Genomic DNA, 72,089 nt, shown 5'->3' with positions numbered 1-72,089 from the left:
TAATATAAATATAGATGTTTCTCCTTTCTCTCAGCACGGCCCTGCTGGGTTCACTGGTTACTAACATTATCCCTTAAACCATAGGTCTCGGGTTCGATTCCCGCTTAGGCCGTTTTCGTTTATATTTATTTTTGCTACTTCCGCTACTCGGAAAATTCCGGAAAAATATCTAAAAATTCCAGAAAAATCATACTATATTTCTAAAACAGTTTTGAGAATTTTCGGGCGTTACAATCCCCCATACTTTATAAAAAGTTTGTCCTCGAACTTAGAACAATTCTGGATACTTCTGTCTCATGCTGGCCTCTGTCTCCCAAGTCGCCTCTGCTGCTGTGTGATTTTGCCAGCTGACTTTGACTAATGGTACCTCCTTGTTCCGTAATTTCTTTACTGCTCGGTCTATTATCTGAATAGGCCGACTGTCATAGCTAAGATCATCACGGACCTGTACCAACTGGGGCTCAATCACCTGGGTGGCGTCTGGAATATGCTTCTTCAGCATGGAGACATGAAATACGTTGTGGACAGCTGACATCTCCTGAGGTAGCTCTAGCTCATATGCTACCTTGCCCACTCTCTTCGTGATAAGGTAGGGTCCCACATATCTGGGAGCTAGCTTTCCTTTCTTCCCAAAACGCATGACTCCCTTCATGGGAGCTACTCTGAGGAAAACTGTATCCCCAATTGAAAACTCTAGGGGTCGCGGCGTGTATCGGCATAGCTCTTCCGACGGCCTCTGTCTTGTCTCTATCCTCCGCGAATCTGTATGGTCTGTGGTATCTGCTACTAGATCTGTCTGAAGCTCTAGTTCCTTCTGTTCACCACTCTCATACCAGTAGGTTGGTGATCTGCACCTCCGCCCATAGAGTGCCTCATAAGGAGTCATGCCGATAGTGGCCTGATAACTGTTGTTGTATGCAAATTCTGCTAGACTCAGATATTTGCACCAACTTCCCTTGAAATCTAGGGCACAAGCTCGGAGCATATCTTCGAGTACCTGGTTTACTCGCTCCGTCTGACCATCTGTCTGAGGATGGAAGGTTGTGCTGAATTTTAACTGGGTGCCCATAGCTGACTGCACACACTTCCAGAAGTGTGATGTAAATCTGCTGTCTCTGTCTGATATAATGGTCCGTGGGACTCCATGCAGCCTGACAATCTCCTTGAGATACAACTGAGCTAGCTGCTCCATGGAGTAGGATATTCTAATAGCTAAGAAGTGGGCTGATTTAGTCAACCTGTCGACTATTACCCAGATGACATCAAAACCATTCGTGGTTCTGCGTAGTTCCACTATGAAGTCCATAGAGATATCCTCCCACTTCCATTCTGGGATCTGAATAGGCTGCAAAACTCCTCCTGGTCGCTGATGTTCTGCCTTGACTCTCTGACAGGTGAGGCAGATGCTAACATATCTGGCGATGTCTCGCTTCATCCCGGGCCACCAAAAACGGTTCTTCAGGTCTTGATACATTTTGGTGGAACCTGGATGCATCGCATAAGGAGTCCTGTGAGCCTCATCTAAAATCTATCTCCGTAGCTCCTCCTGATCTGGAACACAGAGTCTGTCACCAAAATACAACACCCCGCTATCGGACACTCTGAATTCTCCACTTCCTGATTCTGCTAGCCCTTGCTTGATTTTCTGAATTTCAGGGTCCTGCTCCTGAGCTGACTGAATATCACCAAGCAAGGTGGACTCTAAGGTCATAGTAGAGAGCTGTCCAACGATGAGTTCAAGACCGAAATCATACTTGGACAGCTCTCTGTAGGGGCGGTGACATGGCTGTAAGAGATAATAAGGTAGCACTGGATTTTCTGCTAAGGGCATCTGCTACCTTATTGGCTTTCCGTGGATGGTAGAGGATGTCTACATCGTAGTCCTTGACCAGCTCAAGCCATCTGCGCTGTCGTATATTCAGATCCTTCTGAGTGAAGAAGTACTTCAGACTCTGATGATCTGTATACACTCTGCACTGAGCTCCATATAAGTAATGTCTCCAAATTTTGAGAGCGAACACTACTGCTGCAAGTTCAAGGTCATGAGTAGGGTAATTCTTCTCATAATCCTTGAGTTGTCTGGAGGCATAGGCGATCACCTTGCCATTTTGCATCAGTACTGCTCCTAATCCCAACTTAGAGGCATCACTATAGATGTCAAAGCTGCTGGTGTCATCTGGTAGAGCCAAAATGGGAGCACTGGTCAATCTCATTTTTAGCTCACTGAAGCTGTTCTCACAGTCCTCTGTCCACTGAAATTTTCTGTTATTTCTGGTAAGAGCAGTCAGTGGGGAGGCTATCCTGGAGAAGTCCTCTACAAACTTCCTGTAATATCCTGCTAATCCCAGAAAGCTCCTGATCTCGCTGGCGTTCTTGGGTCTCTTCCAGTTACTTACTGCTTCTATCTTGCTGGGATCTACCATAATACCATCCTTTGAGATGATGTGACCCAGGAAGGACACCTGATCTAGCCAAAATTCACATTTCGTGAATTTGGCGTATAGCTGGTTCTGCTGAAGGGTCTGCAATACTAGTTTCAGGTGCTCTGAGTGTTCTTCCTGAGTTCCTGAGTAGATAAGAATGTCATCGATAAACACAATAACAAACTGATCTAAATACTCCATGAATACTCTGTTCATGAGATCCATGAATGTAGCTGGAGCATTTGTCACGTCAAAAGGCATGACTATGAACTCGTAATGTCCGTATCTGGTCCTGAATGCTGTCTTCGGTATATCACCCTCCTTGACTCTGACTTGGTGATATCCTGATCTGAGGTCAATCTTAGAGAACACTGCTGCTCCCTTTAACTGGTCGAACAGGTCATCTATTCTGGGAAGAGGATATCTGTTCTTGATCGTGACCTGATTCTGTAGTCTATGCATAGCCGCATGCTTCCATCCTTCTTCTTCACGAACAGTACAGGCGCTCCCCAGGGTGAGTGACTAGGGCGTATGAAGCCCTTGTCAAGCAGCTCATGTAGTTGCTCATGAAGTTCCTTCAGTTCTGCTGGAGCCATGCGGTAAGGTGCTTTGGAAATAGGATTTATGCCGGGGAAGAGCTCTATCTCAAATTCAATCTCCCTGACTGGTGCTAGGCCTGGTAACTCCTCAGGGAAGACTGCCAGGTAGTCACATACAACTCGGACCTCTGCTAGCTGTTGGTCCTGGTCCTAGCTGGTATTGACTACCTGTGCTAGGTACCCCGTACATCCCGAATCCATCAACTTCTGTGCCTTCATAGCTGAGAGAAATTTTCTGACTTTTCTCTTTGGTTCTCCGATGTACTCGAACTGTGCTTCTGCTTCGGGTTGGAATACGACTTTCTGTTTACGGCACTCTATGGAAGCACCGTATCTGATCAGGAAGTCCATTCCAAGGATGACGTCGTAGTCAGTCATTTCCAGCAGGATCAGATCACAAAAGAGTTCCCGGTCTGCTATAATGACTGGCACTGCTATGAGCCAGTGCGTTGATGCCATGACCTCTCCTGAAGGTAGTACCGTCAGAAACTGACCATTGAGTACCTCTGGGGGTATTTCTAATTTCTCGGAGAACATCCTGGCTATATATGAATGGGTTGCCCCAATATCAAATAGAACAGTAGCACTATACTGAAAAATACTAATCTGACCTGTGACGACTGTCGAGGCATTTGCTACGTCCTCTCTGGTGAGTGAGTAGATCCTCGCATTCGCCATAGCTGGAGGGGCTTCTAATCGGCCCTGGCTGATGAGTGGACCTTCTAGAGCGGCCTGCATCTGATGTAACTGAGCTGGCTGGCCTGCATACTGGATCTGCTGTGGCTGAGGAAGACTGGTCTTGTTCGGGCACTGCTTGGCCATGTGCCCTTCTTGTCCACATTCAAAGCATCCTCGTGTGCCCTTGCGACAAACCCCTGGGTGGAATTTCCCACAAGTGGCACACTTTGGATAACTGGGTCGCTTGATAGATGGTCCTCCTTTTGAGTCACTCCCTGATTTGCGCTTGCTGTTGGAGTTCCCTTTCCAGTTAGAGTTGTGGCCTTGCTGTTTTTGAGTGTGAGAGTTTCCTTGGCCCTTGGACTCTGAGAAGACTTGCCTCTGCTGCTTCATGCTGTTCTGGTAGTGCTCTGTGGTCAAGGCACTGCTCACCAACTCCTCTGTGGTTTGTGGCCTATGTATGCCACCAGCCACGTTCACTGCTATCTCTGGCCTCAGCATCTTGAGCATCAACCTAATCCGTTCCTTTTCTGTGCTGACTAGCTCTGGGCATAGACGAGCCAACCTGTTGAATTTCTTCACGGCTTCCTCAACTGATAGGTTGCCCTGACGAAACTCAGTGAACTCGTCATAGTGGCGGTTTGTAACCCGCATATGAAAGAACTCCTCAAAGAATTCCTTCTCAAAGTCCGCCCATGTCATCTGGTTCACTGGGCACTTCGTTCTGATTCTTTCCCAAATATGCGTGCGTCTCCTGTCAGGCAGAAGGAGGCACACTTCACCTTCTCGTGTTCTGGCCAGTCCAGAAGCTCCATCGTGCTCTCCAGTGTTTTGAACCAGGCTTGTGCATCCCATGGTTCACTAGCGCCTGAGAAGTTCTCTGGCTTGACTCGCTGCCACTGGATCAGATAGGCTTCCTTTCTTGGCTCAGCTGCTGGGGCTACTGGTGCTGGTGCTGGTGCTGTAGGCTGAGCTGGTGGAACCTCTAAGACTACCGAAGTCGTCAAATTCGGTTCCGGGGTGACTGTGGGGGTATTCTGCTGATTAGCCTTTAAGGTGGCTATTTCCTGTTGCTGTTCAGCTAGCTGCTGCTGTAACTGAGCCACTAATGCTGCCTGCCTCTTGTTGGGGCTCAGTAGCTAGTGCCCTTCTAGCTGGGCGTCCTCGTGCCATTTCTAAAGACATAGAGAACATATGTATAACTAATACTATCACAGTTATATAATTACTGATATCATGTTCAAAGACTATCTCATACTAACAGGAAGTAGGCATATAAACATGAACTGTAACTAGAAAGCAAGAACAATAAAGAGAGGGGAGGTATTCTTACTTGGAAGCTGCAGGTACAATGCTGATGTGTGTGTAGGAAGTATGGAACACTGCTCTGATACCACTCTGTAACGACCCACCTTCCACTACTAGGCTGTAAGGCGAATCGCTACGGTTACTGTGCTAAGCTGCGCGGAAAACTGATCTAATTTGAGTTTTTATGCTACTGATATCTGACCTAATACATGTTATTGGTTCTACCTGTGCTAAGGGAGATGATCTAAGGGATACCTGATGTATCCTACATCCCCTACGGTCAAGGAGCTGGACTGATAAGTTTCTTGGACGAAACCTGAGCTTCCCAATCGATCCGAGCTGGACTGGATCGATTGCTCTTGGTTGGATCGATCGGAGCTGGGGAACGTTCTGTTCCCGACTGGATCGGTCGGCAGACCGATCCAGGTGTGGCTGGATCGGTCGGTCGGACCGATCCAGGTATGTCTGGATCGGTCGGCTGACCGATCCAGGCACCTGAAATCTCCTGGGACGCTCGGCTGACCGATCCAGGAGGATACAGTAGCATACTGTATCTGGCTGGATCGGTCGGCTGACCGATCCAGTGACACAGCCAGGCCCTGATCGGTCGGAAGACCGATCAGAGTCTGATTTCACCCGGGGACTCGGATTTCAGCACTTTGGCGTGCCAAAACCCCACTTAACACCTAACTAATGCATCATAACTATTCTAACAACATGTAATAACATTCCAACGACATAAACTAGTAATCTGACTTAACATAGGGCATAATTTAGGAATTCATGGCAACACATAACTAAAAGTGCCTAGAACATGGAAACCAAAACCAATAAATAAAATGCTAAAGTAAATGCTAAAGAGTATAATGCTCAATTTGCTACGTCCCATAAGGACCTTTGATTCCAGTTCCATACACACACATCCTCATCTGCATTGACCTCCAGCCTCCACTGCTAGTCCACTTTTCCTTTACCTTTATCTGCAGTATAAGAAAAGTAGTATCTGTAAGCTAACAAGCTTAGTAAGAAACCATCTACCTCACAAAAACATGCATTCGATGCAATATGGTTTTAAAGCATGCTATTTGAAAATATGCGCTGAACTTGCTAAGTCATGGTATACTGAAATCATAAAGCATAACACATAAGCATGGCATGAGCACTGAATCATCTCGTAGCAAGCAATAAAACACTGAACTGAACATAAGCTAAACTAACTGAAACTAAATCTGTAACTGGAAACAAACTCAACTAGCATAATTGATTTTGAGTTTTGAAATCTAATACGTAGTAGGTGAAAATACTAAACATGCTGTTTTGTTGTGCGCGCATCCCTACTAGACCCGGGGTTGCAAGTCCCGAATTTAGCAGGGTTGTCTAGGCTATCTGAACCTAGGGACGACTGTGGGAGTCCAACCCAATGGATATCTAATCCAGTACAGTGCCACTGAAAATAAAATACTGATATCTATAGCTAACTGATATAACATGCTGTTTCTAGGTTATCTGAACCTAGAGCTAGGTTATCTGAACCTAGAGGCGACTGTGGGAGCCCACCCATTGGACCGTAGTCCCATAAAACTGAACTAAACTAATGTGCTGGTTTAAATGCCTCTAATGCATTTAACTGAGCTATTAAACATAACTGAGGTGGTATTTAGCTACACTAACATTTTACCGAACACTTGGTGTGCTCCAACTCTCTCCTCTAATAGGGAGATCACCTCTAGGCACCCGACAACGTCTAGAATCTCCAACTAAAGGAGAACAACGTGTCCGGCCTGTCTAGAGGTGTTCAACTAGATCCCTAATCCTCGAGGAGGGTTTAAACATACCCTATGTGCCGGAAAAACCTGCATATAGCTAAAACTAATGCGTAGGAAACCAACCGGAGCTATTATACCGCAGGTGAGGGGTTTCTTACCTCGTACGCTAAATTCCTTACAATTCTATTCGCTAGAATTCCGGTGGAGATGACCTTCTCGACGACCCGCTCACGTCTTCGCGTTCCTCTCGCGGAGAAGAACCTCTTTCGTGTTGGAGTCGTTGCCGGAAGATGAGCCGAGAGTCCTTGGGTTTGGGCGCCGAGAGAGGAGGAGGAGGAGGAGGTGGCGTCGGCGTTGAGGGTTTGGAGAGGGAGGAGTTTGCCGAACCAAGCAAAATAAACCAAACCCACTTAACCCTTCTATTTATATTAAGTGATAATTCCGGTCAACTCTAATATAAATATAGATGTTTCTCCTTTCTCTCAGCACGGCCCTGCTGGGTTCACTGGTTACTAACATTATCCCTTAAACCATAGGTCTCGGGTTCGATTCCCGCTTAGGCCGTTTTCGTTTATATTTATTTTTGCTACTTCCGCTACTCAGAAAATTCCGGAAAAATATCTAAAAATTATGAAAAATCATACTATATTTCTAAAACAGTTTTGAGAATTTTCGGGCGTTACAGGTGACACGCTTTGTAGGGGCGGTCTCCCTGCTGCCTCAGGGGTAACCTGTAACACCCCACCCTCCTCCCTACTAGTCTGTGAGGGCGGAGCGCTACTGGACTACTAACTTATCTTAATTAGAGTTGTTCACATGTAAAGATTAATACATAAACTCTCTAAACATGCAACTGATAGCATCGGAAAACATAAACAACTTATCTCTACATTCTACTCCAGCATATGAACACAACTAAAACTATACATCAATCTAATCATGCTGAAATATATGTATTAATTTGAACATGCATGCAACCATTATACAACTCAGATAATAGGTCTAATGTGCATAACACTTAAATGAAAGAATTCTAAATACATGACAATCTTAATAAATTCTTATGCTAAATCCCAAGGCTTCTATAGTCCAGACATCACACATCCATCCGCACCTGCTTGTCGCCTTCCTTCGCTATAGCTTTTCCTTTCCTTTATCTGCAGTAAGAGGAAATGCATCTATAAGCAAAATTGCTTAGTAAACGCTATCTAACTCACAAAACTCGAATATGCATGTGACTGGAAGAAATCTAAAAACTGAATGCTCAAAAGAAGATACTACTTATGCTCATCTAATAGCAAAAGAAACATAGCATACTAAAATACTAAACATGTAAGTAAATCTAAACAACATGTCAGCATATAGGAAAACTAAACTTGCTGAATTTTAAACCTATGTGAAGATTATTTCACTTATTTAAAATTTATACTTTAATACTTCAAAATAATAATCAATTCTTTCTTGGGCCCAGGCGTAGTACCAAAGTGCGCTCCCTAATAGAGACTGAGGTAGCGAGCCACCAGTCCTATGAGGATAAAGACCTCAGTCTTACCAGGGCCAAGACCTCGGAATTGGTCACTTGGATTTGTTTAACGACAACCTCGGAAGTCGGGTACTAGCCTTTTAAAGTAAAATACTTAATTACTTCTTCTTTAAATGCCTTGGCATTTTAACAAACACCTTGAGTGCCAAAATCCCTAAAGTCTTGACTTTGGGATCTACTTAAGGCCTTGGCCTTTTTCTTTCTTTTCTTTATCTTTCTTATACTTGTTAATACCTCTAATAAAAGAATGCTTCTTTAAAAACTGAAATGTTTAAACAAATTTTAACATTGAAATGCATAAATTAAAATCTGCATACTATGCTAATCAAAATTTAAATTCTGCATACTATACTAACAAAATTCTGCACTTGTAAGCTTAATAAAATCTGCATTATAAACTTAATAAAATCTGCACTTGCTTAATAAAATCTGCACTTGTAAGCTTAATAAAATCTGCAAATCTAATTAAGCTACTAGAGATCTAATTGGATCTTCCAATGCTAAACCATCAAAACTGCAATGCTAAACAATTCAAAATCTGCAATGCTAAACAAATCAAAATCTGTAATGCTACACACAGCTATTCCACACTAAAAAACTGTTAAAGCTTGATACCTATGTAAAGCTTATACTTTTATAGAACAATAGAAATCTTTAAGCATGTTACAACATGATCTAAACTGGAATACTAAGCCAAAATCACAAACTGAAAACTAAATCTACATACTATACTAATCAAGATTCTGCATCCTATGCTACACAATTTCTGCATACTATGCAAACATAAATTCTGCACTATAATACTTAACCAAACTGCACTATAATCTTTTTTTTTTAAACTGCACTATAAGTTCCACAAATAATCTGCACTACAAGTTCCACCAAAAATCTGCACTATAAATTCCACCAAAAATCTGTACTACAAGTTCCACAAAAAAATGCACTATAAATTCCACCAAAATCTGCACTACAAGCTCCAACTCAAGCTAAAAACCTACTGGGATCTTCCAACTTATGTAAAACTTAAAGAAAAGTTGATGCTGCTATCACAAATTGAAACATGAAGTTACTAGAACAAAACTTGAGAGATCTACTCATTCTAAATTAATCCCTACAAAGCAAAGCATAAAGGAAAGTTGCTGTTGTTATCACGAATTCTGAAATCTAGGGATCCTATTAAAACCTTGATCCCTCTTTATTATAGCTACTCATAAACCTTTAAAGAATTTAGTAGAACACCTATATTTTCTTACAGAGCAACAGAATTCTTTAAGCATGCTACAACTGAAATAGAAAGGAGAAAGCAAATCTAGGAACTAATCTTAAACATCTTGCAACCCCATTAATCTGTACAGCATGTTCCGAAAGCAAGGAAAGAACTAAAATCCCTAGCTATTCCAGTTCTGTACAACCTATTCCGAAAGCAAGGAAAAAAAACTAAAAATCGAAGCTCGAAACTACCCTTACTGCAAGTGAGTAGCAACTTACCGAAGTGTTCTTGAACTTACAACCGAAAAGGAGACTTCTAATGCTTCTAGGTTTCGGAGACTTGCAAATCTCGGCCTCTTCCTCGTGCCTACCGCTCCTTCTTAACGAGAGGAGCTCGGATCCGAGAAGAGCTTGCGGAGTCCCCTTTGGTCGGCCGCCGGAGAAGCCCTAGCTTCGTTCTTCGATTCCGCCCAAGAAATCACCGTCGCACGCGAGAGAAGGAGAGAAAAGAGTTTTAGGTCATGGGAAATACAACATCAACTTATCCCTTTATAACTCCAATATTTTGTTAACTATCTACCACATAAATATTTTTCGCTATCTTTTCTAGACAGCATGACCCGCTTGGGCACTTGGCTATCGCGCTTTGCTTAAGATTCGGGTCGGGCCGGAGGTCGCGGGTTCGAACCTCAGCCGAAACCCTTTTATTCCTAATTATTTTCTGTTTCCTATTACTACTTAAACTAATTTCGCTATCTATTTTATCAGCACCGCCCTGTTGGGTTCCTGGTCAGCCGAGACAACTTAAGGCTTTGCTTAACCTCCTGGTCAGCCGAGATAACTTAAGGCTTTGCTTAACTGGAGGTCTCTGGTTCGAACCTCGGCTCAACCTCTTTATTTTTGCAACTTGTTTCGTTTGGTAAAAATACCAAACGAACTCCAAAAATTACATAAAAATACTCTAAAAATTTCTAAAAATCTTTAGAATATTTCTAAAGTATTTCTAAATATTTTTAATTACTATTAGGACTCGGTATGAGGAAATTTGGGTTGTTACATAACCGTCCGAGCGGCAGACGTCTCGCCCGTCGTCTGCGCCTCGTCACTCTCACCTTCATGCTAGCCAATCGGGGTTAGGCCAAGTTTCTCCGCCTCCTGTGCTGCAGCCGCCTCTATCTCGGCGGCCTTGCGTTTTAGCATGCCGAACACCATCGATTTCATCATAGTCTCGGCTGCAAAAAAGCGAGAAAAAATCAGTTAGACTCAAAGAAAAGGGGAGAAAGTCATTTCTTACCAGGGTTATTCGGGAGCCGCGTTCTGATCGGACTTAAACTGAATAGGTACATCATCCCTTCGGGTAGCAGCTTATTGATGTCCAGCTTCAGCCCGGCCAACAAGTTAGCCGCGTGTAGAAAAGCAGGCTCTGTTCTATACCTCTTCAGGTCGGGGGGAGGTGGCAAAGCAGTTTGCCACTGGGTTCGGAAAGGTGTCGGCTCGGGGAGACTCATGAAGAAAAAATGCTCTTTCCAATGATTATTGGAGGTAGGCATTTTATCAAAGAAAACTAGACCGATTCGAGCTTGAAACAAGAAAGTGCCCAGCTCAGACTACTTGGGGTAGTAAAAATAATGGAAGATTTGGGGCTTAAGGGGAATATTGTGCACCCAGAAGAGCACAACTACGCCGCACAGCAGCCTAAAGGAATTTGGCACGAGCTGGCCGAGCAGAATACGAAAATAATTACAAACTTATAAGATGAATGGGTGGATCGAAAACCTAAGGTCACCTACGAATTGGTCACGGAAGAAGGTAACAGTCCTGACCGACGGGTCGTGTAGCCGGTCGGATGACTCGGCCAAAACGAGTTTATGGTCAGAAGGGATGTCATAGGTATTGATTAGTTTGAAGGCATCTCCCGAATCAAACCTACTCTCCATGGTTTGATACTAAAGACCGGGAGAGGGGGCAGAAGAACTAGCCATTACAGCCGGAATGCGAAGCAAAGGAAAAGCAGAAGGCAACGGAGGCGGTGAGTAAAACCGTGCCTACGAAGCACAGACACCACCGGAATGCGAAGGAAAGCGCGAAGAAAACAAGAAAGGAGTGGGCAAAGAGTTCTTACAGAGAAAAGGATTGTCGGAGAAGAGAGCTAATGGCTGGAATACGGAGAATTGGTTCACCGAAGAATAAAGCAAGAACCTTCAAAGAACACGGGCGCGATAAAGCGGAAGCGGCGGAAGGAGAGGAGGCGGCCTTATAAAGGTTAGGCTCGAGCTCCAGGGACCGCTTGATCAAGGGCACGAGATCCGAGGAGCGTATCTGCCCGTTGAATTCAAAGCGCCAGGGTTCACATCGAGCTTGACAGCTCGAGCAGGCGATGATGGCCGCCTGGCCACGTGGCATCACCCCATTGGGCGCATTTAATGACCCCCATTACGTAGGCAAGGGCGCGTGCTCGGCCTTAATGGCCCGGATTTGCATAAATCTCGAGGAAATCTGGGGGATGTCAGTGTTGACTGACGCTGGGTCGGCAAGGCAGACGGCCGTAAGACCAATATTCACCAAGCGCTGGTGGGTGATAGGTCGAGCGGCATCATCCACCACACAGTTCACGATCGGATAAATATTTCTGCCAGGGCAGAGCGGTCGTGATGTCACCAGTCCAGTAGTCCAGTCAGTCAGACTTGCAGCCTCCTTCGACTAGACTTGAGGGGGAGACAAGTGATCCGGTATGAAGAGGGGGGGTCCTGAACGGATAGGGATCGATGGCCGGTGGATGTCAAAGTCAAGGCGGTCAACGTATAGTGTTGGCCGGGCGGGAGGCCACTTGGCCGAGCAGGAGGCTACTTGGTCGAGCGTCCGCATCAGTACTCGGGTCGTCCCGGAGACAACTCGACCGCAAGTCGGGTTTCCGACGCTCAGGGGTTCGCTTAAGAGAGCCGATGCGCCGAGCAATCGGGCCGCTCGACTAAGTGACGGATTAACAACTTGTCAGCTCAGACGAACAGTGCACCAGCAGCGGACCAGCAAAGATGACATGAGATGACATGCCCGTCCAAGCTTGAGGCCGAGCCAACAGTCTGCTCGGTCCAATGTCGTTCCCTCCTGGATGCTAGTATGGCCGAGCGGTTTTCTCGCTCGGAACAGTAACAGATAGAAGGTGTAGAAGAGTACAAAGGGGACAGCTAGAGATATCCTTCTCGAGATATGTGCCACCGACAGACAACATGGTCGGTGGCTGGACCGTGCAGAGAATCGTACGGTGGAAGTTTCCACTGTCATGTCAGATATATGCTCAGACAGTTGCAGTATGGCGTCAAGCGTGCTTTTCTGACACGTCCATTTTGAGGTATGTTTGGGGAAGCGCACACGCATCGATGAGCGTGCACGGACCTCCCCGGGGGCCTATATAAGGACCTCCAGACTTCGACGGAGGTATGCAATCAACTATACTGTAGCTACAGTTCTCCTTATTTGCTTCAGATTTCTTCCCACCTGACTTGAGCGTCGGAGGGTCGTCGCCGGGAACCCCTTCCCGACCCGGCTTTGTTGCAGGTTCGCCGGAGGTCCACCTCATCCAAAGATCTAGGGAGCCGAGTAGTGACCATACTTACTTTCTTACATACATCTCATACATACATACATACATACATATATATATATATATATATATATATATATATATATATATATATATATATATATATATATATATATATATATATATATATATATATATATATATAAAGAAAAAGAAATAATTTTTAAAATTGCTTAAAAACGATTAAGTAAATTCAGAACAACCTTACTCTGATACCAATTGAATGATCGAATAGAGATGATAGAGGGTGGGGTGAATATCATTCATTCAAAACACCTTTTCTTTTCATGTCAATTAGTAAAACAAATATCAAAGTAATAGCGGAATAAGATAGCAAGAACAATGTACAAAAGACATAGTTGGTTACTTGGTTCGGAGTCTGTGTCAACTCTTACTCCAAGATCAGTGATCCTTGATCCTTGATTGCACTGTTGGGTAATTCACTAATAGTTTTCTTTCTGAAAACTTTAGAGAAGAAGCAACTCATACAAATGATGTATAGGATAGTAACAAACTACTATCTTTACAGAAATAATGCAAGCACAAAATATACCGACAAAGATGAAGAGTTGAAGTGAAAATTGTTGGAGAAGAGTCTGAGAAGCTTGCACATGTAAATAAAGCATAGTAGTGGTAGCAACACGAGCAGAGAGAATGAGAATGTTGCTTAGAAAAGTTATTCTTCGACACTGATCTCGAGGTTCTTTTATATGCCACGTTCGGTTGATTGAAAAGATGTTTGGTCAACTGATCCTTTCTATCGACCAATCTCCCTATCATTTGACTGATCATGTGGATTTCTTTCTTTGTCGAGATCCGATCTTTGTTCTATTAAGTGCATTAATTGTTCGGTCGATTGATCACCTTGTTCAATAAACCGATCCCTCAAATTGCCTTCTTTACTGTGATTCAAATATGCTTTGTCATTAATGCTTTTATTGTTCGGTCTATCGATCCTCAGTTTCGATCAACCGATCATACTATGATACCATGCTTGCGAGCCTAATCTATTTTTCCATTTTTGCCTGTTCGATCGACCAAACCTCCATTTGGTTGACTAATAAAATGGCTTGATCGATCAACTGAACCCTTGGTTAAATGAAGATCTCTGAGTTGCACACGTATGGACACGACCAAATCTTGATATGAGTTTTGAGTCAAAAGCTATAATTGGGTCATATAATCCTGCAACACAGAGTTAGATAATTGATCCTGCAAAACAGAGTTAGATAATAGATATTAAATATGCATGAGTATGACAATTAATTAGGACTGTCTTGATCTCAATTTAGAAATCTCTGTTCATTTCTTTAGTTGGATCAGCGACCTAGGGATTGCCCTTCCCGGGACATGACTTCCCCATCGCTCCACTTTAGTTGCTTACCTTAACCTACCTGTCAAACATCGGGTTCTCCAGATTTATTTAGACTTTACTGCCTAGCCACGATTGGGGTTTTCCTCATTGAGTAAATAGTTTGCACACTTAGTCAAATCATCATATCATAATAAGACTTAACTTGAACCTTTGACAACATCAAAATTCATGTTTGATTCTAGTACACCCTGCACCAACAGTAAGAATACAAGTTGTCCTAGAACCAAAAAAGAGTTTGATTAAACCTTATGATCTTTTACAGAAGTTTCAGGATACACTTGGAGGAATGATAGCATGACCTTATCATTTGGTATAATTTTAACTTTCCATTAAAATATTATTATTTTTTTATATTTATCGTGTTATTATAATTTTAAATAAATATAAAATGTATTTGCAGTTAACAGTAAGCAAAAATTACTATTAGGTGAATATGAAATGATACTTTACACCTTCTGGTTTGGTATGATATTCCATCTTTATATTTATTTCTATTAAATTTTTGTCTGCAATATTATTTTAGTTCACTGATACAAATATATTCATTGTATTTTGTAGGTGATGGATACTTGGATTTTTGTAAATCAATATGATAGTTGAAAATGGTCTGCCTAGTTGAGTTTTTATTTTATAAAACTTTATTAGTACTAAAACTTAATATTTTGAGTATAGTGTGTAGTTAATTTTGGATATAAAGTACTTGTCATTAGTTTGCATTTGTAATTTGACTTAAATATTTATTTGGATGAATTTAGATTATCTATTTGTACTTTAAATTATAATTTATAATTTTTTCTATTATAAATGGTGGATGGATTGTGATGACATATAAAATTGAATTGATGTTATATATTCTAAATAAATATTAATGATCATTTTAAATGTATTTATAAATTATTATAATAATATTTATTAATATCATTATAGATTAGTTAAGGTGATATTTAAAATGGTATTATAAATTATTTACTGACACTTTTTATTGTTCTTATAAAAAATGTATATATCATAATAAATGAGTTTTAGCGATATTTAGTTTTATGATCGTTAATGATAACATGACATATATAAATGTCCTTAAAAAAAAAAATTTCCTGACAATTTAGAGTGTCGTTATATTTTTAATTGGGACATTTTTGATGTTGACATTGACATTATATAATGACATTATAAAATGTAAGAAAATTAAGGAGGATCTAAAACGATATCACTTTACAAAGCATTTTTAATAGATGTCATTAAAATACTAGTGTCACCATAAATATATTATAAGAATATTTATATTTGTTATAATAAACTAGTTTTCATGTAGTGACATACACCGTGGGAGGCTTCATCAATTGCATGAGGGGATGAAGCCATTTACATGCCTAATATGAGCAAGAGATGTCATCGGTGAGCAACATATATGGAAGAAAATAGGTTGACAATATATATGAATGAAAATGAGATTTAATATATATAATAGGATTTTAATTTATTAAAATAAAATAAGAATTATTTAAAAAAATTCTTTTTAATTTTTATAAATTAAAATGAATTTTATTTTTATTTAACATTATATAAATTAAAAACAGAATTTATTTCCATTTAAAAATTTATAAACACATTTTTTATGAATAAAATTTTATATGATTCCATTTCAAATCGTATTTATTTTTTTATAAAAAATTATTTTGTAAAGTCTCTTTACTTCATTTTAAATTCTGCCTCAAATATATTTTTTATAGTTTTTATATTATATTTTATTTAAATTTAATTTCATTTTAAGTTACTAAAATTTGAAATGAATTTTAATTTCATTTTAAAAATTGGTCTATGAAATCTTATTTCCTTATAGTGAGCTCTCGAGGTAGGTTAGACCTCACCGAGAGCGAGGTCTGGCCTCATGACCTCGCTGCGAGGTAGCGGGTGAGGTCCAACCTCATGATCTCACAACGAGTTCACCATTGAGACACATGTGAGTTGCGACCTCACCGCGATAATAAAGACATCGTTACTTTACTTTCCATTCCCTTCTGCCCGTATACTTCTATCCTTCATCTTTTCATTCCTCTTTCTCGGGATATATTTTTATAGTGAACTTCTTTTCCTTCGGCATCAGCACCTTCGAGTAAATAAAATGACATCTCTAATTTAAAATCCTGAATCATCAATGTATATATATTTTTTATATATTCTTATGATATATATTTTTCTTTTATAATAAAAATGGATTGGTAGGATTTATTTCGGTGAAAATTAATTTATTTTAAAACAAATTAAGAAAAACTCAGGTATTTATCATCCCGAGCAATAAACCCATACCTTGTCCGACATATTATATTTTTTTTATTAAATAAATATTTGGTGATTATATTTTTGATTGAATAACATATGTGTTGGAGGTATCGTGGTGAAAGGCTAATTTTTTTGTTCAATATTAATTGATAACGACGACCTCTTGGATCTATTTGAAACGGAACGGAGAATCCAATTAACCAATACATCTACAATTTTATTATAATTTTTTTTAATTGATACTATGTATCTAAGTTTTGAATCGATTAATTCTAGGGTAATTGATCCGATCTACTGAACTTTTTTATTGATTACTAGATAAATCAAAAAGTATTGAATGCGCATCCAAACGATCAACATTGTTAAATCCATAAACACCCTCCAGCATACCGCAATTGAGATTCAAACCGATCCCTTATCACTTTTTCAAATCTTATAATTAGTTCTCATTTGCCACAATATCTTGCCACATCATAAAATATTCCAAAGAAATTCTAATTATAGTTTGCGGCGTTCATTTATTTTTTCAGTTATAATTTAATCAAATATATGTTATGGCATGGCAAAATAGTTATGTGCATCATCAATTAATAATTTCTAGGAAAATATTTATTACTACTTTAGGTAGCACATCATGATTTCTTAATTTTGAAAGTATAAATTATTAAGTTTATAAAATGCTTAATAGATTTAGCTACACTCTCTTTAAATAATTTAAGAAAAATTTTGTAAGGGTACATTCAAAGTTGTTTTAATCAAAATTGTTTGGCGGGCTAAAATCCTTAAAAAAAACTCATATGTAGATTCAAGCTCCTCTAATTGTTAGGAGCTCAAGTCTTGTGCTATTTTTTTAACTGGATGTTATATTTTTAAAAATTGAATAAAATATCTTAAATTGAAAATATTTGTGATGTATTAGAAGTTAGTAAGGGTTTAAATTTTGAGACTAATTAAATTTGAACTTAAACGGTATAATTTTTAAGATTGCAATCAAGTTAGTGAGTATTATGTTAGGTTTAATTTGAACTTGAATTGAGTTTGATTTGGTGTTAAATTGGAGTCTCTGTAGTTGAGTTAGTAGTGGTTTAGTTCAATAGCTATATTATTTTTTGGGTTAAACAAGTATTTCAAGAACTTAGTTACCTATTAAAACTCACCTTCCATTTTGTGCACGAACGCCTTTCTCTCCTCTCTCCTCTCTCCTCTCTCCTCTCTTGTGTTTTTCTCTCTCAATCTCAACTCATTTAAATATGATTAAGATATCCTCACAAATTGACACAGTTGATTTATGTAAGAGTGTTATTATCAATATTTCTAGGAAGGATTCCCATTGGGTGAGGAATGTTCTACTAAAATTGTCTCAATCCCTTCTTATATGCACTATTATTGTTGGATGAAGTTATTCGTGATTTACATCCTTCTAAATAATGGAGAATTACCTTAGAAGAGCCATTAAGATGATGATTTTATATTTACTGCTAATTGAGACAAGAGTATGACTCTCCCTCTTTACCTCCCATACGATATTAGGAGCTAGCCCTTGATTGCCATTTGCTATGGTAGCATATCACAACCTTCGTGAGCCTCATGTGAATGCTATTGAGTATCTATGACTTTGGGAGCCTACTTGTGCCAACCCTTATCCCCTCTTCTTTTGAGTTCTCTTTTTGGATCCCATGAAATCGCCATTGTTAGAGCTCCTTCACCTTCCTCTATCACACGTGTGGCCTCAGCTACTATCAAGATCCACAATCGTGCCTCCTCTCTCATATGATTTATTGAGCTATTTCTCCTTCACGTACGCCCATCTTTTTGATGACAATTATACGCTCATTGATGATCTTCCTAGAACATCAATGCATCATTTGTCCCATTTAATAGCAAAAGTACTCTCCTAGTCGCACAAATCTTGATCACACTCCCATCAAGCTAGAGGTCGAGCATCCCTTGTACATTTTGATTATGACCTTATTATTATTTTTATCATTGTTGATATTATTATTTCTCTTACTTGTCCTAGTCGTTTTTTTTTAGGTTCAACCACAACTATTTAAGTTTTGCTAGGTTGTGAAGTTATATTGGATTCAACGATTGAAGGAGCTTGGGGATGAGTTGTTCCTTCCTAAAGTTATATTGTGAATTACAGTTTTAGTTATTGGCTTTGGTCTTCTTTAAGGGGACTAAATTAGAACCATTTGATGACACATAGTTTATTGTGAATTATAGTTTCGATGTTCAAATTGAGTCAAATTGTGTTAAGAGGAATTAAGAAGAAATATTGCGAATCTGGATGCTTACATCAGCGGTGCATGATAACTTTCTAATAATTTTCTTGGCAACTTGTTCTTGCTGATCAAGATTTGTTTAAAATTCTGCTTAGTTTTTCCTAATTGTTATTTTTATGGATGGTATCATAATTCATTTTAAGAGAGTTTGTTCAAAAGGGATATCACTCAAGATTTATTATAGTCCACTTGGAGCACGGATATCATATATTTTCTACTCATTGTCGTTATTTTCATTTTGAGCTTGAGGTATAATTAAGTGAATGGTTTGTGTTTGATTCTAATAATATTCTTTATGTTAGTATCTTTGTCTAGTTGTTGAAAGAGTTCAATTATTTGTCATCAAAAGAGTTTTTTTTTTTTTTTAAAAAAATCAAGTACATCTCATATTTTTAAAATATCCTTATTTCAGCCTTATTATAGCAAGTTTGATTAAAATTGCTCAAACATACTGAAGAAAAAATATTTTAATATCGATCAAAACTACTCAATATTAGCTAAAACTATTTTAATTTAATTAAAGTGATCTAATTTAGTTGAAATTGATCAAATATTATAAAAATAATTTTGATTAAAATTATTATAACAAAATTGGTATAATAATATTAGATAAGAGTAGGGCTGACTTGACTTTTAGAGGTCCTGGGCAAAAATGAGTAAAGTGACCTTTATAGGAAAAAAATTTACTAACATATAATTTAATAGAAAAACTTAAAAATCAATATACTTCATGTAAAATATGGCAAATTTCATACAAAATTTATTTCTCAAGATTCTTCAAAAATTACAACATCATACAAAATATGTTTTCTAAGTTTTTCAAAAAAGTGTAATACCTACAAATAAAAAAAATAAGTATGAAATAGTCATTTTAAAAAATCTATATATTTTAGCATTTTGAAAAATAAAATCATTAATAAGGTCTTCAAAATCAAAATTTTCTAACCCCTCATTTTCGATACATAAAATTGCCAAGTTATTTACATTTAAATCATTATCATCATTCTTTCAATTCTTCCCGCTCATTGATTGCATGACTATTTAATTCTTCTTGATTACTTGATTGCTGCTCATTTGTTGTATGATCATTTAGTTTTTCTTGACTTTGTTCTTGCAATTCATCAACTAAATCTTCAATTAAAAAACTAGCTTTAAAAAACTTACAAAGTACACCTTTATGAGTTTTAATAATCTATTTCACTCTTTTTCTTTTGTTTCTTTTCTAACTCCAAGAATGATATTTTTTTTAGAAACATGTTTTTATTACAAATTTCAAGTGTAAAAATAAAACACACAAAACCAGCAACAAAGCTAATTGATCCTGTCAATAGTAGAGGCGGTGGAAGCTGGGGATGTGGCGCTTTGGCTGATCGTGTGTTGACTCTGCGTGACCCTGCAACCACAACTACGTCAGTGCCGAGCCAGAGAAGGAGTCCCCGGCATTGACCCTTCGACACTCAAGTCAGTCACCAGTGATGTGGAAGTAAAGCAAAGTAACGAACAGTAGTAGCAACAATGGATTATCGCATACCTCCGCTGAAACTTGGACCCTCCTTTATATAGAGCTCCTGTAACATATGTGCACGCTTCCCAAGACGTGTGAGCTTCTCCACGATTTCTATAAAAAGATGTGTTAGGAAAGTGTCTCTGACACAATACCTTAACGAGCCGAGCATATCTCTGACGTGACAGTAGAAGCTTCCGTCGTACGATCCTCCGCGCGACCATGCTGGCAACCATGTCGTCTATCGGTGGTACTGGTTCCTAAAAGGATATCGACAGATATTCCTTTTGTTTGTTGTTGGGCCGAGCGGAAGAGTCGCTTGGTCGACCCTCATCTTGTCCGAACATTGTTTGCCCTTGGGCCGAGCGGGATAGACGCTTGGCCGACATTCCACTATTCTTTGTTACGCTGATGTGTCGAACATGATTAGTGCTCGGTTGACGGATCTGCTCCCTGGCTGAGCCAGGAAGTTGTTCGACCATAATATCGATGTGTCTGAATGTAGTCTGCTCGGTCGTCATTTCACTCCGCTGATTTCGAGGATTGATGTAAGGCTGAACGGGGTTGCCGCACGACGCGCCTTTTGTGGATACATGGTACTTACTTTTCTGAGCGCCGGATGTTTAGTGTGTTCCCGGGCTGTACTGATGTTGGATCGGGTCTTCTTTATCCCAGTCGGGCGAGTGGGCTGCCCGAACGCCCGGGGATATAGTGGTGTGGGTCAATCTTGACTTTGACCTACACTGTAGCCGTGACCTTCCGCGGGGTGGGCCCCCTCATCACCGCATCACTAACAATGAAACAAACACAACGGTGAAAATAATAGTCAAAGAACAATAAAACCGGGGGTGTATTCAATCAAGAGATTGAATGACTTTCATTGACTTTTTTTTAATAATAAACTTTTGTGGAGTTGATTGATTTTTATTGACTTGTATAGAATCTTGCGTAGTTTAAAGATTGTAAACTTTAAGAAAAATTAAAGAAAAATTTAAAAACAGTAAACTAAAAAAACATGAATTAAAAAAAAACGGTAAACTAAAAAAAATCGTAAACTTAAAAAAAAATTAAAGAAAAAAACAAACTTTTAAAAAAAACTTAAACTAAAAAACCGTAAAGTAAAAAACGTAAAAGTTAAAAAAATCATAAAACGTAAAGTAAAAACTTTAAAAAAACCTAAATTTAAAAAAACATAAATTTCAAAAAAAAAACGTAAACTTTAATAATAGAGAAAAGCATAAAATTCAAAAATAATAATAATAAAGTAAAAAAAAAACATGTATAGTTAGTTTTGTAATAGAGGATAATACACCCCTAAAGTAATCTCTATGGTAGAGTGCTGACGTGATCAAGGTGGTGAAGATTCTTTGTTGAATATACGTCGAGTTGGATTGTGTACTATTATATTGGTAGGCTCTGAACGGGACTCAAAGAAATAATCAAAATCGAGGAGCGGAAAGAGAAATGACTTATTCGTAAAAAATTAAAATGATTTGAAGTCTATAGAAATCTCAAGGGTGAGGAGAAGACTTTTTATTTTATATTTAATGTTGTACCAAGTATTTTGGAGAGCTCTCATTGGTTAAAATTTATATCCAAGGAATTCTAAAAGCAAGAATCCATGAAAATCTATTAAAATTTTGGATACCAAAAGATTTTCATAGTTTTAAAAAGTCGAGTTTGAATACCACATGACTTTTTAAAACTCTATAAAAATCCAATTTGGATACCATTAGATTTCTATAGAGTTTATAAAAGTTTAGATTGAATACACCTAGACTTTTAAAATCCACAAAAGTCATTCAAAGTAATTAAAAGTCCAACATTGAATACACCCTTAGTTTGTGCTTGAAAGAATCAATATAATTTATTTTATGATGATTAAAATTGGGATGATTTATTTAAATTCTTTCAAATCTGTAAGAAAAATCATAAAATATTGGCTCTAATACAATATTAAAAATCAATATTGAATATTGGCAATAAGAAAAAATATAGATAAGTAGGTAAATTACATTGTAAGTTTATATATTGATGAATAATAATGTTGATGAAACTAAAATTAATAAATCTTTCTAATTTAATTAGAATAGATTCAAAGGAGAAGAAAGGAGGAAATTGACGTTCAAGATTCATACTTTACATTTTAGAGTCTTATGATTTCTGTAAATAAATTAATGAAAAAGAATTGTATAAGAAATAAAATCTTGGAAAGGGAAAAAATGATCGTTTATTTTTTTTTATAGATTTTTTTCTTAAATTTTAATAGAAAAATATTTTTTTGAGGCCTTTATTAAAATAATTCAACAAAATATATATATATATATATAACAATGATATGTTCACAGAAAAAAACTCAAGGATAGACATATAAAGTCATGACCCATCATTTCACTTTTTGTGGGTCCCATCACTTTATGTGTCTATCCTTAAATTTTTTCTTGAGTTTTTTTCCTTGAGTATATCATTTTTCTATATATATATATATATATATATATATATATATATATATATATATATAGACTTTTATTAAAATAATCCAATCAAATAAATTTTTTTTTGATTTTTATTAAAATAATCTAAGTATATATAATATATATTATATATACATGTCAAATTTAGGAGTCTCTAAAAATTAAGAGCCCTTGACTATTGTCCTCAATGGCATATCTCAGGGCCCTGTATAAGAGTATTTTTAAATGCAAAAGTGATATATTTTTAAAATAGAACAATTTTTTTATGATACTAAAAATAAAGAATATCTCTTCAAAAGTATTAATGTAATTAATCTAAAAGTAGTTCTATCAGACGTAAAAAGAAATCAAATTAGTTAAAAAATCTCAGTAGTAAAGTAAAAATAAAAAATTGAAGGAACTTTCGCAACCCAGACAGTTAATGGATGTCGGATCCCAAAATTTGTCTAAAATTAACAGTACATAAAGAATCGGATTCGTGCCGTGTAAACGGGTCCAATGACGTCCTGAAAAGTAGCTTAATGCGCCATTATGAACAAAGGCCAAATCCCCAGTTTTACTCTCCTTCCTCGTTTTCTCGCCCTCGGCGAAGATTACCGAGGAGAGAGATTTCAACCCTAATAATTTTCCCACGGGGTTTGTCCAATTCCATCTGACACAGCTGATGCTTTCTTAGCTCGTCTTCTGGTAATTTTCATAAAAGGAATTTTTTATAAGTTCGTTTCCCTCGATCTACGATCTCGATGATTGTAGATATAGCTACTGGATTTGTATTTTAAACTTGTTTGCTATTGTAATAAGCTATGTTTTGGATCTCGTTTCTGGAGGCATCACTGGCTCCTAAAATGGGGAAAAAAATGATGGCTAAGAAGGGGATTTGATGAACCAAGCATTTTAATCTCGTCTAAATGCGTTTTTACACCAAAGATCAGTTCTTTTAGGTGGATCGGGGTTCTTTTAATCTGGGTCCTCCGGTATTTGACTACATGGCGGTATTTTCTTTAGTGTATTTGATAGACATGATCTTTTAATCGCGATAATTTTATTGCTCATTTACCGATATTTTATATCAAAATCCAATTATTGCTGAAATTTTATTATCTCTGCAGGCTTGCATCCAATTTCCTTTTCCTTTATTCCCTTCAATTAGACGAGGAGCAGCAAATTTATTTCCCGGAATGCTTGATTTAATCAGATTTCTGAGTTTGGAAACTGGAAGTGTCCTGTTGGAACGAGATTTTTGGACAGGGTAAATTGTGGATATGGGATCTGTTTGTTCTTGCTTTCTTCACCAGGATATGGAGGAACATCCACATTCTAATGCTTTGGCTTTCAGAAATTGCATCTGCCTTAGATATTTGGGTCAACAATTCATTAATGTGGTACACCTCTTCTCAGTGTTGCTAAATTCTTGGGGATCTGCATCTAACATGTTGTTTTTGAGTGTTTGACATAACAATCTAGCCGAAGTGTAGTCGTACATCTTCTTAATTCTCTAGTATTGAACCTTTAAAACACATTAACACTATATTCCTATATGCTATTGGTAAGAAATAGATGGTCAGATACCTAATATAATAATGTCTATGACATTATTCTTACTTGTTTGCAAAATACATAAGATGTGACTAGAAACACAAGATCTAATAGCAGCAATACATTATTTCATCATGAGAGATTCATACTGTGGAAATCAAATTTGTGTTGGAAACACTCTTTTGAAGGGGCTACACGTCAAATTAGGTAAAGCATTGTTGGCTATAAAATAATAAGAAAACTAATATCTAAGAGCAATTAATTTAAGAGCTATTAGATATAGCTCCAATAGATGAAAACGTGGGGATATGTTGAAATTACATAACACATTCAATAAAAAGTTGATATTAGTATGAGGAGAAAAATTAAATCTATTAAAGTGGAAGGTGTAACAAATAGAGAGAGACACGAAAAACCATCAGACAATATAATAAAAGATATTTCATTAATTTGAAGATTATTAGTGGTATTGCCTTACATAAAGCTTATTGGCAATTAACGAGATTCATATAGCCAATCCCAAATAGTTGGGACAAACACAATGCACCTAAAGTTGATGAAATGAGGAAAAATAAGTTGAGATGGTATGAACATGTTCACAAGCGCCCAATATATTCTATTGTTAGAAGACAAATCTATTAGAGAAGAAGCCACACAAGGTATTGGAAGGTCTAAGAAAAAATTAGTGAATATAATAAAAATAATTTCATTTATTTGATTATTACTGATGACATATATAGCTTTGCATAGAGCTCAATGGATGGAGGGATAAGAGTCCTAAATAATTGGGACAAACACACTTTGATGATGATAATGATCATTGTTGGCTATAGGATTAGTCGGGTCCTTTGGCTCAAGTGCCTTGGTGAACTTTGGAGTTCTAAGTTGAGCTTTTATTGATTACTTGTGTTGCTTCTCCCTTTCTATAATCAATTTCTCTCATTGAATCGTTATTGAGCTCATAATGCCAGGTGATTTGAAATTGTGTAATGAATGATCCACTGCTGTATTACTTCTAGTATTGCCACCCTAAATGATTGTTGAGGAGAAGTGGAGAACATAGTTGGATTGTATCTGACAATCACGCTTCACGCATATCCATTCTATTAACTGCCACAGTCAAATTGTGATGCATCATTCATCCATGAGCCCTCATTCTTTATAAAGCAATCAGACTTAATTATAGATCTTTGATGACTAAAACTAAGCAAGTCCAATGAAAAGGTGAACACGCTGCATGAAACTTTTTGACATAATTTAATAGTCTTTTTGACTTATTGCAATTGATATCTAACTTCCTTACACTAAATCAAAGATAAGGATCCCTGCCCAATCAGATTAAGAGGTTTTTGGTTTTTTTATTCTGTTATGTACAACACATTTCAATAATTGTAGGATTTTTTTTTTCATTGTTAGTTAGTGGTCCTTAATAGCATAATGGAATTATATTAGAAGCTTGCTTATTGAGGTTTCATCAACATATACTTGTAAAGAAAAATAATAATGCAAAGAAAATATTGCAGTCATGTTTTTAGAAAGATTCACATAACCTTTTGGTATAAAATATATAGATAACTATGTATATATTCCTTAAAATGAGGTTAGTTAGCAAGGAGAACATTCTAATTAGGAGTTGTCTTCTACTTTACCTTCTTTGTTGGTAATATTGGTCATATTTCTAGATCCTATTAGTATGATGGGTAGTGATGTAAAACTAAAATTGAATCGTTGAACCACGAAGTACTTGAAGTGAAATTGAAGAAGGGAATTAGATAATTTAAAATTTAACAATTGTACATAACTCAACACAATTTCTTTTATTTACTTAAAGCAAACGTAAAAATAAATATTGTAAACAAGGAAAATAGACTAGACTCAATTGAGACTATAATTATTCTCTATTTATTACAAAATTGGAAATGCCATTTGACTTCAAATTATCAAACGGAAAAATCAAATTTAAAATTTATTGTAAATAGGCCGGTCTCAAAGATTTTCTAGTTTGTTTCCTTTCATTGTAAATACGTTAATATGAAAATAATCTCCATTTTTTTTCAATTATTTTTATTTTTAATTTTTAATTTCTTTGTTTGCATTATTCTCTTCAACTGTGGAGATACTTGACTCCAGGTGGCATAGGCAACAATTGCTCTGCTAACTCTATTCAACAATATTTCTTCATTGTTCATATTTTTTAGATGTGTTTTTGAATAAGTAAGAAATAGATGTTTTTTTTAGGGGATAAGGCTTGGTTGTTGTCGTTGTCGTCATTGTCGTCTTTGAATGCGTCATTTCTTTTTGGTTGCCATTGCCAATGGACAAAAAAACATTTGAGATTTTTATAGGAGGAGAATGTTATCCCGACCTTTATTCAAATCATGCGGCGCTAAGGCAGTAATAGGAATGAATTTTCATATCCTATAACAAACTCAACACATAAAGAGAGGCTCAAATTTCACCCAACAAATTAGCATATCCTCTAATTTAAAAATTAAACTTGGGTGTAAATAAGTTGGAAAGTCATGCAAACACCATTGTAACTCATATTTCTCACATTATGGTCTAATAAAGTAGATGTTGGTGCAATCGTCCTCAGGGTTGACCAAATTGACTAAGTTCGGGTTGACTCGAACTTGAGTTTTGATGTTTGACATTATGTGAGAGAGAAGTCAAGTTGGTCAAGGAAGGACCAAATACTTTGAGGAAGTCCATACCGGAGGTTAGGCAACGGGAAGTCCTAACCGGATCATAGACAATAAGAAGTCCTAATTGGGAACTAGGCAATGTAAGTCCTAGCAGGGTTGGACAGTGGAAGACCTAGTTGGGAACTAAGCAACGAAAGTCCTAGCAGGGCTAGACAATGGAAGTTCTAGCGGGGCTAAGCAAGGGAAAAATTCGAGTTGGTCAAAGGTTTACCGGATGCTTGGCGAAGAAGCCTTGACATGTAAAGGTTGATCGGATACTAGGCAACAGGAAGCCCCAACAGGTCACGGATGATTGGATGTTGGGCAATGGAAGTCCTGGTAGGTTGAGGTCGATTGTAGGGAAAAATCAAAGTGGGTCAAATGTTAATTGGACACTTAGTGAAGAAGCCCGGGAGGTTAGGCAATGGAAGACCTAGTTGGGAACTAGGCAATGGAAGTCTTAGCGGAGGTAGGTAGTGGAAGTCTTAGTAGGGCTAGGCAACGGAAGTCCTATCGTGGCTAGGCAATGGAAGTCCTAGCTGGGCTAGACAAGGGAAAAGTCCAAGTGGATCAAAGGTTGACTGACATTTGGTGAGGAAGCCCAGCTTAACCGGATGCGAGGTCACAGATGATTGGATGTTGGGCAATGAAAGTCTCGATAGGTTGAGGTCAATAGGAGAGAAAAATCCATGTGGGTCAAAGGTTGATCGAACACTTGGTGAAAAAGCCCTGGCAAGGTTAACCGGATGCTAGGTAACGGGAAGTCCTAACACGTCACAAACTAGATGTTGGGCCATCGGAAGTCTTGGTAGGTTGAGGTCAGCCAGGCAAGACGTGATTTCAGTCTTGAAAAGGCTGAAATTAGGGTTAGCAATCGATTGATGGGATTCATTAATTGAATGGCAAATCCTAAACCCGAAAGTTCAAGTTTTTCTACTCAAATTGATTGACTTAATTGATTGAGCAGAGTGAATCGATTAGCGAGATCGCCAATCAATTGGGAGAGGGTTTCGCGAAAAATAGATCCGGAATCTATTGGAGTAATGAATTTTTCGCCGCGAATATAAAGGTTCTGAATCGATTAGGGCAATCGATTGGGAGATTTTCACGAAGAGTACAGAAGGCTCTGGAATCGATTGGGGTAATCGATTTAGAGATTGGTGTAATCGATTGGAGGCTCTTCGTGAGAGAACTAAAAGCTTCGGAATTGATTGATTTAATCAATCAGAAGTTGCCAATCGATTGGTATGACTTACCAATCAATTGGTTGGGCGAAAAAGAGCCATTTTGCATGTTTGAACAGTCGGATCCTATCGCATGTTTGAATAGTCAGATCCTATCGATTGGGAAGCATTTTCCTGTCCAAAGACAACCCTAGAAAAGGTGGTTTCATGGAGTTTCTTCCATGCTGGTTCTTATGAAGTTAGAAGCAAAGTGTTGCTGTATTTCCAATTGATCAAGAGGTATTTCCAAGCAACAAACATTCAAAGCAAGATTCATGTAAAGTTGTTTGTATTCAATGTATTACTTTTATTTCTTGTTGTATTCTCGTGCTCGAGTTTATATGAGACTTCTCTGCCTTCGGGAAGGAGGCATTCATAGTGGAGTTGTGAGTGTGAGGAGTGAACCCTTAGATTAGTCACCTCAAAGAGGTGGATACTAAGTAAAATTGAAGGTGTTAGCGATTGAGAGTTCTGCTTTGAGTTTTCCGCTGCCATTCAAGTTCAAAGAAGTGAAGCTAGCTATTCAACCCCCTCTAGCTCATACATGTCCAAGGTTCTAAAATTCACTAGGTGCTAGTCAGACATTAGACCAGTGCCTAGCGCCTAGGCGGGGACTAGACGCCGTTAGGCGGATTCCACTGTATCAATATAAATTATATAATAAATCACATAATATAAATCATATACTATAACTCCAACACAATAACACCAAATTTAAAATGAGTTCAAAATTACACAACTAATAAAATATCACATATTTATTCTACTTCTTCATAATTTTCAACTTGTTCTTCATCGGACACCAACTCAATATCATCATTGTGATCCTCCTATTCTTCTTTGGACGTAAAATCATCCTCGTGAAGTTCTCTTATTCTAAAGCTTCTTTGGGGTTGTAGATTTTCATTTGCTCCACTTGTTTTATTAACCATTTGCCAAGTGAGCTCGAAACCTAGTTCAACTTCATCATCTTCCCCACCATCCACAATCCAACCTTGTGTATTTGAAGCTTCTTTTGCAAGAAGGACATCGACATTTTTTTTTTCCTTTATTTTGTTGTTCAACAATCTACATTAAATTAGACAAATACTAAATTATTCAACCTATTGACATTCAACCTAATTCTTTTTTTATATGAATCTTTAAAAAAAAAGAGAGTTTCAAGTATATCGTGGAAGTTTGCTAATACTTTCAAGTATTAAGATTAACAGTGTGAGTTGCACATGAACTCCAAAAGATCCCAGATCACTTTTCTCTCATCAATTTAGCTGCAGCTATATTGTTGGAGACATTGTTTATTACAATCCGAATAATATTATGAGCTTTTACTTGTTCGACACACTTGTCAATATACTAAAAAATAAGTTCAATTGTACGTGCCTCGTTTGAAGACTCCACTCTAGAAATGTAGTTCCCTCCTTACCATTAATACACAAATTTAAGATGCCTCTTTTTTTTCTATCACTCCATGCATCTGTTATGATTGAGCACCCATTCTTCTTTATGTTTCTTCGGCAGTTGCTTTGTTTTTTTAACTTCAGCTTTTACCGTGGCTTCCTAAGTTGATATTGAGTTGCAGGCTTGAATCTTGGTCCAAATTGACCCATTGTTTCCATTAGTTGCTTGGAGTTATCATTATCAATAACATTGAATGAGATTCCATTTTCATAAACCCATCTGCCCACATATTGTTGAACTTGTTGAGTTCTCTCTTTAAAAAGAGTCTCATTTATATTTTTTTTTAGTGAAACACTTTACTCCCACACGAACTTACATTTTTTAGAGCAATTACCGATGCATATTTATCCATGGGCCAAGTGGGTGAGGTTTTTTTAATCCCATCTATCCCTTTAATCTCAGGACTTTCTTTTTCATCTAGAGAAATAGTCATTCGCAACTTTATTCTTCCACTATTTTGTTCTTCTTTCTGTTCCTCCCTTCTAAAATTGCTATTTTCCACTTATTTTTATCTTCTTGAGATGCTTTTCGACAACTAGATATATTTTCAGGTATATTTCCTATGTGCACCTTGATCCTATACATTCTTCGACATCTTTTTTCCACAACTTACATTGAACTTTGTTGAGGTTTTTAGGATCAATCAACATTCCAAACTCCTATCCGATATCATTTGATTTTCTCTAAAGAATCCCAGATTCGAGTTGAGTGACGGATGTTGTCGAAGGTGGATTGCTTGCCATTGTAATATATTTTTAATAACCTAATTGTGATAACCTGAAAAGTAATTAAGAATAAATTTATGAACTTTGGAATCATTAACAAGCCTAACAAAAAAAAAAATATAATATTATATATAAAATAAGGAAGATATAATTATATATCAAATATTAAGATATAAAATATTTGAATTTTTAGGACCCGAGCATGCTACATAACTCCAAGTAATATCCTTTTAAGTTGATGGAATTGTTGTATTTGATATGATTAAGACTTAAGACCATTGAATTCAATAAATAGAAAAATATAAATCAGTAAAACAAAATTATGAGAATATAAATCTGATTTATATGAATTAACAAAATTTATTAATTTTTTTTAAAATTTTAAATATAAAATTATGAATATAAATATGATTTATATGAATTAATAATAGTTATTAGAATTTTTTAATTTTAAATATTAAATTATCAAAATATAAATTAATTAATAATATTTATTATAATTTTTTTAATTTTAAATATAAAATTATTAGAATATAAATATGATTTATGTGAATTAATAATATTTATTAGATTTTTTTAATTTTAGATATAAAATTATCATAATATAAATAAATTAATAATTTTTTTATAAAAAGATTTAATTTTAAATATATTATATATATATTTATTTATTTATTGGGATAATTTAATTATGATTTATAAAAGCTTATTTGAACTATCGAGTGAGGAGTTGCTTGAATTAAATAAATCATAAATAAATTGAAAAAAACATCACAGTAGCCAATGATGTCGGCGTCGGACATGTCGCGGGAAGCTTTCGGCTGCACTTGATGTGTTGCGGGACACTTCCGGCGTTGCCAGAAGCATCGCGAGACACATCCGGCGCCGCTGGAAGTGTCTTGTGACACTAGCACCAGACGTGTCCCACAACACTTTCGGCGACCTGAGACGCGTTTGGAGGCATCCCATGACGCGTTCGGTGGCGTCCCATGACGCTGGAAGCGTCGTGGGAGGCCGAAAAAATGAATTGCACTGAAATAAATTAAGAGAAAAATTCTTACCGATCGAGCAGAAGCTTCCGGAGGTGAGAAGCAGTCGAACCGACGGTGAGAGGCAGACAAATCGACTTAATGATAGGATTTAGGGCTTTAACGAAAAAAGGAAATTTTCGTGCTTCTCACAAAAGCGAAGCAGTGCCGAAGCTGCCCAGGTGGCTAGGCGGCCCAGGCTGGCTGCTCAACACCTTTTCGGTGCGGTTGGCGGCCACCTAACGCCCCTAGGCGTCCGCCTATCCCGAAATTTAGAACACTGTACTTGTCTAGATATGTAGGATATAAATACATTTAAAGTAGATGTGACAAGAAAATTTGAATTCATAAGTGTAATATGAAAATTAATTTTCTCACTATGTACTTTATAATAATCATTATTCATAATAATTTTATCTTCCGTATTGATAGATGCCATTCTCATACGCTAAGTGGAACTCTTAGTTTGGTATAAAAGCAAATAAAGAAACAAACTTAGCTTGTTGATGAGTGTTAAGATTGGAAGGTAATATGCTAAGTGATTTGTTAGTATTGGTCTTCTAAAAAGTTAAGTTAAAATGTTCTATGATTGCATCATTAAGGGCTTCGTCTAATGTGTCATTGGCAGGACCTAAATTGTCATGAAAGGATTCTTGTAAGTAGAGGATTTTCTTAAGGTCAAACATACTAGAAAGATTCTTCAGGTACAAAATTTTTAATTTTACTAAAAAGTTTTTAGAGTTGACCATGAGTTAAGGTCTTCGGATATTACCTTTAAGATTAAGGTCTTCGGATGTTAACTTTGAGATTAATTTAGTTAAGAAAGATTGCTTTATTTTTACATATTAGGCTATCTCGTAGAGTTTTAGTGAGATATATCTTACACCAATTGTCTTTTTATTTCATGATGATGTATGCCAAATTTTTGTTCGTCTTAATCTCTAGTACTCTCAACATGTTGCTAATAATTTTAGCGGGTCCATTAAGTGTGAGCTTGACAAATCATAGTCGTTTAGTGGAGGATAAGTTAAAATGTCAAAATAATTTTCAATGTCATCTAAGCAATCATGAAATACATTACATCTTAGAGAAATATTTATAACATACACAATTTTACAATAATTATCTAATCTTCTCTAGATATAAGATGTGATTGTGTATGAGTTTACATGTTGGTCATGAAATTAGTAGTGTACGAATAAATATCATGAAATTAAAGTTGAAGTTCACGAGTATAGTTTGGTCAATATCTCTCATTCCTAAAATCTATATCTCTTTGTTACTTAGAGGTAATTATGGTAGTTTCTAAAATATGTGTACAAGTATCCATGATTCTAAAGCAATGCGATAAATATAACATATGAAAATGTAATAAATGATAAACTAATTAAATATATAAGTAAAAGGGGATGTTAATAATGATATATTTTTTGATAAATAATAATTAAACTAAGGAACATTATGAAGATAATGTAATGATATATATAAAATTATGAAAAAACTAGTTAAATGCAAGTGACTTAAAATTACCAACTTAATAAACAAAGAAATTTTCAAAGAGAGTGAGTTAGCAAGTATACTAAAGTGAAGCAAGTCTACTAGAGTAAAGGTGAAGTCATCATCGTAGTGGCTCCTTTAGGGGTGGCTCCACACTCTCTAAAAGGGTATACATCATGGGGGGCATTTGCTCTAGTGCAACAATCCTTTGCATGGGGGAGGTTAGGCACCCAGTGAGGCATTTTGTACCCGTTGGGAATTGACCGCATATTTGAGCAACCATCCGTATAGGTACTAACTGCACCAACCTGTGGGGGCAAAGTGAAGCAAGTCTAGTGTGGTGGTGAAGTTGTTATGTGGTTGGAGCTTGATCAATGGATGGCGTTTAGTGTTCTCATTGTAGTTCCACCAAACTTACATTAGATTAAATTTTCTCTTTTGTAAGTTTCAGATTTAGTGGGAAAAGTTTTGGTTGTTATTGTTGTTGTAAGTTTTAAATTTAGATTAATCTTAACTTTTTTTTTCAATTATTGCTTTCTTTGCTTTTTTTCTTTCCTCTCACTTTTCTTATTGGTATTGTTGCTACTACAACAACATATATATATATATATATATATATATATAAAAGGACTAGAAGGTACACTTTTAAAAATTCTAGACTAAACACAAAGGGTGTGCCGCCAATGCAGGGTCCAGGGAAGAGTCTATTGCACACAACTTTGCCTTGCTCTGCAAGAGACTTTTTTTGAGACTCAAACTCGCAACCTTCGGATCACACGACAACAATTTTGTTATTGCGGCAAGGCTTCCCTTCAAAATTTCTAGACTAAACATAAAAATATAAACATATAGCTAAGTGGTGACTAGCTTGGTATGATGTAGACAACGACACTCAGAATTTGAGTTGCAAATAGGGTAGCAGAAGCAGAAGAGCCTATTAATGACTAGTTTTTTACAAGGCAGGCTCATCTAGGTAGGCCAATAGAGATTATGTGTACCTATCAAAAGGTCGCAATGTAGGAGAAGTTGACTTCAAGTGATGGTATGGTGTTTCCACAAGTGGAGATTATAAGCGAGGGTGTGAGAGAACTTTGATCCAAGTCTAAGAGTTGAGAAGGAATATTTCTGGGTTTCAACATCGATGGCTTGAAACTTGTTCTTGCAAGAGGTGAGCAGAGCAAAAAATGTGGTAGTGATGTCCTTCTCGTAGGCATTGGACTCCAACAAGCTGAAGATGGGCGGGATTGTGTTGGAGCTATTGATAGCGAATTGGCGCTCATCGAGTTTCGCAAGGTGGAGGAAGGTGCATTTGACACTCTTGTCCAATGGGCATGTTGGTGTAGAGGGCATGGATGAGGGGTAGGATAATGCACACCATTGTGATGGAAGCCTTGTTCTCCTTGTAAAGCCATAGGTTGAGAATTATGTCTACGCTATACTTTGTAACAAGGGACCTGACAAAGACACGAGCGATGATAGTGGCAATTTCACATTGAGGGAGGGAGGCACTTTAAATTTTCTTTTTCTCTTTTTTTCCTCCCTAATTACATTTTCTTTTGAATGGTGGTGTTGAGTTGAGTAGGTAAGAGCAACAATATAGGGAGAAAGAGAAGAATGACAGCAATGAAGATGACTGACTATGCGAGAGTTTAGTTTAAACCCAATTAAGGAGGGCAATCATGAGAAGGGTCATGGATATGGGTGACACTAAAGCTTGGAGATGGTGGAGAATAAAAGAGTAACTAATACTGAGATCAACCACCAAGTTTTGCCTCTGATGTTAGGTGTTGCAACATGCAACACTATTATCAAACTGTCAAGTCACCAAAGAACTTAAAATGAAGCGAAGAATATAATTATCTCACAAAGAGGAAAAAGTACAAATTAGAAATTGTATTAGTTTGAAGATGAAGATTAAAGGACTCATAAGAACTTCTGTTATTGACTTTGTTAGTGCAATAATGCATTGAGTGGTTGTTTTCGATCAACATGTTTTAATATATTTGACAAAGAGTTTTTATTAGGTCTACCTTGTCACTGATGTGGGCATGGAGTTTGCAAGGTCTTGGTAAGCATGCACTAGAAGCTCATGGAGTCTATGACTCAACGAGGTCGAATTGTGATGTTGATTTAGTGCAACTAAGTTGATTCAACTCAAGGCTCAAGAGGTCCGTTGGAGTTTAGAGAAGGATGATATAGGACATCCTAGGGGCAGCAGTGTAGGGAGACCAGAGGTTCAACAAATTTGACAGAATAGCAAGAGTTGGAGGACTTCATAGGTGAAAGTGAAGGATGACATGTGTAGCAGGACCTCAATTTGGTGTATTTGAGGGACTTAAGGACTTAATGTAAGGTGAACTTTTAGACAATGTAAAATGGTGACAACTAAAAAGATAGCGAACTGTCAGATATTGTGTTCCTTGTAATCTCTAGGTTCACGATTTCGGGTTAGATAGGTTTTATTGAGAGCCTTCGATTGGGAAACATGCGTTCTTGGTTGTAGCTTAAATATGCGTTTGATCTCAAAGTTTTGTGTGGGCTTATGAGGTGCAAGTCAAGCAAAATAAAAGATTTTGTCAACATTGATGTTTGTTTGTTTTAGTTGATTGGGTTACTTAGTCAACTGTTTGAGTTGACTTATGTAAGTGTTGGACAAGATAAGTTTGGTGCATTGGCTAATTGAGTTGATTGCATGTGTCTTGCCCTATACAAGCTAAGTTTATCGTGAAACTAGCTTCGCTTATTGTATGTGAACTTCACTAATGTTAAAACAAACATTTAGATTAAAGGTAACTAAACTAATTAAATGCATACTTTTGAAGAGACTAGAATTTACACTAACCCCCTCAGGGGTCCGTTAGCAACTAGATATGCAAGATGTGAATGAAAACAAGTATTGATTACTCAATACTACACTATGAATATATATTTTCACATTGAGGATGTTTACCTACCTCCCAATCAATCATTAAGAAGAAGGATAGACCCTAGCCACTTGGCGGTTAGCTATAAGCTGACTCCATGTTTTACCTCTCTTCACATAATCTAGGGACGGGCTTGTGAGAGCCGTTTGGGATGAGCGTAATCACTTTTTGCTATAAAAGAAGAAGGATAGACGCTCAATCACAATTCATCCAATGCTAATCACGACTCAGATGGCGAATAGTGAGATCTGATTCTGATATGAATATCTATACTCCTAAAAATTCTCAATGAGGATCAAATTACAGAACTGCAAGGATGGGAAAGAACCAATCTGAAACTGACAACTCCGTAGTGGCAAGGAATTTAATCAAGAGCAGCATAAGAAATATGATTACAGATGATCCCCTATTGGAAGCATTGATGAAACAAAATCACAGCAATGGAAGAAGTCTTGGAACCTCAAGGAGGCTATCATCATTACCTACAGATAAATCAGCCACATCACTATTACTTCCCAATGGGGGTGGTATGGCAGTTGCATCCACAGGGCCGGTGGCTCCCAGGAAGGAGGCTGCTGCTTCCAGCAAGGGCGACGGATTCCAGCAAGGTGGACACTTCCAGCATAGCTGATGGCTTTTGGGCGAAATCGCAAGAGGGAAAGAGAGGGCTCAGGAGAAAAGAGATGCCAAGGAGAGGAGTGGGAGTTGTGGTGCGCAGATAATTCGGAAAAACAAACAACTTCTCAAATATATAAACTCCTCAAAACAATGCATCTAATTTGGTTCAATCCTAATTTGTCCAATTTAACTCTACTTATATCCCAATTTGAGTCCCAATAAAATTTAATCACTTTTAGATGTTTAATCTTAATATGTTTTTGGTAACATAACATGGGTATCACTGGTCATAGTTGAGTCGACCGAAGATAAAAATTATTGGCTGATAAGATTGTGATCGTACCCAACCTACCTGACCTGTTTAATTGGATGTATAATCAGTCGACTGAGTATATTAGTCAATTTGATGCAAGATTTAGTTGATTGAATTCATGCCATTGAGCGATAACTTATCTTATCACGGTATCAGCCAATTGCATCAGTCAACTGGATGCAAGACTTAGTTAACTGAATTCTAGCCATTGAACGATAATGTTATCTTATTTGTGTATCAGTTGTCAATTGCAATTCAATTGATTGATTCCAACAAGTTATCCAAATAAGCTATTTTATCTTCTATTTGAATACACACTCATTACTATAAGTAAAATATAAGGGGACCTCAAATGCACAACTCAGACACATTAAATATTTGCTTTTATATCTTATATGAGGTTTCTCCACCTCTCTCAAAGGAGCATGGTGTAGGGTAGGAATTTTGGGTTTGGTGTACTTAATGGATTACTAGGCCATGGAGTAAGACCTAGGGTCCGAACCAGCTTACATCTTTCATCTAGTGAATTACTCTGTGTATATAGTTCTTATATTTCCATTGTGCATACTCTAATCACAATTGAAAAAACTAACTTGTATCTTCGCCTTGCATTAACCTAAGGCATTAACCTAAGCAAGAGGAAAATATTTTATTTACAGTTAAAGCGCTATTCACCCCCCTTTAGATGCACAAATGGTCTAATAGACTTGACTCAAAGCGAAATGGGAAGAAATATTTTAAATAAGAAAAATATGCAAGACTTGATTGTGATTATAATTATTCTTTCTTTATTACCAAAATAGAAAATGCTAATTGGATCCAAATTATCAAATGAAAAAAAAAATCAAATTTAAAATTTGTTAGACACCTATCTTTATTTTTTTCTTAGTTTGTTTCTTTTTATTGTAGATATGCTAATCACGAATTAATTTCTAATTTATTTTCTATTAATTATTGTTTTTTGCTTTATTCCTTTCCTTGGATGGATTATGGTGTGCGTAAAGTCTATGTACAAGTTCACTTCCATATGTCACTAGTGGTTTTGGCTTTATGTTGGAAACATTGTGAAGCTTGATAGAAAAGTTTGTTTTCCCTTATTCCATGGATGATCTGTTTGATTAAGATTCGAGAAATCCTAGCTTGCCTTCCATGAGGCGCTTGTACTTGGGATAATCAATCTTGAATTAATTTCTAATTTTTTTTCTTTAATTATTGTTTTTTCTTTATTTGTTTACTTTTTCAATTATGGTGTGTGTAAAGTCTATGCACAAGTTCACTGCCATATGCCACTAGTGGTTTTGGCTTTATTTTGGAGAAATATGAAAGCTTGAAAAAGAAGTTTGTTTTCCCTTTTTTTATGGAGGAGCTGTTTGATTACGATTCATGAATTCCTTGCTTGTCTTCTATGAGGCATTTGTATTTGGGCTGAAATTGAGTCCGATGAGGATGCATATTATAGCAGGCAAAAAGGTGCAGACAAAATCTATGTCCCTTTTACCTTCAGAAGTTTCAATTCAAAAAGAGGACATCTTTACCATTATCTGCTGGCAGGCATGAATAGCCTAATGTTGTGTAGGCCCTCCAGGCTACTCCTGTTGCAATTGGCTGGTACTAGACGGCCATGATTTACATGTTCTTCAGTAAGATACTGGAATTACTACTTGATATGCTGATAAGAGAACTCTGTTTAATTGATTGTCAGCCTATTCAAGTTATATTTTGAGTTGATGCTTGTCCAAAACAATTTAAAGGTACAAAAGGAGTCTTGAGTGGAAAGGGCAATGTTAATGAAAGCAATCTGTGAAATTCATGTTTTGTTAGGTCATGCTTTTGATTAATGTTATTGAGTTAGTTTTTGAAATCAACTACTATACATTTCCTGTCGTTATGAAGAAGTTGAAATGTGTTTACCTATATTTGGTCCATTTCTATTATTGAGAAAGTCTTGTTTTTTTCCATTTTATTTTTTGCAGTACATTGCTTTATTTCAAAGAGGAGTGCATGCCGCTACTTCATCTGTGCAGGAGAGAATTACTTTTGTATCTCAAGCACCTACTGTTGATGACTCTATTCCTGATACATACCAGTCTCCTCCCAGGCCAATACCTTATGATGATCCGAGATTTTCTCGGCCTCATCATGGAGTTATGTCCAACAATAAGTTCCTTAGCCATTACCATGAGGAGTCTGAATCATGTAGAAGTAACAATGTTTGTGAGACAGAATCATCGAGAATGGAAAGCAAATCTAAGTCAGACTTTGACTCACGATCCAAATTCTGTATACCTGAGTCTTCATTAAAGAACACTGCAGAAGCCAGAAAAGAAGTAACTTACCTCTTTCCTTCTTCTGAAGAGGAGGATGTCTGTCCAACATGCCTTGAAGGTAGATTTATCAATCACTGTCTATAGTTTATTTTTATCTAAGCAATTTGTTATGAATTTTTGAAACATGTTGCCTTGTTGAGGAGAGAGATTGCTTTTTTCTTGTTACATAACAACCTAACAAAAGTTCCTTGCATAGTCAAAAGGTAATCAAATGATATATGTTTTCCCATTATCTCAACTATATACTTTTTTGGACTTGGAAAGCTTTTGTCCCGCTTTTTATTATACCACAGATGAATCTTCTTGTTCTTTGTGAGGGTCAAAGTATTAACTTCTGTTCAATTTATGAATAAATTTGGCAGGGTACTCTATAAGTGGTTTATGTTCTAAAATTATCTAAGTTTTGCTTGAATAGATAGATTTGAAACACCATAACCCACACAAATGACAACGAAAAGAATATGTTGATTTACATCTCTTGTTCTATATTTTAAGGGATGGGGGGGTTGCTATCTTATCATTGAATGGAGAGAAAAGAAGAGAAAATGACAAAATTATTCTTTGATTTTGTGCCCAGATATGCAGGGTTAAATCAGTCTTTTTGTTACTTTTCTTCTTTTTCTCTCCATCCACTTTTGGGTGGAGGAAAAGAGCTTCAAATTACTTCCTTCTTCCCCTTGCCTTTTGTTTTTCTGTCCCAGTAGACAATTGGATTTGATTGCTTCCTCCTTTCTCCTTCAGTCCACTTTTGAGCAGCCAAAAGTGTGGAAAAGAGCTTCAAATTGCTTCCTTCTTTCCTTTCCTTTTTTTTTCTTCTTCTTAGTGGACAAGAGGATTTGATTGCTTCCCCCTTCCTTTTCCACTACTTTCGCTTCCTTTCCCTCAAGTAGATAAGCTTTTAGGATTTCTTGATGAGTGGAAACATACTTCTTGAGCATGTTATGATTGCAAAAGGATGAGATTTTGATGTTACCTTTTCTTTAACGCATGTAGAAATATTTAACTTTGAGCATGCTTTATTTATTTTGACTGCAAAAAGACACTCCTTGATTAGATTAAACAATCAAATTATTTCATTTATATTTTGTTTTGCAATTCACCCTAAAATTATGGGCTTTTATGCGTCTTATTTTACTGCTAACCCATGTTTGTTGCTTAATAAGATCCATGGGTACTTTTATTAGATAATCTGGGATGTAATGCTACTTATGCTCATCCTTTTCTCAATAGACATATCAAATATATTAGGTCTATCTATTCCTTAATAAAAAATACTCATTGTCTTAGTATAATAAAATTGACATAAGTGACTTCAAACTTGTTTTATATCATGTAAACCAAAGATCCCTAATGGATATACAATTTCAGTTTCATTATCATGTTAATGTTAATTGAAATTCATGATGAGTTTGTTGTGAAAGTGGTTAACTAAATTTTACAAAATTATTATCAGATTATTTTTTTTAATTAATCTATTTTCTCTATCATTCCAAACTTTCCACCAAACATAGTGAATATAATTATCAATATTTAGAGGAATAATTCATCCTAATTTGGAACTTCTCAATTGTTATAGGTGTTAGATTTAATAGGGATATTTGTTTAGTTGGTTTAGTTCCAAATTGATATAAGTGCAATACACTATTTTTCTTTCCTAAATTCTACATGGCATCAAAGCCATGCATTAGAATCTTTAGTTTTCTTTAAAGAGGTATTCCCCTAAGGGAAGGTTGGCTGCCTCCCCTCATCTGCATCTTTTCTTCTCACTCAATTCTCTCTCCATTGCACGAGCCATCCACCAAGCAAGCAAGCAACCTCCTTCACATGAAAATAGGAGATTGCACGTGACCCCTTGACAACTGTCACCTCAAGCATAACCTACACTTGCACTTTCTTTAGCCTTTCCCTTCACTTCATCACGAGACCATTATAACACTAGTCTTCTATTAAGGAAAAAGTGGTTCCTTGTTGTTGTTGATAGACAAGCTTGACCTTGGAGCTTTATGTAGACTGTCAATGTCATAAGCCATGTGCCAAGTCGAGTCAAAGTGACCTCAGTAGATTGAAGGGCTGAGTTGACTGAGGAGTTAATGAAAACAGTATACTCAGAGAACAGAATGTATGACTTTGTTCTGGCGCCAGTTATTTGAAATGGGATTCAGTCAGATGGACACTACAAGAGTTGAAGCTTGTCCTGTCAATTGGCCAATTCATTATTGATCGAGTAACAAAAATGATTTTAGTTGACCAAAGGTGCTTAAAATGTAGTTGTTGAAACCTTGTTTATATAAGCCTTGAGTGTCCTTTTGAGAAGATTCTTGTACAAGGCCTTCCCTGCCTCTTGAAGGTGGTGATTGATGAAGAATTTCAAAGAGTGTCTTACAAGTTAGTAGGCCACGAAGTAACTCCAACGAGTCTGAACCATGTTAAATATCTTGGATTAGCATTTTGCTTATCTTATTTATGTTTGTGTACATCATTTTCATTGCAATCTTTGATATTCAGAATCCCAATAGCATTGATTTGCTAACATTGTATAAGCTTTGCATTTGCAAGATCAAGATAAAATTTATTATTTTCAGGTTATGGCTATTCACCCCCTTCATCGACCCTAGCACTAACTGCATTTGAACTAGTTGAATGGAAATCAATTTTAGTATTATTATTAACTAAGAGAAATTGTTGAAGAATTCTCATGATCCACAGTAAGCTTGCTTGTTTATATTAAGCAAAAGATGAGTAGTTGTCAATTTTCATGAGTCATAGCAAGGTTGAAATAAGTGATCGTTGATCTCATGGTGAAAAATTATGACTAGGTTAAGCAATTTAAGAGAGCAACAAAGACACTTATGACAGCTTAATAAAATTATCTAGGCCTTTCGAAGGCTCTGTCTTTTCTTACTTTCTTATGAAGAATCCTCAGTCCTTATCTAAGTATACCAAAGGTAGAACGGTAACTGGCTAAGGGAGAAGATGGAATTGTTTGGTTTCTCTTTTGCTCAATAAAACTTGTGCTGGCTAAGTAAGGCAAACAAAGTTGATGACTGTAAGACCTGAACAGAACTAGGGTAAGAGTTAAAAAGCCGACAATAGTTCTTGTTGTTCTCTACTTGGTAAGACTCACTGGTGAGACATAGAAACTAAGGAAAATTATCTTTCAAAAAGGCTTAGATTACCCAAAAATTTGAAAAAAAGAAAACAACAACGCCGTGATAAGAGAAAAATTTGGTATCAGAGCCTATTACGACTTTGGGAACTTAACGTATGCTTTCTATTTCATCACAACTAAGAAAGTTAGAATATTTAGACTTAGCCCTACAACCAAGAACAATAATTACTCTTGATCACAGTAAACATAGTTGTTATATCAGGGTAAAAGCATATACTCACTGTCTGCACACAGACAACACACACTTGAATTCCATTACCGACTTAGTAATTAGTTTAGGACTAACTTTAGAAAATCAACAACATACTTTAGTCCACAATCTTGAAACGTTTACTACAACTTTGGTTCAATATAACCAGATCTTAGCTGAAGTCTTAAGAAATCTTGATTATCTAAAAGCCACTCAGAAACCTTACAACGTACTTTACAAGTGGACAATCTTGCTAAGAAAAAGGAGATCGTTCAAAAGATCCAAAATTCTGGTTCAGATATTGAATCCAAAGCCTTGTTACTACAATCAAAGGAATGGATTGTAAGTAACAAAACTCAACATTATGAAAAGCTAGATGCTCTTCATAAACTACTTGAAGAAATCAAATATAAATGAACAAACTTAGATTTGAGAATACACACTACGAAGAAGCCTTGGACGCCGCTGATATGTGGTGGAACATTTCCCAAGACAACAGTCTTCTCTTTCTATGAAGCCAAAACCTTGACAAATCAAATAAAATTTTCTCGTCTGCATGAACGTGAACTTTCATTATGACATATACAAGTCCAACCTCGAACTGCTAATCATTTAACAACATTAATCTAAAATTGCTATTGCAGTCACTTGTCATCATTATCACTATGCAGTGTTTGTCCAACCTATTTGGGACTGGCTGCATAAAGTTTATCCATCATAACTTGTTCAAAAATTTACTTCCTAAAGACTTTTAGATGTGTAGAACTGGAGTCATGAGATCATGATAACATTGTTTAGGAGACTCAATTCAACACATTATTGGTTTTCTTCCACAACTGAAATCCATTTTCTGTAGAGGCCTTAGCTATTTGGCATCTGATTGACAGATTAAAGAGAAAACATGGAAAACAGTTTTTTCTATTAAAAATTCCAACCAATCATAAAACAATTTATATCATAAAATAAGTGATGACCATTCTCATAAGCGTATTCAAGAGAATTCAGAAGTGAGTTGATATTTTCTTGGCTTTTAAGTAGATTTGTTGAATCTCATCTCTTTCATTGACATGATAATCCCATATCGATTGAGACATACTAGATCTGGTATCAAAGTTTATGCAATTTAAGTTTGAAACCGTTGACTTAGGATTGTGAAAGTTAACTCTAGGAGATTTAGTAGGATGATTTTTTGGTTGGGGTGTTAATTTCCTGATTTAAAAATTTCAGAGTGAGGATCAATTCTGCTCTAAATGCTTGCTATGAATTATTATTTTGAAAAAGATATTTGATAGTTTTATTGGGCGTGTTTGGAGGGAAAAGTTTGAAAAATGCAATTGAGTAATTTTTTCATGTGAAAAAATAGATTATATGAAAACATAAACTGATAAATAATTAGAATTTATTTAAGAATTTGCATTAGATATCAAGAATTTTCAGAAAATAATGGAACATGATCTGCATAAAAAATTGAGTCCAAAATCCTTGGTGATCTTTAGTTAGGATGATAGTGGAGCATTATGAAATCATTTTAGCTAGTTTGATTGTTCCAAGGCAAAAATTAAATTCCATGATAACATAAAGATCTTTATTTGATATGATAGTATGTGATAGCTACATTCAAAGATTATTGTAGATGTGGAATCTGAGGAGACCTGTTAATAGAAAACATGGGTAAACATAAAGACAAAAGGTAGAGAAAACCTAGACATTTGGTATTATTTTCATTCAGCTTTCTCCTCATGTAAAACAAGGAAGGGCCTACATGTAATGGTTCCATCTTTCTTTGTCATCCTCCTAAATATCTTCTTGGACCCTGTCTTTCTTTCACTTCCCTCCCTTCAGTTCCCCTCCCTCTAAGTAAACATAGTCAAAGAGAAATCTTCATTAGGTTGAAGGGAATAACTGAACTGCTTACCATTGTCTCATGGTTGATCTTTGTTGCTATCACTTATTCGTTGTCATAGCTGCACACTGACCTCTTCATTGAATCACCAATCAGCAAAGAGGTTGTCAAGTAAAAGAGCAGGTTTTGATTGTTTGAATGGTCAGGGAAGATAAGTTTCTCTGGGTTTGAGAAAATGTTAGGTGGGCCTGGTTTAGTTATGGGGTAGTAGGTGGTTTTGTAAGCCATATGATTAGATTATATATGGTGTTTAATTTGTTAAAGTGGAGGGGGATACATGGACCACCCGTGTATTGGTGAGTAGTTCCATTCCAATTTAGAATCTTAGGGGAGGTGGCGTTGGATTGAGAGAGACGCTTGGTGGTGAATAGCCTAATCAAGGTTATTTCAAAAAATTTATTAGACTTATCTAAATGCAATTAGATTATATATGGTGTTTAATTTGTTAAAGCGAAGGGGGATACAGGGATCACATGTGTATTAGTGAGTAGGTCCATGCAAATTTAGAATCTTAGGGAGGTGGTGTTGGATTGAGAGAGACACTGGGTGGGGGGTGGGTGGGTGGTGAATAGCCTAATCAAGGTTATTTTGAAAACCTTATGAGACTTATCCAAACACAATAGAAAAATGTTTGAATACTTAAACAAATGTTATGGAAAGAGAAAAATGCAGCAGAGATAAGTGTTTTTAGAATTTCTTTTAAGGACTTAAAATTGAATTTAAAATATCACGTTGAAATGCCTTTTTTAAGTATGAAAAGAATATTTAGTTGAAATATGGGTTTTGAAAGACTTGAGTAATAGAGATAGAAAAAAAAATCGTGCAGGTAAATAGGAGATATAAAATCAAAAATAAATTCACACAAGTGTTTTATGTGGTTCGAAACCAGAAATTCTTACTTTACGGCCTATGAACTCATCAGCTAAGTTGTCCCTTGAAAACTACTATACTTTCTACTTTTTGAAGGCCTCCAACCTTTTTACAAAGTTAGTTACAACAGATTAATAATAAGAGTGAAAGCAATGAAAATCAAAAGAAAGGACCAACACGAATGATAAAGCAAAATGAAAAACTACAAAATAGAAATACTTGTTGTAGATGAAAGAACCCTTGAACGCCGTATAATCTCACTGTAGATGGAGTATTTGTTGTTGTTTCTTGAATGCAGTAGAACATACAAGGGATGTTCTGTTCGAGCTGTCATTGCTCCTCTTGGAGTTTGTCATTGCTAGGCAGTGCAGTGCTTTGTGAAAACTTGTTAGAAAGCATTTGGAGAATCGTTTTGGAAGTTTTTCCAATCCAAAAATAACTATTCTATGTTAAAGTCCTTTTTTTGCTTATACTTGATAGATATTTCTTATTTCCTTCTTGTTTTCTTCTTTCATTTATTTTTTGAATTTTCTATATATATTTTGGATGTTTTTATTGGAAATTTGATGAATATACCTAATCATAGATAATTTTTATGCTTATTATGTCTATCACCTCCTTAGAAAAATCCTACGTCTGCCTATGTGGTTGGGAAATCCATTTACATTGTGTGACTTGTGAAGTTGGGTCACTAGGTTGATTTTGCAATATTACTATGAAAAACTGATACATTTGAGTGGAGAAGGTAGGTACATTCTGGACAATTCTTTGATTCACATAGTATCTGGATTAGAATTAAAAAGTAAACTCTAATGCCATATTGGAGAGATTATGTGATTTTTTTCAGAAATTTGTCTTTTTTTTGGCCATGTGATTGTGTTGATGGGCAAAATGAATTGACTTCGTACATATAAATGACCTCAAAATGAATTGACTTCATACATATAAATGACCTGGTATTATTATTGGTATATCCTTAGATGGAATAATGAAAAAAATATCCACATAGAGACTTCAAATAGTGGAAATATATAGTTTTTTGTTGTTGTTTTGTTTATTCTAGTTAAATAAAAGGAAAAAAGTTAATCTCTAATTTTATCATTGATATTAATGGTTAATATCCTTACTTCAGCCTGATTGATATGATTTCTGCAGAATATACTTCCGAAGATCCAAAGATAATAATGCAATGTTCACATCATTTTCATCTTGGTTGTATATATGAGTGGATGGAGAGAAGCGAAGCATGTCCTGTTTGCGGCAAGGTAACTAGTTTGTGTTATGAATGATTGTTTTAGTTAGCCATCATTTAGATTTTCTAGACTTCAGCATTGATACCTAGAATTCTGCACTTCCATTCAGAAATCTAGTTTATGGTATTTTTTATTCAACACGACCAACATGCAGAACTTGGTTGTCACTTACCCAGAAAACAATTGTTGCAGTATTTTATTCAACTTGCAACTTTTCTCTTGTAAATGATAGCTTGTGAGTCCTTATGAGTCTTGCAGCGAACTACTCTTAAAAATTAGAAGCTTGACTTGTCACAACCCAGATCCTTGCAAACTATGAAAATTTTTTGTGCTCGACTACCCACTAACATCTGTGGCTTCTTATCAAAGTACTTAGGTGACCTCTTTGATATCAATCAGCCCATCATGATTGACATGTTTTTATTTTCATATATATTTCTTGGAGGAAATGAATTATTCTTAGTATAATTTCAACATTTAAAAGACGCGTTTTCTGTCAAACAATACCTTATACCATTGCATTGTTTTTTTGGGAGATACCTGCTTTATTCTGAAATAAATGAAGCATGAACACTTTGAGAAGATCTTTCTGCTTCCTATCAAATGAGGTGTTCTGTCATTTCTTCTGGACCTAATTTTTGCTGTCTCATGTGGGAAGTATACCGAAACCAAAGGGAGAAGCATGATTCAGTTGCTAGTTCAATTACGGCTAACTAGATTCCTTTTTCCTGCAGACTTAAAAATATAATTTTCTCTTTATTCTCATCAAATAGTGTAGTAGAAATTCTGTTCATCTGGTTATAATGGAAAGAAAATTGTTATATATTTCAAGAGTGCCACATTCTAATTATAGTTGCTTATGAAATTCCATTTCCTTTCAACAGATGATGGTTTTCAAAGAAGCAACATGACGTTTCCATTTTTCCTTGGTACTATATGTATCTTGGGTGAGTGTGTCTACTTCATATCTTGAAGTTTGTATATATTATATCCATGCCATTCTGTTGGCATACTTTCGCTTTCTGAAGGAACACATCAAATCTGACTTGTCCACGAGGCTTTTTATGGTTAGATTCTTGTGTTACAGAAGTATACGGGATCAGACAAGCGTTGCCTCAAATTGTACAGGAAAAAATGTTGATATCATGTAAAATGGTTGATGGTGGAATGCAATTCTATGATAATATTCACATTATGCTTTACCTAGTCTTATACAACTCTGCTACTAATAGTCTTCTTAAGAGAATCACGTACAGGTGGGCTCCAAACGGTTTCCTATTTTGGTAAATTGACATTGTGTGTTGGTTTGGTGCTGACCAGTACCAATTGGAGAGAAGAAAAGCCTGTTTATCACTTGTAGAGTTCTATGAAGAAGTCTTGGCCGTTGACTGGAGGAATGTAAAAAGAACACACATCAGAAAAAGTTGTAGAAAGGAAAATGCACAGCCTTTTCTTCCACGTCTTTCGCAAAGGCTCACAGGCACCTATTATCTCCACTGGACTCACAAAGAGCACATCTTTAATCTTGGTACGAGAGCCGTTCTCCACTTCTGACTTCCTCCTTTACAGCCGATCGAGCCGTTCCCCACTCCTTTCCTATCTTGGAATTGAATATATCATCATGTAATTAAATGAGTTTTGTTTTCATAATTTTTATACATTGCCCAACATTGCTTAGTTTCTCTCTAGGTATTTTACGATGAAGGATAACAGTGGCTGTTACATTCGCTAGGAATTCTCTTTGGATCTCCCCTCCATTTTTCTAGATCAATAAGCTTTCCATTTCCATCTATTTGATCTTGTAATCGTTTTTGGTGCAATTATGCCTCAAGTGATTTTTAATATGTGCGACAAAGAGTTTTAAGTAATGCTAATGTCGTTACTGATGAAGTTTGTTAAGTATGCAAATGCAAGATACTTAACAAGTTGATGCAGGTTCATTGGATATAGAAGTGATGAAGTCTGTCAAGTATGCAAATGCAAGATACTTTTATCAATACCTGATCACCAAGTGACCTACTTGGACTTCTATATCCAATGTACCTATATCAACTTGTCAAGACCTTTGTAGGAAGAAGTTTAAATAGGTCAAGAGTGATGAGATATTTGGTGGTAAGAGAAGTTCAAATAGGTTGAGAGTGATCGGATAGTTGATTTGAGAAGTCTGATAAGTCAAGGTTGATAGGGTATCTAATAGGCAAGGAGGACCCATAAGCAAGTCCTCACGGAAGAAGAGGAAGATCAGAGATAGGCTTCTTAGCAGATGATGAAGATCTAGAAGTAAGAATTTCTTTAATTTCAAATCATCATACCAAATCAATTGGTTCTTGAATTCCAATTATGGAATTTATATTTTCTAGTTGAATCCAAAATAATTAGATCCTCAATATCCAATTTCACGATTGAAGTTTCTTAATCTTCAAAAATTTAATTTTCTAACCTTTTATTTTGATTTTTTAAGAATGAATCCTATCCCTATCGATGAGTGTTCAATCTATTATTTTTTTTTATCATCGAATATCTAATTTAGATAGTTAAGGTCGAGTTTAAATCGTAATTTCAATATACTCCATCTGAAAAATTAAGTATCATTGTCGAATATTGAGTTTTGGAGTCTTGAATTTTTATCTTCGACCTCAAATTTGTGTATCAAACGTTGATCATGAGTTATAATCATTGAATATCTAAGTTAGAGATTTGTACTCAACCTCCAATATTATTATTGGATCATGAATCATGTTCCTATATCTTAAACTCCTAGTTAAACTGAAATCTTTCATGAGTCTTCATTGTCAACTTCTCGCTCTAATTCAAAGACTACTTTTGAATCCCAAAACTTATTTCTTGATCTCATCCACAAATCACACATTAGGATCTTGTTTTTTTTTTAAATTTCAAATTAGCATACTAAATCAATTGGGTTTCGAATCTAATAACGGAATTTAAATTCTCTAGTTGAATATAAAATAGTTATATTATCGATCTCTAATTTCAAGATTAAAGGTTGCACGTTGAATACTGTATCATTTTCTTAATCTTGAAAAACCTCCTTTTCTAAACTTTTATTTTAGTTTTTAAAGGATGAATCCTATCCCTATCAATGAGCCTTCATCTATTACTCTTTTTTTATCATTGAATATCTAATTTAGATAATTTAGCTCGAGTTTAAATCTCAATTTTAATATACTATCTTTGAAAAGTTGAGTATCGTTGTCGAATATTGAGTTTTAGTATCTTGAATTTCTATCTTCGACCTCGAATTTATATATAAAACGTTGTTCATGAATTATAATCATTGAATATCTAAGTTAGAGTTCCATACTCAACCTCTAATATTATTATTGGATCACGAATAGTATTTCTATATCTCGATCTCCTAGTTAAATTAAAATCTTTATGTTGAATCTTCTTGAATCAACAACTTTTAACTAAAATCTTCAATATACATATATATAAGATTTTAGGGTCTTGAAATCATTTTCGTGAGTCTTTTAATTGTGAACTTCTTGCTCGAATTCAAAGATTTATATTAAACCTCAAAACTTGTTTCTTGATCTCATTGTTTCTTGATTTCATCCACAAATCATGCATTTTAATCTTGTTTTTAATTTCAAATCATCAGACCAAATCAATTGGATCTCGAACTCTCTGATAACAGAATTTAAATTTACTCAATACAGTTATATCCTCGATCTCCAATTTCAAGATTAAAGGTCGCACGTATCCCTTTCTTAATCTTGAAAAATCTCTTTTTTTAACCTTTTAGTTTGTTTTTTTATGGATAAATCTTATCCATATTGATGAGTTTTCAATCTATTACTTTTTTTTATCTTCGAATATCTAATTTAGATAGTTAAGGTCAAGTTTAAATCTCAATTTCAGTACATTGTTTCTGAAAAATTGAGTATCGTTGTCGAATATAGAATTTTAGAATATTTAATTTGCAAAGACAAGAGCTGCAAAGACAACAACTTTCAACTAAAATGTCGAATATATATATTGATCCTATTTGAAATATGCAAAGACAAGAGCTGGCTCCGTTGAATGACGATACCTGATGAAGATAACCTTCTGTAGATCTGGAAGAAGCCTTTCGCGATCCAACGCACATCGAGACAAACCAACAAAGCATTAGTGACATAAGACCGGGGTGGGGATCCCTGGCTAGGCCCTCCGACGCTCAAGTCAGTTTCTCTCCCAAAGGTGGAAGAAAGGAAGAACAGTAACTGAAGTGAAATAGAGTTTAAATGGTATAACTTGCGTACCTTGCTAATGGAGATGATCCCCCTTTTTATATTACCTCACGTGACCTCCGTAGTCGTGAAGTGGTCTCCAATTCGTTAGGGTTTGTTAAAAGATGAAGTCATCTTCTATACTTCGTGTAATAATCCTTTAAGGAATCTGTTTTGTACCCCAGATGTACCTCTTTTATCGTTTGTGACTTATATTTGTAATGGGGGATACGCCATTGTAACTGAAGAAGCTTCTAGAAGATATTTCCGGCCAAATATTATGTTGGGTCTATTTCGGCCGGTCGTTCAAGCTGTATATATATATATATATATATATATATATATATATATACCTTCTATTGAGTATGCCTTTATGCTCGGGCGAGCTTTACCCGATTGAGTGTGTATGAGCATAGGGATGCCCGCTCGGCCTGCGGTCGACTGGTAATATGCTGAGAATTATATAAAAGGCTAAGTACCTTTATACTTGGGCGGGCTTTGCCTGACCGAGTGTGTTATGAGCATAGGGATGCTTGCTCAACCTACGGTCGGCTAGTAATATGCTGGGAATCATATATAAGGCTGAGTGCCTTTATGTTCAGGCGAGCTTTGCCCGACCGATCATATATGAGCACATGGATGCTCGCTCGACCTTCGGTCGGTCGGTAACATGCTTAGAATCATATATAAGGCAAACGCCTTTATGCTCGAGCGGGCTTTGTCCGGTCGAGCATATATGAGCACATGGGTAACCGCTCGGCCTTCGGTCGGCCGGTAACATGCTATGAATTATATATAAGGACAAATGCCTTTATGCTCGGGCGAACTTTGCCCAGTCGAGCATATATGAGCACGTGAGTACTCTTTTAGCCTTCAGTTGGCCGGTAACATGCTAAGAATCATATATAAGGCCAAATGCCTTATATGCTCGGGCGGGCTTTTCCCGACCAAGCATATATGAGCATGTGGGTACTCGCTCGGCCTGCGGTCGGCCGATAACATGCTAAAGATCATATATAAGGCCAAATAATTTTATGCTCGGGCGGGCCTTACCCGGCCAAGCATATATGAGCACGTGGGTACTCGTTCAGCCTGCGGTTGGCCGGTAGCATGCTAAGGATCATATATAAGGCCAAATGCCTTTATGCTCAGGTGGGCTTTGCCCGACCAAGCATATATGAACATGTGGGTGCTCACTCAGCCTTCTGTCGGCTGGTAATATACTAGAAGTCATACATAATGCTAAATGCCTTTATGCTCGGGCGGACTTTGCCCAGTTGAGCATATATGAGCACGCGGGTACTCGCTCGGCCTTCGGTCGACCGGTAACATGCTAAGAATCATATATAGGGCTAAATGTCTTTATGCTCGGGTAGGTTTTGCCCGACTGAGTGTGTTATGAGCATGTGGATGCTCGCTCGGCCTTCACTAGACCGACCACATATCCCTCCTATTTTTCTTGACCTAAACCCTCCTTTCACTCGCTAGACTGACCTATTATATATATATATATATATATATATATATATATATATATATAGATGAGAGACTCTTGAAATCTCTTTCACGAGTCTTTAATTGTGAATTTCTCGCTCGAATTCAAAATTCCTATTGAATCTCAAAACTTGTTTTATGATCTCATACACAAATCATATATTTAATTTTTTTTAAATTTCAAATCATCATACTGAATCAAATTGGTCTTGAACTCTAATAATAAATTTAAGTTTTCTAGGTGAATCTAAAATAGTTATATCCTCTATCTTCAATTTATAGATTAAAGGTTGTATGTCGAATACTATATCACTTTCTTAATCTAGAAAATCTCCTTTTCTAACCATTTATTTTAGATTTTTAAGGATGAATCCTATACATATCGATGAGTCTTCAATCTACTACACTTTTTTGTCATTAAATCTCTAATTGGATAGTTATAAGTCGACTTTAAATCCTAATTTAAGTATATTTCCTCTGAAAAATTGAGTATCATTATCAAATATTAAGTTTTGGAGTCTTCAATTTGTATCTTCGACCTTGAATTGGTGTATCAAACGTTGTTCATGTGTTATAATTGTTGAATATCTAAATTAGAGTATACTCAACTTCTAATGTCGTTTTTGGATAATTAATCGTATTCTTATATCTCAATCTCCTATTTAAATAGGAATCTTTATGTTAATTTTTTTTTGAATCAAGAGCTTTCAACTAAAATATCAAATATATAAGATTTTATAGTCTTGAAATCTCTTTCATAAGTATTTAATTGTGAACATCAATCTTTATGTTAATTTTTTTTTGAATCAAGAGCTTTCAACTAAAATATCAAATATATAAGATTTTATAGTCTTGAAATCTCTTTCGTAAGTATTTAATTGTGAACATCTCGCTCGAATTAAAGATTCCTTTGAATCTTCTTGGATCAATAACTTTCAACTAAAATGTCAAATATATATATAAGATTTTAGAGTCTGGAAATCTCTTTCGTGAGTCTTTAATTGTGAACTTCTCGCTCAAATTCAAAGATTCCTATTGAATATCAAAACTTGTTTCTTGATTTCATACACAAATCACACATTTGAATCTTGTTTTTTAATTTTAAATTATCATACCGAATCAATTAGGTCTTGAACTCCAATAACAAATTTAAATTTTCTAATTGAATCCAAAATTGTTAGATCCTCGATCTACAATTTCAAAACTAAAGATCATAGATCGAATACTATATCACTTTCTTAATATTGAAAAATCTCATTTTCAAATATTTTATTCTAATTTTTCAAGGATGAATATTATGCCTATCAATGAGTCTTTGATCTATCACACTTTTTTTTGGTTATTGAATCTCTAATTTAGATAGTTAAGGTCAAGTTTAAATCTTAATTTCATTATATTGTCTCTGAAAAACTAAGTATCGTTGTTGAATATTGAATTTTGGAGTCTTGAATTCTATCTTCGACCTCAAATTTATCTATCAAACATTGTTCATAAGTTATAATTATTGAATATCCAAGTTAGAGTTCCATACTCAACCTCCAATGTCATTATAATGGATCTTAAATCGTGTTCCTTTATCTTAATCTCCAAGTTAAACTAAAACTTTTTTATTGAATCTTCTTGAATCAACAACTTTCTACTAAAATGTTGATTATATATATATATATATATAAACTTCTCGCTCGAATTCCATGATTTCTATTGAATTTCAAAACTTATTTTTTCAATCTTCTTGAATCACATTTGAATCTTATTTTTTAATTTCAAATCATCATACCGAATCAATTGTGTCTCGAACTGTAATAACGAATTTAAATACTCTCAACATCTTAATGTTTCCAGTTAGCGAGGACCAACTGCTTAGATAAACCAAGGAGCATAACATATTCTAGTCTTATAAAATTGATGATATCCAATCTTATCAATTCATCAACTAAGGAATCTTTCAATATGTATGATACGGGTAGTAACAAGTGGACCCAGAAGATGATGTGACGATCGAGGTCAAGGTGATGTGGCGGTCAAAGTCAAGGTGACGTGGCAGTCAAAGCCAAGGGAAGAGAGTATTCCCCACCTAGCTTCGTTATTCGCCTAGTGCTAAGGCTCTCAGGTCTAGTCTGACCAGATTACTAGCCGGGTGGGAGAGGGTTGAATGGCCTTAAGCCAGTCGAACATAAGGGGTTTAGTGTTTCTCCTAAACTGAAAAGATAACATGTATGGTCATTCAATAGCCATCAAGTTTAAAGACGATCAACCTTGTAGGCTGGCAAGAATGTCTGACTCACCTCACAATCGGTCAGTCAGGGATTTGGTTAGAATAATGGTTGGTCTCCCTAATTCTCACAAATCTCTCTATGCATGTCTGGGCAAATATAAGGTCGACCGGGCATAAGGCATTTAGCCTTACAAACCTCTCTATAAATGCCTAGTGTTACTATTCCGCAAGTGCACGGATTCGTCGTCAGTAATAAAAATATCGATCCCACAGGGACTAGTTATAAGCACTAGCAATTGTTCACTAAGGGTTAGCTAGATTACCAATGGTTGTGAATAATCTAGGGAAGAAAGGTCGGGAAAAAGAATCGAGAGCTGGTGAGTCGAAGTGTTCACTTGGTTATGAGGAGTTCTAGGAGGTCAGTTTCGTTGTGGTGGTATTGATGTGTCACGTTTTATCCTACACCCGCTGTCCTTTAACATGCAATTGCCAGAAGCTAAAGTGGCTAATCTTAAATGCCAGAATAAAGAGGGACCCTAAGAAGGCCTGCTACGATTTACCCCTGTCACTAGGGCACCTCGGCAAGTCTTGAGGGCACGACTCTAATTGGTAAGTCAAGAATAGTGTTTAAGAGTTAAGGTTGGTCTCTCGCTTCCTTGAGGAGAATTTGCCTCTCCTTTCAAGGGGGCATCCTAGATGTCTGTGAACGGGTCGCCCCTATCACTAGGGCCCCTTGGGTGTACGATCTAGGGATAATCCCTCTAGGAGGTTAACAAGTTCTACACAATCAAGCAACATGCAACTGAGATAAAGCATAAAAGATCATCCAACGAGTATAAGCATAATACGAGTTTTACATCAAACCGAACCACAACTACTCCCCAGTCCTAGAACAAAGGATCTACTCCATAAGTGTCAGAGAAATATCTAAAAACATAATGTAGATAAACATAAAATCTTCAGACACGGAGAAAGAAAGAAAGAATATGCTTATCCAATGACGACGAGTGGCCTTCGGATCCAATCCTCTGCTTCTAGAGTTGATACGATGGTGGAAGATCGCTGGACGGAGGTCTAAGACAGAGTGAGATGGCTTCAAGATGTTTCTCCAACTAACGGCTCACTTCCCCGCGCTCCCCCCTAGAGCAAAAGGGTTAAAACCCTTATATAGACTAGGGTTCGGCTACGTGACACGACCGTGTTCATTCTCTTCTCTGGTGGCACTACACGGCCGTGCCAATTGACATGTTCATGTGGTGTTTGGCCTCGGTCCCTGAATCACGTCCATGCAAGGATGCACGGCCGGGCACTTCCTGGTCTCGATCATTGGGTGGCACGGCCGTGCAGGGTTGCACGACCGTGTGTTGATCTGCCTCGGTCTCGGCCGCACGGCCGTGCAGGGTTGCACGACCATGCACTTCCCCTCTTCGGTCTGGTCACACAACCGTGCGAGATCGCGCGGCCATGTTCTTTGGCTTGTTCCGGTGCGTCAATAATTGTCATTTTCGCTCCAAAAGCTGTCTCTGTCAACACAAAACCAAACAAAGAGCAGATATCCGAACAAAAGAGTATATATAATGAATACAAGATAAAAGAGGTAATCATGCAATGAATATATATGCATAAAGTATGTGAATGTGTGCTAAAACATGTGTAAATGATCATAATATTTGCGCACATCACCTAGCCGGTACTAAGGCACTCAGCTTTGTATTGATTCCTAAATGAATTTTCAGCATGCACAGTACGTCATATGACTTCTTGAATATATTTTCAGCACACCCAATGCATCATATTATTTTATGAGTGGATCAATAATACTATACAGAACATAATGGAGTAGATTAATGGAAGGACAGGCATAAAGATGGCCAACCTTATAGGTCGGCCAAAATATACTCAATCGACAACATGAGCAGAGACTATGCAGAACATAGCTGAGCAGCTTAATGCAAAGACATGCATAAAGAAGGATGGCCTTATAGGTTGGCTAGGAAATACTCAGCCGACAATATGAGTAGAGATTCCTAACAACCTGTCAGAATGACAACTACATGTCAGAGAATATTCTATTGAAACCTTCTTCAAGAATTATTATGTCTCTCATCAGCCGACTGATAACATGTATTTTTGTGCATTATTTTGGCTCTTATTACTTAACATTTTTATCTTCTCACATGCTAATTTTGTGTTATTATTACATTTTATGAGTATGATTTATTTTGGACTTAAATGTAAATTTTCTATAAATTATGAAATTTAATTTAATATTTTATGTGATTTTGTAGGAAATTCAAAGAGCCATGGATTAGGATCGAACCAGATTTTATCAATTTGATTTTGTAGGGTTTCGTTATATGCTAGTTTAGTTTTATGCTTTATTTATGTTGTCTTTTATTTTCTACAATTGTAGTTAAGTTAGGTTTAGCTTTATTACTTGCATTGTCTTTCATTATTTAGATTAGATTTCATTTGATGCTTTGCTATTTCATTCCCTAGATTAATTGTGTTGATAGTTAATCCATAGCGTAGTGTGACAATGCGTTGTGAATTAATTATTCGTACTTAGTTAGATTTCATTCCGCATTAGGGTAATTTCCTACTTGTCTTGCTTTTAATTTGTTAGGTTTAGAATCAAAACCACAAACCCCCAATTCCATATTAAAAATCCCAAAAATAGAAATAACATACAATCCTAAGTTTACCATCCTATCGTTACTTTCGTTGGCGGACGACCCGAGTCATTTCTATGCTACATTAGCATAGGAGGGATTTGGTACTTCATTGTTTGATGCCCAATTCGCGACAAAATTAGGGCCATAATCAAATTGATAAAATCTGGTTCGACCCTAGAAAATTTACATTTAAGTCCAAAATAAATCCTACTCACAAAATGTAATATAAACACAAAATTAGAATGTGAGAAGATAAAAATGCTAAGTAATAAGAGCCAAAATAATGCACAAAAATACATGTTATCACCGACCACTTATAACATCATATTCTTTCAATAGCCTCAACAATGGCATAAGCGAAAATGACAAAAGAGGTATACATATGGGTAAATAAAAGATTCCTCAGACAATTCATCATATTCTTTCAATAGCCTCAGCAACGACATAAGCTAAAACGACAAACGAGGTATACATATGGGTAAATGAAAGATTCCTCAGACAATTATTGTACATCACCCACTAACCTTTGATATTCTAAGCCACCTTATGATTACGGAGGTTATGAGAGGTGGTATAAAAAAGGAGGGGGGGGGTCCTATCCGTTAGCAAGGCACGCTCTCTGAACATCTGAAAATTAATCTCGTGTGCACATTCTCTATGGTTCTTCATTCACCTATCCGAAATTGTATTGACTTGAGCGTCGAACGACCTTCGCCAGAGACTTCCCCCTGATTTTTGGGCATTGATGTTTTGTTGGCTCGTCTCTATGTGCGCAGGTAAAAAGGAAGCTACTTTGTGGAGCAAAAAGTCCTTTCTCAGTCAACAGCCAATCCATCGTGCCCAGCGTGCCATTTATGTAGTTTTCAGATAGGATCAAATTTAGCACAATCTGTGGGAACTTTCACCAGAATCTAAAGATCAAAGATAGAAGAAGCTGGATGACTCACCACCTTCACCTTAATGCAAGAAGATCTAGAGCTTCTCATTAATGCCCAAGCATAGAAACTAGCATAACAACAATAACAAGAAGCTACTGGTGGCACATTGCCATTGCCAAATCCTGTAGCATTGACAACATCCCATCAAAGGGAAAGAGGAGCTCGGGAGGAAGGACCCGCTCATCTACCTCTCGAGCCTCATTCTCCAATCTCACGTCATCAATCCTCTTCCGTATGCTGCTTGAGTACATGGAATGCCACCCGAGTACATGTGATAGGAAGGACTACAATAGCAATCTATATTCAGGGCCTACATCAAAAAACTTAATTAGGTAGCTATGGATGTCCCTACAGTCACCACCGAGATTTTGGTGAGTGCCTTCTCTCAAGGCCTCACTGATAATGATTTCTTTCATTCCTTAATCAGAAGACCTTCAAGGAACTTCAACCATCTCCTTGATCGGGCGACCAAGTTTATTAATGTCGAGGGGTTGCAAGCCACCCGAAAGAAGGAAGTAACCACATTGATTGCAGTTCCAGCAACCGAGTGTCAAGCATTACCTGCTCCACCACATAAAGGACCCTAGATGGGTCCTCAGCTTCATCGTTAAGAACCATGGCCCTAGGCTGTGCAGCATATGGAGGCCGAGTGAGAAAGATACCTTGAGCCCCCTCGGGGAGCCCAATGACTATGGTGCACATACCACTAGTCATCCACTCACGACACCCAAGATTGTTATAATCTGGCCAATTGCCAGAATAACAATCAAAGATTTCACAGGCACACCCTATCACCCAACCATCACCCTTATCGACGACCAAATGGCTTGCCTGGAAGAGATCAGCGAGAGGCCGAGCGGCGCCAAAGAACTGTAGGTGCAGCGGAGATCGACAAGAGGGGGGTGAATTGCTTGAAAATTAAAACTATACCCTCCTCAAGGCTTTCAACTCAAAATAAATAGCAACAATAAAATCTAAAATAGCAGAATAAAAGAAGACCAGAAGTTTAACTTGGTTACAACCCAGGGAGTTGTTAATCCAAGGCAGTCGAACAACTCTACTAGAAAAATCTCCTTCACTGTAGGCGGAGAAGCCTTTTTTACACACTAAGAACACTTATAAGTTGCTAGGAATTGATCACTGAGTTGAATGATTATTTCCTAGCTCCAGGAGCCTTTATATATCTCCTGGAAACTCTATCTCGAGTGTTGAAGGTGCCTCCAAGAGGGTTCAAGGTGCCTCCATAAGGTTTGACCGGATAAAACTCTATCTAGTTGCAAACGACACTTTGGTTGAGTCTGAGGCACCTCAAACAACCTTAGAGGCGCCTCGGACTGGGTCTGAGGTGCCTGCAAGCTATCTGAGGCACCTCAGACTGTGGAGGTAGCTGAGGCGCCTCTGGCTAGCTTCTTCAGCTCCTTTTAGCTTCCTTTCTCCTTCCGAAGCTTCGATTGATTGGGTGATTGCGGCCAACCGAAATAGGGCTCACCTGAACCCAATTTTCGACATTTTCCTCGAGCAGCCTTCCTCCCTGGCTTAACGTCCCTTGAACGCGGCGCACGTTTTTCTCGCCCACCGGTGTACTCTTCCGCATCTATCTCGTCCTTCGGACGCACCGAGCCCGTCGGTTCCCTTCCCGTGCCGTCCTTCTCGCTAGCTGCATCTTCTGCTCCACTTCCTGCGCTCCTAAGCTCCTGCACACTCAGACACAGGGATCAAACACAAAGCAGGACCTAACCAACTTGGTTGATCACATCAAAACTACCACGGGATCCAACAATCTCCCCTTTTTTGATGTGCATCAACCCAAGTTCAAGTTAGGGTAAAGATAGACAAAAAGTAATTTTAAAAGAAAATTACTAAACTAACATATTTTAGCATAAATTTGCAATAAATAAAATTGTAACTACTTAATAAAGATTTAACCAGAATTTTTCAAAAAATAGTTTTTAAAAAAATTCTCTCTCCCCCTAAACTTGTACTTCTCTCTCCCCCTTTGATCACAACAAAAACGGGGTAATACTAAGAGAAAAAAAGAAAAAAAAATAAAATAAATATCTAAGCAAAAATGAATTTGTAGAATTTTTCATAGTAATTTCTAAGTCAAAATTAATTTTTAGAATTTTTCAAAAAACTTTCTAAGTAAAACTTTCAGGAGACATTTTTATAGAAAAAAAATTTAAAGAATTTCTAAGGAAATGTTTAAAAACTTTTCAAAGTATTATTTAATTCTAATTTTAATGCTTTTATCAGAAAGTTAATTAAACATTTTTATTTCGATATTTCGGCTTCCAGGTCGTGGTGAGACACTAGGCCTTCTTGGTTATTGGAGCAACAACCATTTGCTTAGACAAAACTTCCATAAAGAAACTCAATGTTTAATTTTCTCATTGTAAGCTTTTAACTTAAAAGAAAAAAATTTAAACTAGCAAAGATTTGGGAACCCAATAAAGGTTCCTTCCTACAGGGTTGGTCAAAAACTTAGGGGGTACATATCCTTTAGGTATTCTTCTAAGTTGGCCCTGATGTTTTCTTATATACCAGTTCAATTTTCCATAAAGTCTTAATTTTGATTTTGGAAATTTATTTAAGCATGCATTGTCTTTCAATTTCTCAATTTCAACTTTTAATTTTTCATTTTCTAATTTTAGATTATCATACATTTCTAGTGGACATGCTTTTGCTAGGTTTAATTTCAATTCGGCATTTTCTATTTCTAATTTGAATAAGTCTTTAGAAAGAGACTTAATAAAATGAAAAGACTGAGTCAGGGTTAGATTACGTACCTTACTTACCTGACTTGGTGAGGCTCCCCCTTCACTGCAGCTTTCCTCTTCTGATGTTCCTCCCCCTTCATCTATGCTCATCTCTGAGCTTGACTCTTCTTCAATCTGATGGTTAGCCATTAGTGCTAACCCTAAGAAAGCTTCGATGTATGATTCGGAAGATGGTGAATCTGACCAAGTGACCTTCAGGTTCTTGTGCTTGGAGGATTCTGGCTTCTTGTACTTGACCTTTTCCTTTTCTTTCTGCTTGCTCTTTAATTTCGGGCAGTCATCCTTGATGTGTCATTCTTCATTACAGTTGTAGCAACGAACCGTTCTCCTTTTTCGCTCATGCTTCTATGATCTAAATTTGTTAGATTTAAAAAACTTATTAAATCATCTTACCATTAATGCAGCTTCGGATTCGTCGATCGAGGCTTCAGAGTCAGAATCATTTGTTCTTGCCTTCAAAGCAATGTTTTGACTTGCTTTCTCCACTTTAATGGGCTCTGCAATCCGAGATTCGTGAAGTTCAAATGTAGAAAACAAACTCTCTAAAGTACTTACCTCAAAGTCCTTAGAGATGTAATACGCATCTACTAAGGAGGCCCACTCTGGAGTTCTGGGGAAGGCGTTGAGCTTGTACCGGATAGAGTCTCGGTTCGTTACTTCTTCTCCAAGGTTGGTTAGTTGCGTGATCAGCTCTTTGATCCTTGCTTAGAGTTGCGCTACCTTCTCGCCTTGGTTCATCCGGAGATTCGTTAATTGGGTTCGGAGGATGTCGCGCCTCGCTAGCTTGGCTTCCGAGGTGCCTTCGTGAAGCTCCAAGAATTTTTCCCAGAGGTCTTTCGCGGAGTCGTAGCTTCCGATTCGACTTACCTCTTGTGGTGGCAGCACGCTAAGCAAGTGGAATTCTGCCTTTCCGTTGGCGACAAAATCGACTTGCTCCTTCTTGCTTCACGTGTTTTCTTCTTTATCTTTTGGAACTGCATAGCCATATTTCATAATTAAACAAATGTCAAATTCTGTTTTGAAAAATACCTCCATCCGGCGTTTTCACGTTGCGAAGTCTCCGTCGAACTTCGAGGGATGAATATTCGCTCCGGCCATCGTCTTGATCATTGTGCTTCAGTCGGCGGTTAGTCCTTCTAAGGCGGTCTGGCTCTGATACCAATTGTAGGTGCAGCGGAGGCCGCCAAGAGGGGGGTGAATTGCCTGAAAATTAAAACTATACCCTCCTCAAGGCTTTCAACTCAAAATAAATAGCAACAATAAAATCTAAAATAGCAGAATAAAAGAAGATCAGAAGTTTAACTTGGTTACAACCCAGGGGGTTGTTAATCCAAGGTAGTTGAACAACTCTACTCGAAAAATCTCCTTCACTGTAGGCGGAGAAGCCTTTTTTACACACTAAGAACGCTTATAAGTTGCTAGGAATTGATCACTGAGTTGAATGATTATTTCCTAGCTCCAGGAGCCTTTATACAGCTCCTGGAAACTCTATCCCGAGTGTTGAAGGCGCCTCCAAGAGGGTTCAAGGCACCTCCATAAGGTTTGACCGGATAAAACTCTATCGGATTGCAAACAACACTTTGGCTGAGTCCGAGGCGCCTCAAACAACCTTGGAGGCGCCTCAGACTAGGTCTGAGGCACCTCCAAGCTATCTGAGGTGCCTCAAACAGTGGAGGCAGCTGAGGCGCCTTCAACATTGGTCTGAGGCGCCTCTGGCTAGCTTCTTCAGCTCCTTTTGGCTTCCTTTCTCCTTCCGAAGCTCTGATTGATTGGGTGATTGCGGCCAACCGAAATAGGGCTCACCCGAATCCAATTTTCAACCTTTTCCTCGAGCAGCCTTCCTCCCTGGCTTAACGTCCCTCGAACGCCGTGCACGTTCTTCTCGCCCACCGGTGTACTCTTCTGCAGCTCTCTCGTCCTTCGGACACACCGAGCCCATCGGCTCCCTTCCCGTGTGTAACGCCCGCCCTCCCTGCTAACCCTAAGGGACGGGGCTACGATACTCTACGTACATATTACAGCGGAAGACTTAAAATAATTTTTCTTAGATTAATAAAACTTTTCTTTTGTTTGCATATCCGAACTACACTAATATGGTTTCCATAACATGATAACAAGATAAATAGAAACATAACATCAAGTCACCCATTTAGTATTACAATTTATGAAACCAAAGCTTAATTCTTAAAAGTTCTTAAAGCAGGTTCTTATTTGGTTGCCTAGCCACAACCACACACATCTCCTTGCCTCTCCTGCTGCTCCTTTAGCACATCCAGCTTTTTCCTTTATCTGCGGTACAAGGAAAGTAAGCTGTGAGCACTCATGGCTCAGTAAGTTCCTTTCCTACTCACTAAAATCGAAAATCATCACATGATCAAAGAATATCTCAACATAACATGATCTCAACTAGTCATGGCATAACATATCATACTCTTTAAGCATATCATGCTACATAACAAAATCATATCTAATCATGGCATATCATCTCTTAAAGCATAGCATGATACATAACATAATCATGTCTAATCATGGCATATCATAGCATCATCATAAGGTAGCATGGCATATCAAGCTCTTAAAGCATAGCATGATACATAACATAATCATATCTAATCATGGCATATCATAAATCATAGCATCATCACAACATGATCATAAGGTATATGCAATATGATTTTGAAAACATGTATCCGAAAAAAAACATGTGTATGTCTCATGATCTTTAAAACCATTTCTTCTTACATATATACTTGAACGTAATATCAACATATTCAGGGCCCCGGCTTAGTACCACATACATACATAATGCGCGCATCCTAAGTAGATCCAAGGTAGCTAGTCTTGATCCTACTAGGAAACTAGGCCCGTAGCTCGACCTAGGGGCACGTAAGGAGCCCACCCTTTACTAGGCCCGTAATTCAACCTAGGGGCGCATAAGGAGCCCACCCTTTTGGTACAAGCCATTCAAAGTAAAATACATGTCATACTTATACATATCATACATCATACAAGCATGCATCACTTAGGCATACATCATATAAAAGTATGCATCACTTAGGCATACATCATGTCATAAAAGTATGCATCACTTAGACATACATCATATAAAAGTATGCATCACTTAGGCATACATCATGTCATAAGAGTATGCATCACTTAGGCATACATCATATAAAAGTATGCATCACTTAGGCATACATCATATTAACATGCATATCATAAAAGCATACATATTTTAAGGACATAGCATATCATCACAGTATGCATATTTCCTTCCACATAGCATATCATAAAAAGCATGCATATTCTAAGCATATAGCATATCATCAAGCATGCATATTCTAAGCACATAACATATCATCAAAGCATGCATATTTCTAAACACATATCATATCATAAAAACATGCATATTCTAAGCATATAGCATATCATCAAGCATGCATATTCTAAGCACATAACATATCATCAAAGCATGCATATTTCTAAACACGTATCATATCATAAAAACATGCATATTTTAAGCACATAACATATCATCAAAGCATGCATATTTCTAAGCACATATCATATCATGGAAAGTAGAAATCACAAGCATACATGTTTAAGCATAAGGGTGTATCATGTAATTATACTATCATAAGAAATATGGTAACATAGTTAGCTTGGGTTCTAAGCTTCCTAATCTCTTGGGTTCTTATCATGGCCGAACCCCCTTAGATCTCAATTTAGGTAAAAACAACCTCCAAGCATGTGGAACCTAAATTATCATTACATAAATTTCATAGGAAGCATTATAAGTATGATTTACTTGGTTTCTAAGTTCTCCAAGTCCCTAAACTTCATGTGGCCGAACCCTATCAGGTGTGAAACAAGGTCCCAAATGTCATGAAAGCATGGAAACCTTAAACCACATTTATAGCATTTTTTTCCAAGTAACATAGTAAGCATATTGAGCTAGTTCCTAAGTCCTTCAAGCCCTTAACATATGTCATGGTCAAACTTTTAACAAGTGTTCATTAGGGCTAAAAACAAATATACAATCATGTGAACTTGAACTAACATCATGTATAAATTCATAACAAGACATTATACAATATGTATGACCGAAACTTACCCTAGCCTCAATTAGGTCATTAAACAGCATATAGCATAGGAACTTTGTCTTTCTACTTATCATATTTCATGTAGAGTGACATAAGCATATTTAATTTTTGTTCTAGGGTTTCTAGGGCCTCTATACCTTCATGGCCGAAACATACAATGGTCCATTTAGGTCATGGAAAAATTGTACAAGCATGTGACACAATCAACACATTATCATATTTCCATAAGAAGCATTTTTAACACATTTGGTTTCATTTCTAAGGCCTCTAGGTCTTTTAAACCCTACTTGGCTGAAACTCAACAGTATATAAACTTGCTTCAAAAAGCCTAAAAGCATAAGAAATCATACAAGTTTCATAGCATGTATAAAGACAAGCATAATAATCATACATGTGAATTGTGTCTTAGGCTTCCTATGTTTCTTTCCCTTTTTCTTTTATTTTTCCTCATGGCCGAAACCTACCAATCTTTAAACTAGGTTTTAAGTGGCCTAAAGCATGGAAAACCTAAGTAAGTTTCATGACAAAAATTACTAAGAACATCATATACAAAGTGGGTTCATAAACAAGCTAGGACCCTTGTGATCTTACATGTCATATATCATGTAACAAATTTTCTATACTCCCATTAAACATGAGAGCATTAAACAACTTTCATATCATGATATCACAGAGGTCTTGAGCATATTAGAATTTTGTTCAAGATTTTCTAAACTATCCATCTTATCATGGCCGAAAATCTAAAATAAGAGTTCATGAATTTCTAACAATGTTCAACATGCAATTCTTTAAGAGAACTCTATATTCTATCATACAAACATGGTTACTTAAATTTAAAGGTCTTCCTAACCCTAAGCCCTTTTTCTTGGATGAAACATATAAATGGATTTCTTTTGGTTCCAAGTAACTTTCAAGCAAGAAAACCAATAAAAGACCCTTAGTAGTTCATGGAGGGAATCTTGTACTAGTTTGGTTACACCATGTTTTCCCTAACCTCCTTAAAATATTTTTGGCCGAAATTCTAGGGTTAGGCACTCCTCTGATCAAGCATCAATTAGGTATAAAAACATGAAGAAAATCCTTCCTACATAGCATAGAAAACATATCATAAAATAAAGACTTGTTTAAACCTTCCTAGATTTGAAAACCCTTTCTTTAGCCGAATTTTCTAAAATTCTTTTCTAGGTTTTCTAATCCTCATAAAATCCGAAAATCACATAAAAATCCTTGTACCACAGGTGAGGGGAAGCTTACATCCTTTTCGCTTGTGGATCTAAGGTATGGTGATGGAAGAAGTAGCCTCTTCTTCTAATTCCTTTCCCTTGATTCCCTTGCTAAGTCCTCCTTGTATCTTAGGCTTTCTTAGGGGAAAAACCTTGGCTTTGGGGCCGAAGATGGAGGAGAGGGGACTGATGGTTTCGGTGAGGGAGAGGAAGAATGAGAGAAAAATAAACTTCTCTTTTCTTGCTCCCTTTTATGTTAAGGGGGAAGAGGTAGCAAGATTGGTTTTTGCTTTCCTTCTCCCTTAACCCATTTTCTATTTTTATTTCATTTATTTTATTTTCTAATTTATTCTCATCATTCATGATGAAATAAGGGGGAATGAATCCCCTTAATTCTTCATTTAAGGTCACGGCAAGAGAGGGAAAAGAGAGAGGAAGGGAGGAAGGCAAGTTGCCTTTCTCTTGCTCTTTTCTTGCTTTCTCTTCTTAGATCTTTACTCCTATCTTTATCATGCATTCCCTTTCCTTGCTATCAATATCTTCTCTCTATCCCAATTGGTTTCTACTAATTAATTCTATAAATTATAGTATAAGAGGTTCAAGGTTCAATCCTTAACCTTCACTTCTTTTTATTTCATTTTATTCCTTTTTGCTTCAACTCACTTCCTATTATTTTTCTAAGGCAAAATCCCACATTCATATATTTATCTTACAAGCTTAGTGGGTATTACACCGTGCCGTCCTTCTCGCTAGTTGCGTCTTCCGCTCGACTTCCTGCGCTCCTAAGCTCTTGCACACTCAGACACAGGGATCAAACACAAAGCAGGACCTAACCAACTTGGTTGATCACATCAAAATTACCACGGGGTTCAACAAGAACACCTCCGTCGCTAGTAGACCGGGCACAGGCTCCAGCCCGAGTCCAGCAAGAATCCCCGACCCGGCAAGAAAAAAATCACAATAATGCTGCTCGAGGTGATATTGACATGATTGCAGGTGGACCAACTGATGGAGACTCTAACCGGACGAGGAAGTCATACATTCGTAAATTGGAAATTCACGGGATTGGTTACAGTTAGGAGAAAGCACAGAGGCTCAAAATCAACTTTGGTCCCAAAGACCTAGAGGGGGTGGAAGTCTCCCATGATGATACTTTAATAATTAAGGCTGTTATAGTCAATTATAACATTTATTATACTTTTATTGACACAGGTAGTTTAGTTAACATTATCTTTAAATAGACAATTGAGCAGCTACAAATAGACTCGAGCAAGCTCTAACCCATGGAAACATCTTTGTATGGGTTCACAGGCAATAAAGTCCACCCACTTGGCTAAATAAAGTTGACCATATCCTTAGGGGAGGAGCCCCTAATGAGGGTGCGTTGATTGCCTTTCATAGTCATGGACACACCTTTGGCGTACAACATCATTTTGAGCTGATCGACCTTAAATGAATTTTGGGCGGTCGTCTCAACCTTTTGCCAAAAAATAAAATTCCATGTGGATGACCAAGTGGGGGAAGTCAAGGGGAATCAACTGGTGGCATGCAAGTGTTACATAAAAATTGTCAAGATAGAGGCTAATGCTGCTAAAAAAAGTCAAAGAATGGAAGTCAACAACATTCAGGAAGCACCACACACCCTGACCTATGAAGAGAAGGAGGAGGTTCAAATTTGACTCGGCCGATTGGAAGCCACTACCCAAGTAGTTGCCAACCTACCTCCAGAACTTAAAGAAGGTCTTGTTGTGTGTTTAACACATAACAATGATGTTTTTACTTGGGAACCCAAGGAGATCAAGGGCGTCTCTCCCACAATCATGGAGCACGTACTCCATGTCTTCCATGAAGCCTGGTTGGCCAAGTAAAGGAAAAGGTATTTCAGGGCAGAACATAATAAGATCATCAGCGTAGAAGTAGACAACCTATTGGAGGTCGGCTACATCCGAGAGGTGCAATTTGTAACGCCCGCCCTCCCTGCTAACCCTAAGGGACGGGGCTACGATACTCTACGTACGTATTACAGCGGAAGACTTAAAAATTATTTTTCTTAACTTATTTCAAACCGAACTACACTAACATGGTTTCATAACATGATAACAAATTCAATAAAAACTTAACATCAAGTCACCAATAGTGTATTACATTTCACAAAACCAAAGCATAGTTCTTAAAGGTTTTAAAGCAGGTTCTTAATTAGTTGCCTAGCCACCGCCACACACATCTTCGTTGCCCCTCCTGCTGCTCCTTTAACTCATTCAACTTTTTCCTTTATCTGTGGTACAAGGAAAGTAAGCTATGAGCACTCATGGCTCAGTAAGTTCCTTTCCTACTCACTAAAACCGAAAATCAGCACATAATCAAGAATGTATCAACAAGTCATAATCTCAACTAATCATGGCATAACCTAGCATTCTATTCAAGCATATCATGCATCATAATATAATCACCACTAGTCATGGCATATCAAACATCATCATGGCCGAAACATATACCTAGTGCATTGCATAAAACATAGCTAGACATGGCATAACAACCAAGTATCATGGTATATCAAAGAATGGCCGAAACGTGTATATCAAAGCATCATAATTATGGCCGAACATGTACATCAAGGCATCATCATATCCATGGCCAAAATCTATATATCAAGCATTAACATATCCATGGCCGAAACATGTCTATAAGGTATAGCATGAACATAACATAATCATACCTTATCATGGCATATCATAATCAAGAGTATAGCATGAAACATAGCATAATCATAAGGTGTATGCAATATGATTTTGGAAAACATGTATCCGAAAAACATGTGTATATCTCATGATCTTTAAAACCATTTTCTTTTACATATATATACTTGAAAGTAATCTCAACATAAGGGGGATCCCGGCTATGTACCACTTACATATTGCGCGCAACCTCGTAGGTCCAAGGTAGCAAGTCTTGAACCCTACGAGGCAAACATACTAGGCCCTTAGTCCTAGGGGCACTTAGGAGCCCATCCCTAACGAGGTCCTTAGTCCCCGGAGCGCTTATGGAGCCCACCCTTGGTACAAGCCACTCACACATAAAGTAAAGTACATGTCATACATATCATGTATCATAAAAGCATGCATCACTTAGGCACACATCATATCATAAAGGTATACATCACTTAGGCATACATCATGTCATAAAAGTATGCATCACTTAGGCATACATCATGTCATAAAAGTATGCATCACTTAGGCATACATCATATCATAAGGTATGCATCACTTAGGCATACATCATGTCATAAAGGTATGCATCACTTAGGCATACATCACATCATAAAGGCATGCATCACTTAGGCATACATCATGTCATAACAATATGCATCACTTAGGCATAGATCATAAAAACATGCATATCTTAAGCATAAAGCATATCATCAAGCATGCATGATTTAACCACATAGCATATCATGAAAGCATGCATATTTTAAGCACTAAACATAGCATTAAAGCATGCATAATTTAACCACATATCATAACATAAGCATGCATATTTTTAGCACAAAGCATATCATATCATAAAAGCATGCATATCATATCATAAGTCATAAATCACAAGCATACATATTAAGCATAAGGGTGTATCTTGTGATTATCCTATCATAGGAAACATGGTATCATATTCATCTTGGTTCTAAGCTTCCTAAACCCTTGTGGCCGAAACCCCTTTAGAGCTTAATTTAGGTTAAACACAACATCCAAGCATGTGGCACCTAAATTATCATCATAACATTTTCATAGGAAGCATTATAAACATGATTAACTTAGTTTCTAAGTTCTTCAAGTCCCTAATTTCATGTGGCCGAAACCTTAAGGTGTGAAACAAGGTTCCATATGACATAAAAGCATGGACAACTTTAAATCATATTTATAACATTTTTACCAAGGAACAAGGTAAACACATTTGACACATTTGAATTAGTTCCTAAGTTCTTTAAGCCCTTAACATATGTCATGGCCGAAATTTAACAAGTTCTCATTAGGGCTACAAACAAGCATACAAGCATGTGAACTTGGACTAACCTTATGTATAAATTCATACAAGGCATCATACAATAGTTATGGCCGAAACATACCCTAGCATCATTTTAGGTCATAAAACAACATATAGCAATTGAACCTTGGCTTTCTACTTATCATATTTCATGTAGAGTGACATGAGCATATTTAATTTAAGTCCTAGGGTCCCTAGGGCATCTAAACCTTCATGGCCAAGACTTACAATGATCCATCTAGGTCATGGAAAAATTATACAAGCATGTGACACAAGCAATAGGTTATCATATTTTTATAAGAAGCATTTTAACACCTTTGGTTTAAATCTAAGGCCTCTAGGTCATTTAAACCCTACTTGGACGAAACTCATCAATGTTTAAACTTGCTTCAAATAACATAAAAACATATGAAGTCATACGAGTTTCATAGCATATGTAAAGACAAGCATAATGAGTATACATATGAATTGTGTCTTAGGCTTTCTAGGTTTCTTTTTCTTTTTTTTCTTTTATTTTTTTCTCATGGCCGAAACCTACCATTCTTTAGCTAGGTTCTTAAGTGGCCTAAAGCATGAAAAACCTAAGTAAGTTTCATGGCAAAAGTTACTAAGAAACATATATACAAATTGGTTCATGAATAAGCTAGGACCCCTTGAGGTCATACATGTTATATGTCATGCAACTAATTTTTCTACACCCTAATTAAGCATGAGGGCATTGAACAACTTTCATATCTAAACAGCACAGAGGTCTTGAGCATATTAAAATTTTATTTAAGATTTTCTAAGCTATTCATCTCATAATGGCCGAAAAACCCTAAGAAGGAGTTCATGAAATTCTAGCAATATTCAAGCATACAAATCCTTTAAGATCTTTGTATTCTATCACATGAGCATGGTTATTTAAATTTAAAGGTCTTCCTAACCCTAAACCCTTTCTTGACCGAATCATATGAATGGGTTTTCTTTTAGTTTCAAATATCTTCTAAGGAAGAAAACTAATACATGATCCTTAATATTTCATAGGGAGAACCTTGTACTAGTTGGGTAAAACAATAAATTTCCCTAGCCTCTTAAGAATATTTTTGGCCGAAATTCTAGGGTTCAGTACTCCTCTGATCAAGCATCATATAGGTATAAAAGCATGAAGAAGAACCCCTCTACATAGCATAGAAAAATCTATCATGTAGTGAAGACTAGTTTAAACATCATTAGATTTTTGAAAGCCCTTCTTGGCTGAATTTTCTCAAACTTGTTTCTAGGTTTTAAAATCTTCATAAAATCCAAAAAACACTTAAAACACCTTGTACCACAGGTGAGGGGAAGCTTACATCCTTTTCGCTTGTGGATCTAAGGTATGGTGAAGAAGAAGTAGTCTCTTCTTCTAGTTCCTTTCCCTTGATTCCTTTGCTAAGTCCTCCTTGTATCTTAGGCTTTCTTAGGGAAAAACTTGGCTTTGGGGCCGAAGATGGAGGAGAGAGGACTGAGGTGTTCTCGGTGAGGGAGAGGATGAATGAGAGAAAATGAGAGAAAATAGAATTTTCCCTTTTTACATATTCTCTTTTATGTTAAGGGGGAAGAGGTAGCAAACTTGGTTTTTGCTTTCCTTCTCCCTTAGCCTTTTTTTTCTATTT

The 72,089-nt window shown here is 36.7% G+C and overlaps 1 protein-coding gene across 3 annotated transcripts; it reads left to right on the top strand.

The window, feature by feature from the left end:
* Positions 1–23,573: 23,573 nt before the first annotated feature.
* Positions 23,574–47,965, top strand: LOC122015300 (E3 ubiquitin-protein ligase At3g02290-like). Of its 3 annotated transcripts, none has more exons than XM_042572116.1 (6): positions 23,574–23,732; positions 23,847–24,019; positions 24,155–24,427; positions 39,025–39,436; positions 46,666–46,775; positions 47,648–47,965. In XM_042572116.1, exons 3-6 carry the CDS (start codon positions 24,308–24,310, stop codon positions 47,672–47,674), a joined length of 669 nt encoding a protein of 222 aa, XP_042428050.1. In that variant the 5' UTR covers positions 23,574–23,732; positions 23,847–24,019; positions 24,155–24,307; the 3' UTR covers positions 47,675–47,965. The 3 variants fall into 3 exon arrangements, with proteins under 3 accessions (XP_042428050.1, XP_042428051.1, XP_042428049.1); XM_042572117.1 differs by having other exon boundaries at positions 23,847–24,037; XM_042572115.1 differs by lacking the exon at positions 23,847–24,019.
* Positions 47,966–72,089: the final 24,124 nt, after the last annotated feature.

The sequence above is a fragment of the Zingiber officinale genome, chromosome 8B, assembly GCF_018446385.1.
Source record: "Zingiber officinale cultivar Zhangliang chromosome 8B, Zo_v1.1, whole genome shotgun sequence".
NCBI classification, from domain to species: domain Eukaryota; kingdom Viridiplantae; phylum Streptophyta; class Magnoliopsida; order Zingiberales; family Zingiberaceae; genus Zingiber; species Zingiber officinale.
The sequence above is the reverse complement of the archived record's forward strand: the minus strand, read 5'-3'. Positions and strand labels throughout refer to the sequence as shown.

Excerpts from the sequence above, each read along its gene's own strand:
- LOC122015300 (XM_042572115.1), top strand. The coding sequence starts at position 24,308 with ATGGGATCTGTTTGTTCTTGCTTTCTTCACCAGGATATGGAGGAACAT. Across the intron at positions 24,428-39,024 it reads GTCAACAATTCATTAATGTG|TACATTGCTTTATTTCAAAG; the intron begins GTACACCTCTTC and ends TATTTTTTGCAG. Across the intron at positions 46,776-47,647 it reads CATGTCCTGTTTGCGGCAAG|ATGATGGTTTTCAAAGAAGC; the intron begins GTAACTAGTTTG and ends TCCTTTCAACAG.